Genomic DNA, 72,089 nt, shown 5'->3' on the forward strand with positions numbered 1-72,089 from the left:
CTTTTTGATATTGAATCGGCCTGATCAAATGGTCGATCTGTATTGGTATAATGTCGATAATAACTTAATATAGGGTACCCAATACCATGATTTAAATCCTTAATTCTAGAAATCCAATTACAAGTCCATTCATCATTGGTGAAGCTAGAGAGTGTATATGACCGGTAGATATCGCAAAAATGAACATGGATGATTTGGATGTGCAACTTGAGCATGAAAATGACAAATCTTCCATATATTGTGTGGCTGCAATGGGGATGCGTTAAATAGAAAAATTGACAGAGAATCTTTATTTATTTATTTATTTATTTTTGGTAGCAACTAGAGTCTTCACCTAACTAGGTCTGACAGGTTTAAGGTCCGTTTATAATCTGATTAGAGTTCGTTTAGAACTCCATTTATTGAATCTAACAAGTTTAATGTTCATTTAAAACATAATTATAATTTGTCTAGAACCCATTTAAGTAATAAATGTGTCATTACACCATTTAAGGTCCGAGTAAGACCTCTTTAATCTGATTATTAGTAGTCCCATTAAAAATCGATATCTAATCCATCGTTTATAATGAGACCGTGCTTAGTATACGAGGATCGATTACTTAAACGAGTCAATCACAAGTGCAAGGTCCAAGGTCCAGCTCCTTCTTCTGTGCATGTGAGGCAGTGATGATGAAGATTCTAGCATCCTTGCGGGTCCCACACAACTTACAAACCCTCTGTTTTTAATGGCTTAAACCATTGATTTTCATTCTTCTTCTTAAGTCTCTGCATTCCCCCTTTCTCTGTTCTTATCACTGAGAAAGAGACATGTCTTAATCCCAAAGATTTCTGATTCTCTCTTCCTATCTCAGGGATTCTTCTATAAAGCCCCATTGCTGCTTCACTCAGAATCTCTGGTTGAGTGGAAATGAAAATGGCGGTAGATGTAGAATTAAGGATTCAGTTCTCTTAAAACAACCTAAAAAAATATCTTCACCCATGGGAGGGAAAGATATTTTTGATTTTGTACAATTAAAGTGTCAATTTGGAATAGGAAAAAAAAAAAAAGATTCGGATTTTATGATATTGTAGGTTAAGATTGTATCTTCATGTGGTTGTAATTCCCTTCGCAACTCTATTTGTTTGAACATGTTATTTTGATTTTGAGGTTATGAAAATTATTTGATATTCAGTTTGGTTTTAATTCATACATATTGTTTCTTGAACCATACCGATTGGCACCTTTAACGTTCACCATTCCAGCCAGGAATTTAAATCTTGGTTTAACCCCACATTAACTATTTCAGCTAGGCGTAATACTATGAAAGAGAAAAAAAAAATTTGTCTTTTTTAGATGAAAAAAAAAAATTTTTTTTTTTAGATAAAAAAATGGCTTTTTGATATTGAATCGGCCTGATCAAATGGTCGATCTGTATTGGTATAATGTCGATAGTAACTTAATATAGGGTACCAAATACCATGATTTAAATCCTTAATTCTAGAAATCCAATTACAAGTCCATTCATCATTGGTGAAGCTAGAGAGTGTATATGATTGGTAGATATCGCAAAAATGAACATGGATGATTTGGATGTGCAACTTGAGCATGAAAATGACAAATCTTCCAAATATTGTGTGGCTGCAATGGGGATGCGTTAAATAGAAAATTGACAGGGAATCTTTATTTATTTATTTATCTATTTTTGGTAGCAACTAGAGTCTTCACCTAACTAGGTCTGACAGGTTTAAGGTCCGTTTATAATCTGATTAGAGTTCGTTTAGAACTCCGTTTATTGAATCTAACAAGTTTAATGTTCATTTAAAACATAATTATAATTTGTCTAGAACCCATTTAGTAATAAATGTGTCATCACACCATTTAAGGTCCGAGTAAGACCTCTTTAATCTGATTATTAGTAGTCCCATTAAAAACCGATATCTAATCCATCGTTTATAATGAGACCGTGCTTAGTATACGAGGATCGATTACTTAAACGAGTCAATCACAAGTGCAAGGTCCAAGGTCCAGCTCCTTCTTCTGTGCATGTGAGGCAGTGATGATGAAGATTCTAGCATCCTTGCGGGTCCCACACAACTTACAAACCCTCTGTTTTTAATGGCTTAAACCATTGATTTTCATTCTTCTTAATTCTCTGCATTCCCCCTTTCTCTGTTCTTATCACTGAGAAAGAGACATGTCTTAATCCCAAAGATTTCTGATTCTCTCTTCCTATCTCAAGGATTCTTCTATAAAGCCCCATTGCTGCTTCACTCAGAATCTCTGGTTTCCCTTGCCCAGATAACTTTTCCTTTTTCGTTTGCTTTTACCGCTTCTGGGTTGGTGAAGATTTACTTGGACTCCTGAGCTTCATTTGAAATTTCATTCAATTGCATAAGGATTTGGTGGGTTTCGAGTTTCCTATTTGATTCTTGAGGAGGTTTCGTTATAATCGATGAGGAATCAGTAAAGATTACAGGATCGAAGTTATTAGGGGCCTTGCACGAGTTAAGTGGGATTGAAATAACCCTAGGCTTTAAGGAACCGGGTGGATTTACAGATATATCTAGCTTACATGGATCTGGATAGAGGGGGCGAATCTCAGCCATAGATATATAATCGGTCACATGTCAACAGTAGCTATTTCACTGCACTTCACCGCATATGATCTACACTGCAAAGGATGTTTTTCCTCTTAGGCCCTTTATGTTCAGAAAATTTCAGTCTCATCTAACCAAAAAGTGTTAAATGATTTGTTCTGGTAAATAGAAATGGTTTGGTTTGATGCTAGATTTTTTAGGTTAAACCAAAATCAAAGTTTGATAAACGTTTTCAAATATTGAAACCAAACCTATTTATATGTGGTTTAAATTTAAATGGTTTTCTTAGGTTTTCTAATTTTTTTAATCCAATAAGGCTTCTTTACCTTTTAAGTTTCTATTAAAAAGGATGTAAAGTTAATATTGAATGACTTAAACTTAAGCTTTGATTGAAAAAACAAATGCAGAAAAAAAGGGCACGTTTGATTTTGTTTTTAGAAACGGTTTTTCCATTTTTCTCTGCTCAAAAATGAAAAAACACCCTAAAACCCGTTTAATTTTTCTATTTCGTTTCACTTGTTTTGGGAAACAGAAATAAAAATTTATGTCTATTTCTATGTCTGGAAACAAGAATGGAGAAACAAGTTAGACTTATTTTTCTATTTCTAGAAACAATTGGGAGGGACAAAAATTGTGAAAAACCTGATACTTCACTCGATCTACCCAAACCCCAATCCATTGTTGAAATTTCTCACTATTCAGATGTTGTGTTTCCAACCCGATTGTGTGAAGCTTATAATTTCAAATTGCTTTTATCCTTCTGAAACTCATCGCTATGAAGCATATCTGCAATTCCAACATCATGCCTTCGCTCGTAAGTTGTATACCTACAATGTTGTGCCTTCACTGATGTCTTGATTTCGACTACACTGTTGAAAACGTTTTGAGAAATAGAAAATTTAAACACTTTTTTACAATTCTAAAAATCATTTCTTAGCACAGAAATGATATCGTTTCTACTGTTTCTAGACATACAAACAGGGGAAACAAAATCAACGGGCCCAAAGTCTATTACTTAGAGAGAGAGAGAGAGAGAGAGAGAGAGAGAGAGAGAGGGCTGAAGCGTTGAAGACCTAGAAGAAAGTTAGGTATCAAGGAAACAAATGTTCAAGATACAATACATTTTCATACGATACTAAATTAGGCCATGAATTATTGCATCACAAAGTGAGGTCACCATTCAGAACGACCTAGCCAAATTTGGATAACCATTTAAGAATGAGGCTCAGGAAGATCTGTCAATTCTTCATTTTAAGTGCTTCTTTTTTACTAAGCTGAGTTGGTGTTTTAGTGACTTGGGAGGTAAAATTGCTAAGCTACCTATATAAAGGAGTTAGCAGGAAGGGACGCCGTGAAAGCATATCCAAAGCACCACGTACTAAGCTGGTGAAGATGAGAAGACCAGGAGGCAAGGGCTGCTCAATGGCCTCCCTCATTATTACCACTCTTCTAGTGGTAATGGTATCTCTTAGCTTGCCACTGAAGACCACTGCAAACTACTTCTACAACCCTCCACCACCCCCTCATCATCATCATCATCATCATCATCATCATCCCCCTCTTTCTGACCTCTACAAACCACTACAACCACATCCACCAGCATCACCTAAGGCACCATACAAGCCACCCTCACCTCCGCTGCCAGTCCACGCGCCACCTCCTCTTCACCACTAATAAGAAAGGCTTGGAGACAAAATGGTAAGCTTCTTATAGATACTTAATAAAGCCTTAAGATTCTTACTTTAGTGTAGATAGGACTAACTATTTAAATATTAGAACATATCAACACAATTTATGAACATTTTCCTGTTTCACTTTTTTTTTTCTTGCAGGGATGAGATTTGTTAGGATGGTGAGAACAAATAGAAAGGAGGGCTGGTTGCTGATCTTCTACGTAATAGAAGGGAAGAGAATCCCCTGTGTGATTCTTCTTCTTGCGATAACATAGTAATAATCATGGAAAGGCTCCGGGGTGGAAAAGGAAGAAGGGGAGAAGAGATGAGAGAGAGAGAGAGAGAGAGAAGCTTTAATCACTTTCCAGGAAAATAATGTAATGGAAAACATGCTTGAGCAGCTTTAAGTCAATTGTTAGTACCTTTTCTTCTATTTAGTCCAAATATTTGTTACTGTTTTATTTTCTGCAATCTTAAAATTAATCTATTGGGATTGTCTAAATGATACTTCTCTCTCTCTCTCTCTCTCTCTCTCTCTCTCTCTCTCTCTCTCTCTCTCTCTATATATATATATATATATATATATATAATATATAATATATAATATAAAATATATGTATGTATTTATATATGGGTTAATCTGTTTGTAACCGAGCAGGTTACGAACAAAATTTGTAACCAGACATTAGATAACCTAGTACATAGTTCAGATCAATTTTAATTGAGGGTAATTGACGTAGTTTCACAATATTAATTGACCCCTATTAATTGATTTCTTTTTCCCAAATTCAACCCTTTTAGTTCAAGGGCATAATAGGAAATTCAACCCCAAGATCCCATCCCAATCGCAAACTTCTTTATTCGATTTCCTGCTTTTAACCCTTTCACAAAAAAACAACAATATGCTTAACTCGCCGGAGCAGAAAACCAGATATTGAACTTTCTTTGAAGGAGATCGAGCGTTTCGTGAAGGAGATCGAAAAAAGCAATAGCTGCACAAGAGAATTGTTGGGTTTGATTTCATATTGCGAGAGTTCAACCTATTGCGAAAACACAGCAACACGATAAGGGCTTGGACATCCATCACAGAATCGTTGGGTTTGATTTCCTATTAAATGAGCGGAACATACCCGATCATGTTCTACAACATAGGACTTTAATTAAATTAAGATCAATTGCAGGTAAATGGGGCGGGACAATTGATCAGTTGCAGGTTTAATTTCCTAAGAATAAAATTTATCAGTTGTAGGTAGATGGGGCGGGAAGAGGCAGCAGGTGCTAGAGACGAAAGTGAGTAATCAGAGAGGAAAAGTGAGTAACTGACACTCCCTCTACTATTTTCATGTCAGTAGATTTACTTCAATACCCATAAAATTCAAATTTTCATTCAATTCATTAAAAGTGAAATGACAATTTAATCCTCAAAGTAGCAAGAATAATGATTATCTATTGATGGTCATAAAAGAGAGGTTACAAGTTATGTTGTAACTGCCAAAGTGACAAACAATCATGGAGTGGTTTTGTCATCTTGGATGTGTGTTTAGAATTTGACTATTTCATCCAAATGCTTCTTGTCTTATTCTCAAAATATTTAATGTTGTTTATTAATGAGGGTAAATATGTCTTTTCAATAAGAATTGTATTAAATGATTTCCATTTTGTTCAGAAAAAAACTATTTTTTTTTTTTACCTTCAATAAAATACTGAAGTAAATAACTTTTTGAAATAAAAATTAAAGGAAAAATATGATCAAGACTCAAGAGTCATGGAAACTCTAGAGGCTTAAAAAATGACCAGACTCGGTCCTGGTGGCTCTGTTTTTTTTCCTTAAAACAGTAAATTTGACCAGACTCCGTCCTGGTGGCTCTGTTTTTTTTCCTTAAAACAGTAAATTTGTCGAAGTCAAGAAAAAGTTACCGAGTTGGGTCATTTATCTTCTCCTTTGGTTCTCCCGTTTTGCCTCTTCCTGATCAGGGTAACCTCTCTTTCCCCTTTGTTTATCCACTTCTATTTCTATAAATCCATCCATTACAATGAGAATTTAAGAGATAGTCATGGTTCTCTTCCTCATACTATCCACAAGCAATTGAAACTCTTCATGTGCTGGAAATCTCCCAATGAGTTTCTAAAAGGAGTACTAGGGTCACTTACCAACCCCCCTGGTGTCCTCACTCTTCACCAAAGATGTCCTTGATTTAGGATTTGCTTCTTTTTTTTCTGGTAAATAACGATTGGATTAAGTTAATTATAGTGAGTCACGTGGAGTATTTTCTTTGTTTTTTGGGTAATCATGTGGAGTCACTGCAGTGGGTTATGAGTAAAAAAGAGATTACAAGTTAATTATGAAGGTGTGCCTTCTCTTAATTCACAAAACCTTTTTATTGGGTCATTAATAAAATAATTATTCAATAAAAAAACTAATAAAATAATCATAACTTGTCCTAATCAAGATTGACTCACTTGACTTACTAGATTTTCAAGAGGGCAAATCAAAGTAAAAAAAAAAAACTGATTTTCCAACTATAATAAAAAGGCATCAATAAAAAAATCCCTAACCCATGTAAACAGTCATAATATATATGACCGTTTGTGGGTCACAATGGTCAATTGGAGTGGCCAAGCAAATCCAGTTAAAAAAAAAAATTTCTTTTTGTCCAATTTCAAGTCTCATCCTTCATCTCCTAACTAAAGCTGCTTTTCAATTGGAAAGGCTGAAACGTAACAGATCGAGATCTGGGTCAATCAGTCATGGTTTTAGAAATGGTATCAGTGTTTGTTTGTTTGTTTTTTTGTTTGGGTAACTTGTATGTATTAAGGAAAAAAATATATATATAAAAAAACAAGGAAAGACAACCCTTACAACCTTCTTTGGGCAGACCAAAAGAAAGGAGGAGAGGTCTCAAAATCAAACAGGACAAACCCTATAACACAATTCATATAATATAGAAAGAAAAGCGTTAACAATAAGGTAAAGATGTTATGAAAAAGTTAAGTCGCCCAATCACAAGAGCGAAGAAAGAATAGGGCACTTTTCATGCAACGACTCTTCCACAAAATGTTACTCACTATTAGATGGGTCAAATTTCTAAAGACACCAGTACCATCGTCCTCATTTGGCTCTGATGCTTTCTCTGAAAAATCCAAATGTATTAGTGTAGGTATTGAATCCGATGGTTTTATCCTCAATTTTGATTTTTTTTACAAATTTATCCGAATTAGAACCATTCCACTATTATAGGATTAGGTAACTATTAATATTGGCACAGGCAACACTGATATGAATCGGCTGAGATACGTGGTCTGATTCTATTTTAAAACCATGCTTTAATCAGCCAACAAAAGAAACAAAGGGTTGAAATTCTTGAAAAGGCCATCTCTGATAATACGAACAATGAGAGAAAGATTTTTGACTTCATACAAAAGGAGAGGACTCCTTTTTTTTTTATGAAAATAAATAATTAATATATTAAGCATTATAGTTTATCATTACATCAAGATCAGAAGAAGAGAAAAAACTCCCTAAACAAGCAAAATAAAATAAAATAGACTCTCTCTCTCTCTCTCTCTCTCTCTCTCTCTCTCTCTCTCTCTCTCTCTCTCTCTCTCTCTCTCAGAGGGAAGGTATTACACTAATTAGAGGTTTGTAACTCTACGCGTTCTTTTGAATAAGGTTATTTTTTATCAAAAAAAAAAAATTCACTTAAAATGAATAATCAAGACCCTATACAAACTGAATAAAACTAAATAGCTAAGAAATAAATAATCCTAACCAGTTTCGATTTTTAGGTTATAGAACTTATTTGGTATCCGATTCAATTTTAATTTATACATATTCTGTTTCTTGAATCAAACAAAAAAATCATAACCCAATCAATTGGCACCCTTAACATCCACTATTCCAGGGAGGGATTTAAATATTTGCCCCATATTTACTATTCTAGCCAGTGATTTAAATGATGGCAATGTATTAATGCACCAGCCAATATGTATCAGTATCATCTGGACCATGCACAATACCGATATTTAAATCCTTAACTTGCCATGACCAAGTTTGATTAGCTCGGGTAAATTCTTGGACCCAAAAACCTCTATTATAGATCAAATCATCATTGATGAACATTCTTTCACATGGATGAAAAAAAAACTTTATTGTTGAGTTAATGTATATTGATGACTACAAACCCTCAGGGGAAAAAAAAAAATTGTAGTATATTGATGACTGGTAGATAGCGAATTGATGTACAACTTGAGAATGATAGAGACGAACATGAAAGAGACAAACCATTCATGTTGATGGCTTGGATGTACAACTTGGACCATGGAAGAGAGTTAGGGGTGTCAATTCTGAGCTTGTATTGATAGTCCCAATCGAGCCTGGCATGTGGCCTGATCTGGGCTGGCCTGATCAATAAACGTGTTGGGAATAAGCCCACCACATTTATGGTCCGACTTGGACTGACACGATCAACAAATGTGTCAGGCTCGAGCCCGACATGTTTATAAACGTGCGTTCATGGTTCAGCTAACCATCGGGCGCCCGGCAGAGCCCAACACATTTATGGCCCGACTTGAGCCGATTCATGTAGCCCGACCGAGCCCAACCCCCCTTAATACTACATAAAATTCCTATTTTGCCACTGATAATAAAAGAGCCAAAACTAAAAAACTCATCTAGATTATATAATGATTATAACCCACCTAGAAGGTTCACAATTTCAATTCATGGGAAATTTTGCTTACCAATTGAAAATTTTCAATCAATGTTTCTTGAGGAATTTAGTCATGTCAATTTTCTAATAGGAAATCTAGTGTTATAGTTCTTACATAAGATGCAGACTTCCGGGATAATGTCAATTTTGTAATGACTTATATGTGTTCAAATGGAACATTTCTGGGCCTTCAACCCACTTAAGAAAAGAATTATAGGGTGTACAAGTTTAGATCCGTTTAGACTTAAATAGGTTTATAGTCTGATTAAGGCCCATTTAAGGTTGCCCGATTAAAGTCCAACACCGACCAGACCGATTATAAATCGTATCATGCCCTCCAAAGCTAGGCCCGTTTATTTAAACGGATGTTCAAACTGCAAGATTTCCAAGTGGTCAAGCCCTAGGCCGGACCAACCTGTTGAGCATTGAATGTGTATTCACTTTGATGTCAGTGAAGGAAATGGTCACAAAACGAGTAGTTTTGACTTGTTTCATACTTAACTTTATCTTGTAACCTAATTGTTTTGTAATTTTTTTTTCTTATCTTGAAAATGTTCCAATTTTTAATCTCTTGACATTTCAAAAACTATGATTATTTTAAAATTTGGCATGTGAGCAAAGGACCTTAGGCTCTGCATGTCCACAAAATTTTAGTTTCACCTGACTTTTAGACTAACACTTGATAAATCTAAGTGCTTGTTAAGCAGATATTTTTTTTAACCTCCATGTCGGAAAATCAAGTGCAGAAATAGTCCCTTGCTCACATGCCAAAATTTCAAATCAATCCGAGTTTGCCAAATGACAAACAAGATATTGAAAAATCTAGGACAACAAGAGGGTGCATATGGCTCCAATGGGGATGCATTGACATATATGAGAAGATATGATAGATGGGAGGTTTAAAAAAAAAAATTTGAATTTGAGGCTCAAATATGATATGACATATTCATATCATTTTCTAGTTTTCAGATCATTACATTGATGTGCTCTGGCTTGAACCTTCTGCTTTAAGAGTAGGCACCAAGAGGTCAGTGGATCGACTTCTGCCACATAGGTGTGTGAGTTTGTATTTAGTGTGTTCTCCTTCCCTCCTCTCCTATCATTCCCCCTTCCCCTCGAGTGTACGTGAGTAAAATTCCATTGGGTAGTTCATTAGGAATTAGCCAAAAACAAGAAAAAATATTGACTACATCACGAAGAAAATAAAAGAACAGTCAGATTGACGATTTCATATTTTACTGTTATATTTTCCATTAAGTATGTTACTGTTTTTTTTTTTTTTTTTCCTCCTATTGAAAGAAAACTGATGTGAGGGGAAAATTTTGATTGCCACCTGCTGCTACAGCAAAAGAAATGAAATAATTCACTTCCCTTGAATTCACAAATACCTCCAAAATTTGATATTTTTTAAAATACCCTTCAAGATTTCATTTATTTGGCTATCATAGGTTGCAACTAAATTTTGTTAATATAAAAGAGACCCATCCAAAAGTTAGCTATCTAGGGGACATGTTCAGGGTACATGCATTCTTACTTACAAGACTTCGGCCTTGACATCTCAAAGGGGGATCACCATTCATTTGGTCTTGCTTAGCTTGCAGCTCCTGTATCTAGACTAGTGGTGACGATTAAGAAGGACCTAGTCAAATTTGGATCAACCTATTTAATACTGAGGCCCCACTTAAATTGTACCTTTAACGAGGAAGATATGTCAATTCTTCATTTTAAATGCGTCTTTGGTTTTTTGCTAAGCTGAGTTGGTGTTTTAGTGACTTGGGAGGTAAAATTGATAAGCTACCCAAATTATCCTCCTTACCAGAAATTCCATCCCCCTTAACGTAATATGTTTTTCTATATAAATAACAACCCTTTAACCTTAATTTTTTTCCCTGGTAAGATAACACACTTTTTTTTTTCTCTAACGAAGATAATTAATCTTATCATTTCACAAAAATATTGTATTAAAACTTTCAACGTTTTAGAATTTTTTTTATCACTATATTAAATAATTTTTGAAAATAAGACAATGTGAAATTAAAAAAAAAAAAATTACAATTTCTAGTTCACTACTTTGGTGACAATAGGTCGCACCCTTGATTAAATTAAGGTTTGAAATTTGACACGTGACTAATCAATATCACTATCTACCCAACCAACTATTAGAATAATCATATTACTCATCCATATGCTAAAAACGAATAATCCGCTTCGAAATTCCTTACCAAACAACCCATTTCAAGGAAATTTTTCTATATTTGATTAATAATTTTTTACGAATTTCTTTGAGTCCATAGTTTTAGAAACGGTATCAATGTTGGCATCGAAAGTCTCCTTTTACTAGTACTTCACCCTCCAAATGATTAAATGATAAATTCAAATTTCGTAAAACCTCAAATGGTCCCAAATATTTTGGAATATACTTAGAGAAATTGTTGTGTTAAAGATCTAAATCTTGAAGACCTCTTAGATGGCTCAGAGACAATGGTATAGATCCTTGTAATAAGTTACCCTCCATAAAAAGGTGCTCCATGCTTGTACAAGTACCAAGGTTGCTCGGTATATCACCGGACAACAAGTTCTCAGAAACTTGTAAGGTTCCAAGATGAGTCAATTGACCCACTTCCAAAGGTAGAGGACCAAACATATGATTTCTACCCAAGTATAGATCCATTAATTCATAAGAATCAAATATCTCTTTAGGGATGAAACCACTGAAAATATTACTAGCAAGGTTCAAGAGCAACAATTTATTGCATTTAGCAAGACTTGAAGGTATGTTTCCATTCAAGAATACCCACTTTCCCTGAAAATGAAACCCATGATAGATCAGGGCCGCTGCCAATAGGCAATAGAGTCATTTCAGAAGCTCATAAAGTGAAAGGGATCATACGGTCTTGAAAGAACTTACCCTCATAAATCGGCTTATAAGGTGAGGGGACCTAAGACCATATCAATCAATATCAATTTCCATAGGCAATCGATGTGGAATCAGCCCCCCATAAACTAATATGAAATCGTAACATAGAAGGGTGCAAAACTCTAGAGGAGTTGGGGAATGAACTAAATAATATATATATTTGTCCCTTTCGACATGAAATTTGAGCATGAAAGAAACAAAATGTTAATCAACCAAGCTGTGCTACGAGAAAATCAGAGAAAGATTGGAATGGGAATGCATTAAATATAAATTGACATGGGGCTAATTGTCAACAACACCGAAGTACTGTTCCTGTATGATGCACGACTGGTAGATACAGATTTTTTTGGTTAGTTGAGGAGTGGGCCTGCCCGACTAAGACCCGTTTAATCACATTATTGGTATCCCGATTAAAAATTGATATATAATTGATCATTTATAAATTGGACCATGCTTAGTATACGAGGATTGATTACTTAAACAAACTAATTACAATGTAAGATTCTAAAGTGGAAAAGCTCGATTAAGCACAAAAGCTCGATTAGGCAGTGTTAAAAGATCATACAGTCTCATGCTAAAGATGCTCTCATGTATTTTCCCATTGACCCTAACGTTGTATTGCCCAAAATTTATTTAGTTTGGAAACATTTCAATAAAATGCTGGTAGCCCAAGAATACCAACATAATTTTTTGATGGGTGTGGTTTGGGCACACCTACACAAAATAGCTAGGCACAGAATTCTGCCACAGGATAATTCGGATGTCACTCTTTGTAAATACTTCTTTTTCATGTAGACAGTATTATTTCTATCCATAGTAATCCTATTATTATTAATTTAGTATCTTGATGGGGATCTGACTCCCTACCTGTGCGAGTTAGTCCATAGTTATCTGGGCGATCAATATGTGTCCAAGTGGTGATCCAACAACTGTATTTCTAAAGACCAAAATAGAGACACCGCGTCAAGAATAGTTGGATTACCGCTTATACACATGTCAAATGCCCAAATAACTATGGGTAAGATTTGAACGATTACTGTTCAGGAAAAGAGCCGAATCCTCTTGATGGTGAGATTTTCCTTCGTCAAGAAAAATATGCTTGCGATTTCCTATATTGGGCTCACATGGGCTGAATGCAAGCCTTCCACCCATGGCAACAAAGTCTAATAAAATAAACATGTATTTTTCTATTGATCTTTATTTTGATCCTATGCACTAGAGGAGCATAATTTATTTGACCTAATCATTTGACTTTGTCTTTAACAGAAAAAAAAAAAAGATCTTGTGACTTTGCCAATACTCCCATGTATGTCTATGCATTGGTGTGTAATCATTTGCATTCTCTTGGTAGTTCCATATTTTTTAGTTCCACGTTTGTCATTTGAAAAACTTAGACTGATCTGAAATTTGACATGTGAATACCAATCTTATGCCCTGTATGTCCAGAAAATTTCAGTTTCATCTAACCTAAAAGTGTCAAATGGTTCATTCTGGTAAACATAAATGGTTCGGTTTGGTGCTAGATTTTTAGGTTAAACCAAAATCAAAGTTTGATAAATGTTTTCAGATATTAAAACCAGAACCATTTATAAGCCATTTAAATTTAAACGATTTTTTTAGATTTTACAACTTTTAATCCAAACGGCTTCTTTACTTTTAAAGTTTCTATTAAAATGGATGAAAATTTAATGTTGAATGAGTTGAACTAAGCTTCGATTAAAAAACCAAGTACAGAAACAAAGTCGTTTGCTTTGGCGAGAGAGAGAGAGAGAGAGAGAGAGAGAGGGAGAGAGAGAGAGAGAGGGGGGGGGGGGGGCTGAAGCGTTGAAGAGCTAGAAGAAAGTTAGGCATCTAGTAAACACATGTTCAAGGTACAATACATTCTAACCTACAAGACTTAACCGGGCCATGAATTATTGTATCACAAAGTGAGGTCACCATTCAGAACGACCTAGTCAAATTCGGACAACCATTTAATAATTAATGAGGCTCAGGAAGATCTGTCAATTCTTCATTTTAAATGCTTCTGTTTTTACTAAGCTGAGTTGGTGTTTTAGTGACTTCGGAGGTAAAATTGCTAAGCTACCTATATAAAGGGACACTTTGAGAGCATATCCAAAGCATCACGTACTAACTAGCTGGTGAAGATGAGAAGAGCAGGAGGCAAGGGCTGCTCAATGGCCTCTCTCATTATTATGGAAAATAATCTTCTGTTTTTCTCATTCCTATTTTTCCTTGTTTTGTTACCTGCAGAACGCGACACATGGACAACTTTAAGACTAACGCACCGGATGTAATAATCCTCACTCAATCTTGACCGTTGGTCTCCTTGTTGTCCACGTGTCGCGTTCTGCAAGTAGCAAAACAAAGAAAAACAGGGATAAGAAAAACAGAGGATTTTGATCCCATTATTACCACTCTTCTAGTGGTAATGGTGTCTCTTAACTTGCCATTGATGACCACTGCAAACTACTACTACTATCGTTCTCCACCACCCCCTCCTCATCATCACCATCATCGTCATCGTCCCCCTCTTCCGTATCTCTACAAACCACTACAACCACATCCACCAGCATCACCTAAGGCACCATACAAGCCACCCTCACCTCAGCTGCTAGTCCACAAGCCACCTCCTCTTCCCCACCACTAACGAAGGCTTGGAGACAAAATGGTAAGCTTCTTATAGATACTTATTAAAACCTTAAGATGCTTACATTGCGTAGATAGGACTACTTAAATATTAGAACATATCGACACAGTTTATGAACATTTTCCAGTTTCACTTTTTTTTCTTGCAGGAATGAGGTATGTTAGCATGGTGAGAACGAATAAAAAGGAGGGTTGGTATCTTCTTCGTAATAGGAGGAAAGCGAATGTCCTGTGTGATTCTTGTTCTTGCGATAACATAGTAATAATCATGGAAAGGCTCCGGGTTGGAAAAGGAAGAAGAGAAGAGACCAGAGAGAGAGAGAGAGAGAGAGAGAGAAGCTTTATCACTTTCCAGCAAAATCATCATGTTTGAGCAGGTTCAAGTGAATTGTTAGTACCTTTTCTTCTATTTAGTCCAAATATTTGTTAGTGTTTTATTTTTCTGCAATCTTAAAATTAATCTATCGGGATTGTCTAAATACACTTCTACATATATATAATATATGTATGTATTCAGATAAAGTGTGTTTTTAGAATTTGACAGTTTCATCCAACTGCTTCTTATCTTATTCTCAAAATATTTAATGCAGATTATTAATGAGAGTAAATATGCCACCAACCTAGTCAATTCTTGCACTTGAGCATCACTTGCTCCAGGGTAAGGGATGGGTTATCACTGGTACTCATGTTGGGCTGTGGGGAACTAAACGGGATTGCTTCAGGAGACGATGGGGATGTGCTACGGGTTAACCTCGAACCAGACCTTTCCCACGAGGGTTGGATATGATTCTTTTTAGGCCGCGGAATTGTGCCTAATTAAATTAAACCATCATTAGATTATGTTGTCATCATCAAGCCATTACTTTTTTTTTCTTGTACCCTTTTAAGCATCGTATATTATACACATTAGAAAGCATTCAAGCATCATCCAAGGGTTAGCCCAAGTTTTCAGCGAACCCAGTTCATGTTTTCACAGAGCCGAGAGTGAATCTCTTCAAACCGGTTTTCAAGCACACTTTACCGTTAGTTGTGTCGAATTTCTAGGCATAACGGTTCTAAATATTTCATATAAGAATTGTTGTTAATTTTATCTCGAATTCTTGACCTGTGTTTGAAGATTCACCCGATCCAACATATTTTGATGGTGACCCGAATGGGAAATTTTTCTGAGATCTATGATGGAAGCAGAGGGGTTGGGCCGATAGGCCCAAGCCCGGAGCCTATCACTGATCTCGAATGGGGTGCGAGGGCATAGCCCCCACGGTATGGTTCGACCGGATCGACCGCGACCCAATGGATCGACCCACGACTTGGAGTATTTATAATGTACTGTTGCTTGTTGAGAAAGTCATTGCAATTTGGGGTTTTTTCGAGCTAGGGTTTCAGGGTGAATTTTCTCGTCGCTGTTTAGGTGTAATCTCTCTTCTGCATAATGAAACATCTTCTTTTTCGCCCGAGGACGTAGCACACCACCCTGGTGTGTGAACCTTGTTAAATCTCTGTGTCGTGCGGATCTATTGTCTCTTTATTTTTCGTGTTTCTTGGTGTTTGATCTAACAATTGTATTAAATGATTTCCAATTTTTCAAAAACTATTTTTTACCTTCAGTTAAATACTGCAATAAATAAATTTTTGAAATAAAAATTAAAGAAAAAATATGATCAAGACTCAAGAATCATGGAAACTCTAGAGGCTTAAAAAATTACCAGACTCGGTCCTGGTTGTTCCCTTTTTTTCCTTAAAACAGTAAATTTGTCCAAGTCAAAAAAAAAAAAAATTACTGAGTTGGGTCATTTATCTTCTCCTTTGGTTCTCCCGTTTTGTCTCTTCCTGGTCAGGGTACCTTCTCTTTCTCCTTTGTTTTATCCATTTCTACTTCTATAAATCCATCCATTACAATGAGAATTTGAGAGATAATTATGGTTCTTTTCCTTGTATTTGGAAGAAGTTCTCCACAAGCAATTGAAACTCTTCATATGCTGGAAATCCCCCAACGAGTTTCTTTGGAGACCATCAATATCTTGCTAAAAGGAGTACTAGGGTTACCAACACCCCTGGTGTCCTCACTTCTCACCAAAGACGTCCTTGATTAGTGTTTGCTTCTTTTTTTTCTGGTAAATAACGATTGGATTAAGTTAATTATAGTAAGTTGCGTGGAGTGATTTTTTTTTATTTTGGTAATCATGTGGAGTCACTTTATTGGGTTATGAGTAAAAAAGAGATTACAAATTAATTATGAAGGTGTGCTTTCTCTTAATTCACAAAACCTTTTTATTGGGTCATTAATAAAATAATTATAACTTGTCCTGATCAAGATTGACTCACTTGACTCACTAGATTTTCAAGGGGACAAATCAAAGAAAAAAAGCCCGATTTTCCAACTATAATAAGACATCAATAATATATATGACCGTTTGTAGGTCACAATTAATGATCAATTGGAGTGGTCAAGCCAAGCCACCAAAAAAAAAAAAAAAAAAAGTGAGAGATACCCTAATACGAAAACTTACGTGTTATGGCAGTGTGCACAGAGAGATTTACACAAGAATTGCAAAATTAAGAATTAAAAAGAATCAGGATCCCACTCACTCCAGATGATGGTTGTAGATGAACCTAATCTGGATTCATGACTCAGCAACTAGAGCTGCCATAATACGAAAGATTAGGTTAGATATTCCGCGTGATAATAGATGAGGTTGAAGATCATATAAAAGAGGAAGGAAATGAGGAATTTGGAAAGCTGCATGTAATTGTGTATATTCCACGTGAAATAAAGAGGGAAATATCAGATAAAAATGGAAACAAAAATAATACTTTTCCGCGTGAATAAAGAACGTTGCATGTAATTGTTTCGATCCCTTTACTTTGCCCTCGACTCCATTTCTTATAAATCCTCCACTCAATGCTTCAACCTCCATTCTCCTCCTTTTCTCGTCTTTTGAGTTGGACACTTCTGTCGGAGAGTTATGTCTTCAACAGTTGACGATGTGGATGCAGTGGCAGAAGAACTCTCCCCTCCTGAAGGAAGAAGAAGCTTCCGGCGATACAACTCGTTGGACAACGAATCCGGTCTCTCTCTCTCTCTCTCTCTCTCTATCTATCTATCTATGTTTGTATGTAGTAATGGTTGTGAGATGTTCAGGTGGTGGATTGGATGACGATATTGCAACTGGCGTTCCAGAGCTTAGGGATAGTGTACGGTGACATCGGAACGTCACCACTGTACGTGTATGCAACCACCTTCACTGGTGGAATTAAAAACAATGACGACATACTGGGTGTCCTCTCCATGATCTTCTATACACTCATCCTCATCCCCCAACGACAATGGTGATGGTAATTCACTATCTTGAACTCAAAATTCCTATTCTTTTAATCAAAGTTGTGGTAATGGTAATAATAATGTGCGGTTGTAGGGGGAACCTTCGCGCTATATTCGTTGATATGTAGGTATGCGAAGGTGGGGTTGATACCAAATCAACAGGCAGAGGACAGGGACGTTTCGAACTTACGGTTGGAGTTGCCCGTCAATGGCCGCCTCTACCGTGCATCAAAGCTCAAGTCCACGCTTGAGAAAAGCAATTTTTCCAAGTACTTCCCACTCTTCGCAACCATGTTGGGTACTTCCATGGTCATTGGTGATGGCGTCCTCACTCCCTCTCAATCAGGTTGCCATTCTTTTTCTCTGTCTATTAAAGCTTTCATCTCAAAACCATTGGCTTTGAGTGGAGTGGCCTCTTATGGCTCTTATATATAATTAATAGCCCGATGTGGGACTCTTTCTCTTCTAACTTTGATTTCACTTCCGACTTCAATCTTATCAGCAGTAGGAGGGGTCAAGCAAGCTTCGAGTGCTCTGACGGAAGGTAAATTACTTATATCCATCTTTCTATTATTGGATTCAGATCCCCTCCAACGGTTTTCTTTCTTGAACAGTTGAGAAACTCAATTTACATTTTATATATTTCAAACCCTTTTCAAATTTAATAGACATTTGCATCTTTTTGACTCTTTTTTCCTGATATCTAGGTGCAATTGTTTGGATATCAGTGGCCATATTGATAGGTTTATTCCTTGTTCAAAGATTTGGAACTGACAAAGTTGGATATAGCTTTGCTCCAATAATTTATGTTTGGTTCTCCTTCATTGGTGGCATTGATCTCTACGACTTCATCAAGTATGATCCCACTGTAGTAAAGGCCATTAACCCTAAATACATCATAGATTACTTTGGCAGAAACAAGAAGGAAGCATGGATTTCACTTGGCGGTATCGTAATGTGTATAACAGGTTCTATAGTTATCTAATAACTTCTCTTTGTTGGTATATGTAAGCCTTCCATTCCAACTCTGTGATTGTTGCAGGAGCTGAAGCATTGTTTGCCGACGTCGGTCACTTCACAATTCGATCCATACAAATAAGCATGTGGTCAGTAACATTGCCTTCTCTTCTCCTGGCATACACTGGCCAAGCATCCTACCTCCGTAAACATAATGAGGACGTATTAGATACATTTTATAAATCCATTCCAGGTGAATTATGCTTCTTGTTTGTCCAATCTTTGAATTCTGTACTCTTCTCCTCTGTATCTATTTGTAATTGACCCAATTGACCCAATTTGGATTTAATTTTTAAGTTGAAAGTTGCAATATTGCAGGTCCTTTATAATTGGCCCATGTTTGTTGTGGCTGTTATGGCATCAATTATAGCTAGTCAGGCCATGATCTCTGGTACCTTCTCCATCATCCAACAGTCCCAGGCGCTTGGGTGTTTCCCTCGTGTCAAGATAGTTCACACATCAACAAAGTATGAAGGACAAGTTTACATTCCTGAGATCAATTACCTTCTAATGTTGGCATGTGTGGGAGTCACCGTAGGATTCAGAACAACTGCAAAGATTGGAAATGCCATGAGCTATTAACTATTAGGGAATAAGCCCTAGTGCTTGAACACCACTTAGGTCCACAACCACTTACAAATTGTTCTTAATTTTTACAAATTTGTACTCACAATTCATTATCTCTGTGTTTCTATGTAGGGATTGCTGTGGTGTTTGTAATGACGCTCACTTCGTCTTTTCTAGTACTTATCATGATTATGATATGGAAAACCAACATACTTCTTGTAATTGCTTACATTCTGGTCATCGGCACAGTTGAGCTCCTATTTCTAAGTTCAGTGCTCTACAAATTCGATCAAGATGGGTATCTCCCCTTAGCCTTCGCGGCAATCCTGGTGACCATAATGTACATTTGGAACTATGTGTACCATAAGAAATACTATTATGAGCTAGACCACAAGATTTCTCCTGAGAAGCTCAGAGATATTGCTGCAAACACCAACTTATGTCGAATCCCCGCACTCGCCATCTTCTACTCTGAGTTAGTCCATGGCATCCCACCCATCTTTCAAGCACTACATAGAAAATGTTCCAGCAATGCACTCGGTCCTTGTCTTCGTCGCTTACAAATCACTTCCCACAAGCAAGGTTCCGGTGGAGGTACCGTTCCTATTCAAGCGAGTAGAACTACATGAACTTAATATCTTCCATTGTGTCGTGAGGTATGGATACACCGATGTACGCAATGACAAAGAACCCTTTGAAAGAATGTTGGTGGACAGATTAAAGGAGTACATTAGTGAGGATCTATGGTGCAATGGTGGTGGAGAGGTGGTCCATTTGGTGGGAGAGGGTGAGGTGGTAGCAAGAGAAGGTTCTGGTTTTGGGAAGAGGATATTGATAAATTATGCATATAACTTCTTGAAGTGGAATTTGAGACAAAGTTACAAGGTGTTTGATATCCCTCCTAAGTGTCTCCTGAAAGTAGGAATGATGTATGAGCTCTAGAATAATGAAGTATCTATGCACAGATGAGTTGAGTGGAGAATGGGTATCATATTAAGCCATGTATAATTGTTAATTTGGTGGTGAAAGTCTTAATTTCCTTCAACTTCTATTTATATGGGAGTAAATTTTTCTTATTTTTCTCTGTCATTTCTTTTGCATTGAAATAAATAGCTAGTAATTGTTTCTGTTTTTCCATATTTAGATTTGTACCAAAGAATGCAACGCCTTTCTCAGAGTTAAACTTTTGTATTGATAGATCTTCAAACCAGTTTAAGTATTAATTTGAAGCTTTTCAGTTCACAATATGATGCAAGACAAAGAAGTATCAGTCAACATTAAATAACAAATGAGTGTTCTAGCTTGTAATAGCTCTGTTTATCCCTTTTAGAAGATTAGTTTCCTCAGAATTTTTGCAAGATCTTTCATTCCCAACATAAAGATGTGTGGTGAGAGTGGAATAGTGGATCACCTAGGTGATGGCTCTATGCCACTAAATTATTGAAGTTGAGGAGATACAGAATGAAAACACTGATATAAGCCACACCTTTTCCACTAAATCTTAAGGAGCATTGAATAATCTAGAGGGTATTCAATTCTATTTGCAAGAGACTTTGATGTTACTCTATTAGGTCATATTACATAAGCTGATGGGCTTACAAAAATTTAACAAATTAGGATTTTTTTTTTTTTATTTGACCTACAAAAGCCACTAGTTGCATCATATCATTCTTAACTTACTCCCAGAAATGTTGATAAGAGTAAAGCAATTACAAGTGCATCAACAACAGGGGTTTTGTAGGTTCCTATACTGAACAGTGAACACAACATCCCTTATCTGTTCAAGTGTAGGAGCTCCCAATATCTCTGTTTTTTTTTCTGTTTTCCTCTTCAGAATCTCAGATATCACAGATTGCATCTATTAGCATAAGGGTTTAGGATCAACAGCATTAAATGTTTTAAACAACTCAATAAGTGCTGGGAGAAACACCTCCACAATCCCTCTTTTTATGTTACATCTGTCCCCACAGTAGAGATTTCATTTGGTAGTATGAAAACTCTTAGTATCAATACCAAAGAAAACACGAAGAAAAGCAAAACAGATTAACGTAAGACATGGAGATTTAACGAGATTCACACACGGATGTGGTGTGCTATGTCCTTGAATGAAGAAAAAGGTGGTTCACTATGTTGGAAGAAGATTACAACGGAGATCTCTCAAGAACACACAAACTTGTGGCAAGAACACTTGCCTAGAAATCCTAAAACGAAAATGCTCAATAAGACAATAGTACATATATATACTCCTCCAAATCGAGTTGATCCATCAAGTCGTGCCATACCATGGAATCGTATTCTGCTACTATCACAGACATCAGGGAAAAAAATTGTTATTCAAGTCGTCATCAAAATATGTTGTAGCGGGTCAATCTTCGAAACGGGTGAAGAATTTGAGACAAACATAACAAAAACTTATAAGTAGATTAAACTTAATTAGGATTTAGGACCATGAACATGTAAGGGGGTTAATTATTTTTCTAATACGTGCAAACATCTTCTACCACGGGTGAAGCGAGTATCGGATGGTCGAGATGACATCGGCATGCACCCTGATATCATCTTGGCCTTCCGATGCTCGCCGCACCCGCGGCAGACAATAATCACTTTTTGATACCAAACGAAAACTCAATCAAGCACTTTGAAAGCTCATGCAAATCTAACCATATATATCCAGGTTTAGCATTGTGCCTTTTTATCCCCAATAAAGAGTATTTAAGAGATACGCATGGCTTTTTACTGGTCAAAAGCGGGCTTACTCTCTCTTGTTCGACTAGGGTTTTTTTTATTTTTAATTTAAAAATTCCCAATAAACTTACAAAATTTTGAAAAGTCAACTTTTGACCCAGTACAATCCAGGTATCTATGGAAAGCGTTTTTAAAGTTCTTTACAATGATGCAACAATTAGAAACTGATTTGGCCAAAGCAGGCTTGAAAAGTTCAAGCAAAGGTGGGTCCCATAGGCTGAAAATACAATATTTATTTTATAAAATAACTTTTTCAAACCTTTTTAAAACAAGGCAAGAAGTATGGACTAATAAATACATGAAGTCGTTGCCCTAGAGAAATGAGTTATCAAGAGACCTTCGCCTCATGAAGCGTGTGATTCTGAGTTCGACTCCTCTAATCTCCTTGGAACCACTTACATAAGAGTTGCTCATTGTTTATTATTGCTTTCAGTGAAAGTTGAATGATTCTCATCCAACCCTGATATGATCTAATCTATATGATTGTGGGGCCAGTATGGACCACAGGAAAAGTCTACACGTCCTTAAACCCCAAAAGAAAAAAAAAAAAAAAAGGCATATTCCTCATGTTTAAAAATAGCATTAAATCTTGTTCAAAGAGATTGAATATGTATACATGTGATTGCCAGTCAAGTTGATCAATTATTATAAGAACCATCACGATGATGATAATAATGGTTGACCCTTAATCAGCGGAGATAGAGGAAGTCCTATTTTTTTTTTACATCAAATCTTGTGCAGAGACCTCGAGGATAGATTTGCATGTGCTTGCAGTATTCAATGGTCCCCTTGTTCATATTCGATGCTTTAAAATTAAGGACTTCAAGTCTTCAATAATAAACTATCAAGCAAAGATCCAAGCTTTCCTCTAATTGTCCACTTCCATCAAGTGGGCAAGCACATGATGGGTCTAAGAACCAGGCTTGAGCAAAGTCACATCATTTCCTAACAATTCAACTATCATCGCCTTGCTAGCTATTGAAGAGAATTCCTGATAGTAAGTGCTCTTGTGCTCCTTTGAAAAGAAATGATGACCCCTGAATCTCTTCTTGTCTCTGGAACACTGCCAATTTTACAGAATTTGATCTCCATTGCTACCCAAGAAATCGGTCTAGCATGGGGTGTCAAGGGAGAGTTGAAAAAGCTCAAGACTACTCTGACCACCATCGAAGCTATGCTGGAGGATGCTGAGAATCAGCAAGTGGAGAAAAAAACAGTGAAAAACTGGCTCAGGAGGCTCAAAATAGTTGCTTATGATGCAGAAGATGTGATAGAGGATTTCAAATATGAAGCTTTCCGACGTAAAATGGAAATCCAAACACGAATGAAGGGAAAGGTACGCAACTTCTTTTCACGCTCCAACCCATTTTCTTTTCGGCTAAAAATGGCCCATAAGCTTAAGGACATCAATGGAGTATTGGATGAAATCAGAAAGGATGCAATTGGCTTCAACCTCAGAGTAGTAGAGCCAGCTGCTAATTCTACAACCATGATGAACAGAGAGGACCGGCAAACCTTCTCTCTGATAGACGATTCAGAAGTATTTGGGAGGATAGATGACAAATCAAAACTAGTAGATATGCTTGTCAACAGTAGTAATGATCAAATCATTTCAGTCATCCCCATTGTCGGAATGGGGGGAATTGGGAAGACCACTCTTGCTCAATTGGTCTTCAATGATCCGTTGATTGTGAAGAGTTTTGATTTAAGAACGTGGGTATGTGTGTCCGAAGAATTTGAAGTCAAGAGACTTCTAAAAGAAATCATGGAATCAACTAAAGCTAAATGTGATGCGTCAAGCTTGGATGTAATAGCACGTGATCTCCAAAAGGAGTTGATGGGTAAACGGTTTTTGCTTGTACTGGATGATGTCTGGAGTGAAGATCGTTTTATTCAAAAATGGGATATGTTGATGGTTTCCTTAAGATCCGGCAGTGTAGGTAGCAAAGTTATTGTGACTACACGCAGCACTGAAATTGCAAGAATTGTGGCGTCAAATTACACACATCATCTGGGTATATTATCAGAAGAAGAAGGTTGGTCTTTGTTTAGTCGAAAAGCATTTAGCCATGGAGGGCCAATAGAAACCCCAAACCTAATAAAAATCGGAAGGAGAATCGTAAATAAGTGTGGAGGAGTGCCTTTAGCAGTGAAGGTCTTTGGAAGCCTAATGCACTCCAAAATAGAAGAGCAAGCATGGTCGGCTATGGAGCAAGGTGAAGTTTGGAATTTACTACAAGATAAAGGTAGAGGAATAATGCCCATATTAAAGTTGAGTTATGATCATTTGCCATCATATTTGAAACGTTGTTTTGCTTATTGTTCAATATTTCCTAAGGATTATGTATTTGATAAAAATACATTGATACAATTATGGATGGCAGAGGGATTACTTAAACAACCCAAAGAAAGCAAACAAATGGAGGATGTTGGGAATGACTATTTCAATATCTTATGGGGGAATTCTTTCTTACAAGATTATGTGGAGATGGGCGAATATAAAGATATAGTACAGACATGGAAGATGCATGATCTAGTACACGACCTTGCACAATTTGTTGGAAAGCTTGAGTACTCCACCATGGAGGGCAATAATGTGGAAGAAATTTCTGATGAAGTTCGTGGTTTGTTACTTTTTTCAGATCATGGGGAAAGATTTGAATTTTCAAAAGAAGCCTCAAAGAATGCACAGAAATTGCGGACAATAATATTTACTTCACGGCCATTCTCACCAAGCTTGGCCACAAATGACATGTTGATGAACTTCCAAAGCTTGCGTGTGTTGGGATTAAGAAATTGTTGGATTCCTGACTCGTCGTCTTCAATAAGAAAATTAAAACATTTAAGGTACCTTGACCTCTCAGATAATCCAATTAGAGTGTTGCCTGAGTCTTTCACTAGCCTCTACAATTTACAGACGTTAAAACTCAAAAATTGTATTCATCTTGAACAACTTCCCAAGGAAATGAGAAAGATGGTTAGCCTGAGACATCTCGAATTTCCGAGCAATATCAACAACATTCAGATGCCATCTGATATGGGGAGATTAACTAATCTACAAACATTAACAGCATTTTTTGTAGGGAAAGATGCAAGTCGCGGTATTAAACAGCTAAAGTGCTTGAATCTCAGAGGAGAACTGACCATAGAAGCTTTGGGAAATGTAGAAAGTGGAATAGAAGAAGCCAAGGAGGCAAATTTGAGAGGAAAGAAAGATATTCATTCTCTACATCTAAAGTGGAGTTCTCTGGAAATGGGCTGTCAAAGTGACGAAGGAAAAATGTATGATGTGTTAGAAGGCCTAGAACCACATCCAAACTTGAAAAAGTTTTCAATGATATTCTTTGAGGGTGTAAAATGTCCTAAATGGATGGCAAGTGGTTTGTCTGCGTACAAAAATTTGGTTTCATTCCAACTCTATCGCTGCGATAGGTTGGAATATGTCCCAACACTTGGGGACCTACCCTTTCTTAGGTATCTTCGGTTGGAGACAATGGGAAACGTGAAATGTCTTGGTCGGGAATTCTATCATAGCAGCAAAACTAGTACTGATGCAACTACTTCTTCAGGGATGGTTGCATTTCCATCGCTTAAGTGTTTAAGGCTAACTTCAATGCAGAATTTGGTTGAATGGTTGGAAGTGTTTCCTTCATTTCCGTATCTTGAAAAGTTGTCGATGGAAGACTGCTATATGCTGAAAATCATGCCAAGTCGATTCTCTTCCCTCAAAAGCTTGACTATTTGTTTCACAAATAAGATGGCACTAAGCTCATTGTCAAGCAACGTTATCTCTCTCAACTGCCTTCATATTACTGATTGTAATGACCTCAAGTCTCTGCCGGAGGGGTTGCTACGAAACAATGCACATGTTCTTCAAGAATTGAAGGTTTCAGATTGCTATGAACTCGAAACAATTTCCAAGAGAAGGACAAGAGGGATCCCCCCTTCCCCTAGTCTTTCCTTCTCTTCAATCCTTGGAAATAAGGAGATGTCCTCGTGCAAAGCCTTTACAGAACGTACATGGAATGACTTCTCTTCGAAAGTTGATATTGACAAACTTTGAAGCTTTGAATTCACTACCAGAGGGATTGCGAAGTCTCACTATGCTTGAGAGTCTACACATTTCTCGGTTTTCAAATGGGATGGATTATATTAGATGGGAAGACGATCTCCAACACCTTGTCTCCCTTCGATACCTAATACTTGTTGGCTGGCCTCGGAACCCTGATGATCTCCTACTCCAACTTAAGCACCTCCCTAATCTAACGACTGTGAGCACATTTGAACAATATTGGTGGGAAACGGTGAGGTCTACTAATCTATGACTTCTAGATTAATTATACAGATTTTTGCATTATCTTCACTTCAATTTCCAGGGATAATCTAGATGGAAGTTGGCGAATATCCTTATTTTGTTTCTGTTATATTAATCTATTGACTCATCTCACTCGAAGAGTTGGGCAATTGCAGTCCCCCTGATTTTATGGGTCAAGGAATGGAAGACTTAGAAGCAATCAAGCAACTTACATAAAGATGTTCAAGCTAGTGAGTTGTTTTTTTTTTTTCCCTATAAATAAATCGTTGGTTTCGTACTTCCTCTTTATTCATCATCTTCGCTGCTAGCTCTTTAATAGATATAACAAAGAGAAATGTTTGGATCATGGATACAGCTTTCCAGTTCATGTTCAGAGGAGGGTTTCTTGACATCTTCAGCTCACTAAACCTGAGTATGCCTGGCCCCTTTAAACCTCTCTGCATTGACTCATGATGCTACTAGTGTGTCAAGGCTTGTGTCTGATCGACACCCATTTACATGAAATACTCCTAATGAGTTATCAAAATCAAGCCCATCCTATAGCTAAATACTTGTGAGTTTTGTGCCTATCCATCATCTAAATATTCAATTTTTATAGTTTGGTTCTGTATGTGCTTTTGTTTTCTTTTTTTCTCTTTGCTTTGCCCTATTCAATCAAATTTCTTTTTGGACAAGCTTTAATTGATGTATGAAATGTTCTGACATGCAACTATAGCTTCTAAGTTTTCTTTGACATCACTATGTCATTTTCTCAGATTCACCAATTTTATTGTGGAAATTATCTGAAATTTTGCTTTCAATTATCTGTTCAGGTATTGACCAAACAACAGAAGTAGAATGTATATTTTGGAAAATAAAGACATGTCAAAATTTATAATGTTGTCATACAAATTTTCTGTTTTNTCTCCCTTTCCCTAAAGCCAAGTAGAGTAACCCTTGTAAGAGTGACTTTCTGGTCAAGTAGGGAAGCTCATATTATGATGCATCCCTCGGGCTAAGTAGAGAAACCTACTTGTGAGTCTCTCTCTAGCTTTATCCCATTTCTTTTACTTTATTTTTATTTCAGAATTTTTTTTTCCTTTATTTATTTATTTATTTTTTTTAATTGCATGGGTTGTTTATTTTCAGTTATTTATTTATTTAATTTTAATTGCGTGGCTTGCATCTTTAAATTCTTAGATGATGAATGGTTAGGACGTTATTTTTAGGACGGTAATTAGAATTAGATCACAACCATTAATCAGTTCACTTTCGCATTATTAAAAGAAATAAAAAATAAAGTGGCTGTTCTCCCTGTGTTCGACCCGTAGCTACACTGATCCGTACGCTTGCGGTTACATTTTAAATCTCAAACAGGAAGCTTTCCTCAGAATAGCAATGACACCTTGATTTGTTTGATTCCTAAAGTTGGAAATCCTAAATTGATTGAGCAGTACAGACTAATTAGCCTGTGTGGTGTCTCTGTGAAGATAGTGTCAAAAATTATTGCCAACCGGCTAACGACCTTGCTCCCTTCCTAATCTCACCATCATAGTCAACATTTGTCCCAGGCCGCTCCATTCGGATAATATTTTTATAGCGCATGAGGCCTTCCATTACGTCAAACGAAAGAAAAAGGGCAAGAAGCGTTTTGTCGTCATGAAGTTGGACATGAAGTGGGCCTATGATCTTCTTGAATAGCCCTTTATCTTAGTCAAAATGGGGTGTTGTAGTAAACTTATCTCCCTGGTAATGGGCAACATTACTTCAGTTCAATGAATGGCGGGGTTCGATGTCAAGTTCAGCCGACTCGTGGTATCCGACAGGGAGATCCATTATCACTTATAATTTTTATCATGTGCTCAAATGCCATGAGTAATGCCCTTCGTGCTACTGAAAGGAGGAACCTCATACATGGTATTAGGGTACAAAATAGAGTAGAACCTCATACATGGTATTAGGAGGAACCGACAATTGCCTTTTGTTTTCTGAAGTTAGATTGTGAGAGCTGCATAATTTGAAGGATTATGTTGATAGATATTGGAGAGCCAGTGGTCAGTGCATTAATATGAAGAAATCCTCTCTTTGTTTCAGCCCCAATGCGGCCTCGTGTTTAAAATGTTGGTTCTCTAAGATCTTCAAAATGCCATATGGAGATGGCCCTCTAAAAACCTGGGATTACCAATTGAAACTGGAGTGAGTAAGATCGAGTTGTTTTATGTTGAAGTAGTATATTGGCATTAGCTTTAATAAGTGTACAATAGTGCTTTTATGTAGAGATTACAGTCATTGAGTTATAGACAAACTCTATGATCACATGTGGGTTACAGACTCAAACTCTAACACTATGTATTAGTAACAGGGTAAGACTCTGTTAACATATGTGACTAATGGACAGAAAGTCTATTATCACATGTGAGAGTCCTATTCCAACTCTATTATCTCATAAGGTAGTCTTGGACTGCAAGTCAGCCTCTAGAGTTTGTGCTCATTGAAAAAACCTATAATGTAGGAGAGGTTATTGAGTATGAGTAAGACTCTAGAGGTTGAGTTCGAGTGGGACTCTAACTGTCCTAATACACTCCCTCAAGGTGGGGATTTGAATGGTCGAATCTGCAGATTGTCTCGTAGAAAGGAGAATCGTGTAGAGCTGAGAGCTTTGGTAAGGATATCGGCTATCTGGTCATGTGTTGAAATGAAATGCACTTGAAAGTCAATTTCAACGTGCTTGGTACAAGCATGAAAGACCGGATTGAAAAAAAGGTAAGTGGCCCCAATGTTGTCACACCAAATAATGGGTGCAATAGGAACAGGGATCCCTAATTCTTGAAAGAGTGAGCAAAGCCAAGTGATTTTGGCCCAGGCATTAGCCACTGCTTTGTACTCAAACTCGGTGGAGGATCGTATAATTGTCTTATACTTCTTGGAGGCTCATGAGATCAGGTTAGGACCCATATACATGGCATAGCCACCTGTGGATTTACGGTCTGCACTATCACCAGTCCAGTCAGCATCGGAGGATGCTTGTAATTGGAGGGAACTAGATTTGGAGATGAACAAGCCATGATCCTTGGTTCCTTGGAGATAGCATAGAATCTGTTTAAAAAGTGTCCAATCGTCTTCGGAGGGGGCATGCATGAACTGGAAGGCACGGTTCACTGACTAAGCCACATCAGGCCTGGTGAGGGTGATGTATTGGAGAACACCTACAATGGAGCGACACCTAGTGGGGACCGAAAGAAGGACACCCCTTGTGGAAGATGCTGCAAAGGTGTGGCTATGGGGGTAGTGACAGGCTTATAGTCAGTCATGCCAAGCCTCTGTTGGAGATCAGTTATGTACCGGTGTTGAGAGAGTAAGACACCGGTGTTGAGAGAGTAGGACACCATCGGACCGATATAGGGCTTCAATACCAAGGAAAAAACTAAGATAACCAAGATCCTTGATAGAGAATTCTTAAGGAAGCTGATGAAGGAGAGCTTGCACATAAGTTGGTTGGTTCCCTATAACCAAGATATCATCTACGTAGACAAAGACATATGTGACAATAGAGCCCTGCATGTAGATAAATAGTGACATGTCGGTTTGGGATGACCGAAAACCTGAGCTAGTGAGGAACTCAGATAATTTGTGAAACCAAGCCCTATAAGCCTATTTGAGCCCATATAGGGACTTGTGAAGGCGATAGAAACGATTAGGACACAGGTTCAAAACCCCTAGGGTTAAGCTATGTAGACTTCCTCAGATAGAAAACCATGCAAGAACACATTCTGAACATCAAGCTGACGAACATCCCATCCTTTAGATATAGCCAAGGAGAGGACTGTCTATATGGTACTAGGTTTGATGACAGGTCTAAAGGTCTTACGTTAGTCAAGACCAGGTTGTTGATGAAATTCTTTAGCGACCAAATGGGCTTTATATAGCTCAAGGGAGCCATCTGCCTTCCTTTTGATGTAGTACACTCACTTGCAGCTAACCAGATTCATAGATTCCCTATAAGGCACAAGAGACCAAGTACCATTACATAATAAAGCATTAAATTCATCAGACATAGCAGATCGCCAATGAGGAACCTTGTCGGCCTGGGAGAAATATATAGGTTCAGTCGGGTCAAGTGAGGTGGTGGTAGAGAGGGTTAAGGGGTTAGCAAAGAGATCATTTAGGGTTCTGGTGAGGCAGGGTGGGGTGGTAGAGGAGTTAGGGTTAGGGCTAGCTGGGTTGGGTGAGGTGAGAAAGAAGAGGATATGGGAGAGGGTGGTTTAGGTAGGGGCGGTTTTGGGGTGGTAGGAATAGGGATGGGTGGGTTTGGGAGGATAGATGGAGGGGTAGGTTGAGGTTGAGGGGATGTATGTTGGGTGCAATGCCCCACAGGGGAGGGCAAGTTGGAGGGGGTTGGGTTAATGAGGATGGTGGTGCAGTGTGAAAGGAGAAATTAGATTTGTCAAATCTGAAGTGGCGAGATATATAAATACGACGGGTGATGAGATCCATACAACAATAGCCATGATGGGAAGGACTATATCCTAAGAAAACATATGAGGCAGAATGGGGTTCAACCTTTTGATGATTGTAAGGATGAAGCCATGGATAGCAACGGCATCCAAAGATTTTTAGAAAAGAGTAGTCCGAAGAATTACCTATAACTAACTGATGGGGGGATTTGTTACCTGTGACAGAGGAGGGTATGCGATTGATGAGAAAGACTGTGGTTTCAAAAACATAATCCCAGTAAGCCTGGGGAATAGCTGCATGGGATAGTAGGATAATCCTAATTTTAGCAATGTGCCTGTTATGGCGTTCAACTGTGCCCTGTTGCTCATGAGTATTAGGGCAAGATACCATGTGTTGGATGCCCAACTTGGAAAAGCAAGATGGGAGAGTATGGAATTCTCCCCCTAATCAGTTTGAATGACCTTGATGGAAAGAGAGAACTGGCGTTCCACCAAGGTCTGAAAAGTACAAAAGGCAGAGTAAACATCAGACTTCAATTTTAAAGCAGTAAACCAAATATATTTAGTATGACCATCAACAAATATAAAAAAATAACGATTCCCAGTTGAAGAAATTGTGGGATGGAGGCCCCATACATCACTAAAAATCAAATCCAAAGGAGAGGAACTATGAGAACTAGTTTCACGTAGGGACAATCTACTAACTTTGCCCATTTGACAAGCAGAACATAAAGAAGGAGGCTTCACGAGTTGATGACCAGGTAACATAAGACGAAGCACATGTTCATGAGGATGCCTTAAACGATGATGCCAGTAAGTAAAAGATGAGGCAGAGGCCAGATTGGCAGAAGGTAACGCTGGAACTAAATAGAGACCATTCTTACCGTGTCCAGTGAAGAGGGTTTGCTTGGTCTTCAAATCCTTCACAGAGAAAAAAGAATAGTGAAATTCAAAGTAAACATTATTGTCACGACAAAATTGTTGAATAGATAACAAAGAATAGGTGAGAGTGAGAACATGTAAAACATTAGAAAGAGAAAAAGAACGAGAGGGAGAAGAGATGGAAGCAGTGCCTATATGAGATATAGGAAGGCCCTTACCATTATCAACCATGAGTTGGTTATTACCTGTTTATGGATCATAGGTGGAGAATTATGTTAAGTCAGGGGTGGAATGGTGGGTGGCTCCAGTATCAGGGATCCAAGAGGTGGTGAAGGATTGTGGAGGTGTGGGGTGATGGGGTAGGGGCATGGGGTTAGGAGGTTGAGGGTTAGGGAAGGGTATAGTATGGTAGGCGTTGGGTTGAGGTGGTGGCTGATTGTAGGGATGGGGAGGGGTAGGAAGAATGGTGGCTCTAGTAGTTCCCTGTGGGCGGTAGTAGCAAGTGTCTGTCTGATGATTAGTGTGTCCACAGATTATGCATGGATTGTGAACAAATGCATTAGAGTGACCAAATCCACTAGCACGGCCATGATCATGTCCTCGAGAGGAGCCTATACCACGACCACCAGTGGAAGGAAGGCCACGGCCTTGGTGAGTGACATTGGCTGATGCATCGATAGCATGATCAAAAATGGGAAGGCATGAGTTGAGAAGGTTTCCATGACTCATAAGGAGACCATGCATGTTGGTGTAGGAGATGAGCTCCTTTTGTGCCATCATAATGGAAGCAAGTGTTTGGTATTCAATGCGTAGGGCTCAGAAGATGTGGATGTTAAAGTCTTCCTATAAGAGAGGCTTCCCTGTAGCTGCTAGTTCATCAGAGAGATGCTTGGTTCAATGGAGAAACTGAGTAATGATTTCATCTGGTTTGTGAACCAGATTTTGAAGGGAGACGTTGAGAGACAGAATCCTAGTTGTTGACGGAGAACTGGATGCAGCATGGAGTGCATCCCAGATCTCTTTGCTAGTGGTCCATCCGACTGCTAATGAAAAGGCCTCTTCAGAGAGAGGTGATGAGAAGACACATAATAGAGGCATCTTGTTCATGTCATGTCTTGACTTTGATAGGGTCTTGAGGGCAACGATAGTCACTGGTGACATTGTCGAACAGGTGTTGGCCAGTGAGATAGGTACAACCTGTGTGCACCAATAAACATAGTTCTTAGATGTGACCTTTAGAGATATCATATGATGAGCACTAGAGAGGGATGTGGGAGGTGGGGATGGTTCGACCATGGTAGAAGAGGGAGGATTTGGTTTGGTCATGAGGGATTGGAGTATAGAAGAGTTATTTGAGGGGTGCGATTAAGAGGAGAAAGGGGAGAAACATGTGTTGGGTTTTTGTCTTGCTGTTTTTTATTTTTTTTTAAAGGGAAGAGGGAGAGAATGTGGGCTATGGGAAAGAGGAAGTGGGAGATGGAGAAAGGGATGTTGGTCTCTTGGTTTTTTTTTTTTTTTTTTTTGAAAGGGAAGAGAGAGAGAGGTCGTGGACTGTGGGAGATAGAGAGGAGTGCGTGGTGATGAGGGAGATGCTCGTTGGAGATTATGATGCTCTTAATACCATGTTGAAGTAGTATATTGGCATTAGATTTAATGAGTGTACAATGGTGCTCTTATATAGAGATTACAGTCATTGAGTTATAGATAAACTCTATGATCACATGTGGGTTATAGACTCAAACTCTAACACTGTATATTAGTAACAGGGTAGGACTTTATTAACATATGTGAGTAATGGACTGAAAGTCTATTATCACATGTGAGAGTCATATTCCAACTCTGCTGTCTCATGAGGTAGTCTTAGACTGCAAGTCAGTCTCTAGAGTTTGTGCTTACTGAAAATACCTACAATGTAAGAGAGGTTGTTGAGTGTGAGTATGACTCTAGAGGTTGAGTTTGAGTGAGACTCTAACTATCCTGATACTTCATTACCTTAGTGATCGTGCATCCTCAAGGCTCCATGGGTGGGCAAAGTCTATGTTAACCTATGCTGGTTGTGAAGTGCTTCTTAAGTCTGTTGTTTAACCGATTCAGAATTTTACAGCTAGTCATTTCAATCTACCTTTAGCCATCCATAACCAATCTTGCATTGTCTGTTCTCAATTTTTCTGGGGTGGTACTGAGAAGAAAAAAAAAACTCATTGTCTTTCTTGGTCTTAGCTTACTCAATCAAAAGAAAAAGTTGGCATTGGCTTCTGAGATCCCCATTTGCATAACTGAGCATGGAAGTTATTGAAATTTCCCGAAACCACTTGGGCAAAGTTCATTAAGGCTATATATTTTCCCCATTGTGACTTCCTTCATGCACCTTTGGGTAGCAATCCATCATGGGCTTAGCAAAGCATCTATGAAGGAAGGTTATAAAAATCAGGGCTCATTTGGAAAATTGGCTTGGGTGAGAGCATTGATCCATGGCAAGATAAATGGTTCCCTTCTCCGCCTGAGTTTAGATGCCAATCTATACCCACCCTTCATTGCCCCATTATGTATGTCCTGATATGATCCTTCAAGACTTCTGATGCTGGAACGTGGAGTTGATTAAGCAATACTTCAATCCTATAGAGGTTGATGCCATATTAAAGATCCCCATTCCACTCTTTCTTGCTCCATATTGTATTATATGGAGAGCGTCCAAAACAAGGGTTTTTTCCAGTGAAATCATCTTACCATTAGTTGTGTTCCTTACTGTTAGACCAAACACCAAGAAATACGAAAATAAAGAGACAATAGATCCGCACGACACAGATATTTAAAAGGTTCACACACCAGGGTAGTGTGCTATGTCCTCAGGCGAAAAAGAAGATGTTTCACTATGCAGTAGAGAGATTACACCCAAGCAGTGGCGAGAAAACCCACCCTGAAATCCTAACTCGAAAAATCCATAAAATACAATGACTTTCTCAACAAAACAATAGCACATTATATACCCAAAGTTGCAAGTTGATCCACCAGGACGTAGTCGATCCAGTTGAACCATACCGCAGGGGCTACGCCTCCCGCACCCCATATGAGATCAGTATTGGGCTAGGAGCTTGGGCCTATCGGCCCAATCCCTCCACTTCCATCACAGATCTCAAAAAACTTCCCATTCGTGTTGCCACCAAAATATGTCAGATCGGGTCAATCTTCAAAACGGGTCAAGAATTCGAGATAAACTTAGCACTTACGATAGTAAAAAACTAAACCCAAGCCCTCTAGTTCGAAGTTAAGCAAATGGGAAACAACTCCTACTTCAATTTGGAAGTCAATTTGGAACAATTAAACTCTCCCAAAGATTAAATCCCTCCTTTGGAGAGTATGCTCGAATGATTTAGCAAGGGTTGACTCAGCATAATCTAAAGATGGACCACCAATGTTTAAGCTGTGGGGCGGGTTTGGAAACAGTGGACCACATTTTTCATCATTGTCCATTTGCTAGGGCAGTGTGGTTTGGAGCTCCATTATCTTTTCGTGTTCCTAAAGACCGGAATTTCACTTTGCAACAATGGGTTTCAGGATGGGACAACTATTTGCAATTGGGAAAAGTGGAAGCTCGTAGATTGACTGGCTTAAACACCTTCCTTGCTTGGTATCTTTGGCTGGCATGAAATAATAGGGTCTTTAACTGCAAAAGTTGGTCGCCTTCTGAAGTCATTCAAGCAGCAGTTAGATCGTTGAACGAATTCACCGATGTGAGGGAGCCGTAACATTATCATAGAGATACCCAACAACAAGCACTCTCTCCCCAAGTTTGGATGCCCCCCACAAGGCCCTATGTGAAGATCAGTACGGATGCCTCGTGGAGTTCAAACAAGAAAATATGTGGTTTAGGAATTATTATGCGCAACCAGGAAGGTTGCCCTATGATTAAAGTGTCTGAACCACAGTTATTATGATCTATCCTTGATGAGGAGGCCTTAGCCATGCGCAGAGGACTACTAGAAGGTATTGCTTAATCTGTTGATTATATTATTGCTGAGTCTGATTGCAAGGAGTTGGTGAGCTACATTCAGAGCAACTCTAGGGCTATCCCAATCTCAATGCAAGTTGTTCTATTGGATATCTTACATTTGGTAGCTCAATTTGTTGACTGTAAGTTTGCCTATATTCCTAGGGAATCTAACCGCATTGCTGATTCCTTAGCATGGAAGGCCATGTCAGTTGAGTGTACAACGGCTTGGCCGAATTCCTGTCTATGGCTGAAGAAAAGTTGTAACCTTTCTTCCATGAGTTTTTCTACCTCTAATGAATAGATATCTTCTTACCAAAAAAAATTTTAAAAAAAACTAAAGGAACAAAATCCTAATTAATTTGACAACTTAATATATCCACCTCTAACTATGGACTTTTTTAGATACCAATTTTTTTTCACGTTAAGGACCCTCCAAACAATGATGATTTGAGCCAGCATTGCTCTTAGAGTCCTATAGACACTGAAATTTTGTCACTCCAAAGGACCCTCACAATATCAATAAAATAAGATTGACAGTTAGTTACCTTCAAAGAATGTATGCCAAAAACTTACCTTTCGATGCGAGGATGACACCATTTTGTCGTCAGTTCACCCAAATACCAATACACATATCTCTCACTTCGAGTGCAATTTTGACCATATTCTCGACATATCTCATATCCAATATTTTTTTTTTCCGCTAAAGATCAAATCTATATTAAGGAAGAAAAATCAGAAAAAATCATACACAGGAGCTAAAGAGGAAACCCCTGCCTTCGGCATTGCCATCAATAGGGACTCTCAAGAGCTAAAAGCTTAAAAACGGTATCTTGGTCTAGCAGTAGCATCCCTTTGAATTTCCTCTCTGATATGATAAGGAAAAACAAAAGAAGATACAGAAGAACCCGATTTAACAGCTTCCTTGGCAAGATAGTCCGCACAACATTAGCCTCCCTGAAACAATGGGTTATCTTCCAGTTGATTGACCCAAGATAAAAAAGACACTACATTCTAGTCTTGCATCACAAACCAAGGAATACTATTTGATTGCATGGCCACCATCACAACCTCAAAGTGAGATTCAATCCAAAGATGCTCCACTCTACAAATTCTTGGCTCTCAAAATACCCTCTAGCAGCCCTTTGAATTCCACCACATAGTTGGTCTGAATTTTTCAAGAATGAACTGAAAGCTTCCAAAATCTCACCCCTGTGATCACGAAGAAGCTCTCCCAAACCCGAGCGATCAGGATTCCGCACAGAGCAACCATTTGTATTGTGCTCCCCCCAATTCATCATAGGCCTACACCACTGGACTTCTAGAATATCATTCCCCGGGCAGGAAATGCCTTGAAAAGCCAATCTTTGACAGCAAATAAGGTCACTATGTGTAATACCCTACTTCTTAAACCCGGTCTGATTACACGGTTGACCCAGTTTAACCATGCAGGACCCGAACCGGAGAGAGTTAAAGCAGGATCCTTATGGACTATGATGGCAAGGGTGACCTTAAACACCGGCTGGCCCGACAAGTCCGAGCCAGTGCCAGAAGAGATGGGTGTACCCAAGCCGTGTACATGCACCTATCACAAGGTCATGTACGGATAAAGCAGGTATGTAGCTGTATATTAAGGCGCATACGTATATTACATCATATGCCAAGAGTGAGATTCGTGCCGAGGGCCGAATTCTATCAAAATCCCAAGTTTTGGCGGATAGGTGGGCGCATCCACCCACCTGAGTGACCCACCCATGTGAATTACTTAGTTATTTAAGAAGTATATATATAGCATTTATGTTTTTCTTTTCTTTTCTCATTTATGACACTCGGACGTTGGTGAGAAGAGTAAAGAGGAGAGAGAAAAGAAAGGAAAGAAGAAGAGAAGAGAAGGAAGAGGAAGAAGAGAGGGATTTCAACGGCGCCGAGGCTTGATCTTCCCATTCCGACGCCGGAAGAGTGATCTCCAACACTAGATCTACGTTTAGAGGTGAGCAAAGGCTGGGTTCCTTAAACTTTCACCATACCCAAGTAAAAACCCTTGATTTGGGCAGGGTTTCTTGAGATCTTGTAAATCCCCCTTGAAATGATGAATCTAAGGTTTAATAGATGATTTATGTGTTGATTTTGAAGGATTTGAAGAATTATTTACAAGATTGGAGAAGCATTGTGGATTTGAAGTGATTTTGGGGTTTTGAAGGTGTTCTTGAGCAAAGAAGGTAAGATGGCTTTCCATTCCTTAAATCTAACCTAGATCTAGGTTAGAACCATCTTATGAGACCTTGAATGAGTGAAGAATGGGTTTGAAAAAGTCCCTTTTGAATCCCCAAAGGTTGGGGAAAGTTTGGGAAGAAACAGCAGTTTCCCGCCAAGACCGGTGGGCCATTTGGCCCGCCTGTGGGCACCCACCTGAGAGGGCAGGGCCCTCGGGCACAACCGGCGGGCCACCCTGCCCGTCGGTCTTAGTAGGGCCCTCGGGCCCAACCGGTGGGTCAGACGGGTGGGCCAATCGGTGGGCCGACCTACCCGCTGATCAAGACCGATGGGTCTGACTGGTGGGTCAGACAGGTGGGCTGTCCGACCCACCCGAGAGGCTCCAAACGTGATTTTTATGTCCGATTGGACCCAAAATGGACGTGTGACCTTCTTTTAGGATTCTAAACATGATCTTTTCATTGGATCGTGTTAATCTTGATCTCAAAGTGGTGAAATACTAACCCCGCTCACTCTTGATAGGTTCACCAAATCTCACGCTTCTCGCATCAGATCTCACCCGTACCGAGCGCGAGTCCTTGTACACTACAGGTAAGTGGGGAGAGGATGTTTGGCCTTGTTTTAAGGCATTATTTGGCATTCATTTAATCATATCTAGTCTATCCATGTCATCATGAAAATGCTATGTAGATTAGTCATCCTCACATGGTTATACATGGGTGTTATGTTTATTTTCTAAATGCCAAGTGATAATATGCTTCTGTGATGAATGTGGACATTATTGTGCATGATGCATTAATAGACTAGATATCGTAGTCGCTTGGAAACGAGTGCATTGGTGGCCCATGGTATGGAACGCGGTGGCACTATGCAATCATACTATTGTCATATAGGAGCATGCGGTTTAGGATTATCATCTACCCGTGCTACAACCCTTCCCAGCAGGGGTTAAGGTGTTGGGTTACCATTTGGGGGGAAGCAGTGATCGCGGTTGTCGGGTCACTGTGGCGGTTAGACATTACGCCCGGCTGGTCATTAGGACAGTCGGCAACCCCGGTGGTATATACAAGAGGGCCAATCGTACTGCTTTTAAATTGCTGGAGTCAGCACCTTTAATTTTTAGTCATTTACTTTATGTTGAGAGCCAGTGGTCGGCATGTTTTTATTTTTCTGAGTACTCACGGTGGGCCTTCTCCGACAGCCCTATGGGCGTATCGCGGGATGGAGTTCGCGGCTCATACCCGGAGCATACGCGTACTGTGGTTGTAGTAGCACTAAACCAAAGACTTAGTAATGTTGCTTAGGTGGATGTGATTTAAAATGTAATGCATAGCATATAGTGCATATAGTTGTGATTTGTTGTGTGGACTGTTGTGTGGTCCATCTTTCCACTTACTGAGCTAGTGAGCTCATCCCACGTGTGCATCTCTTTTAGATGATTTTGCAGGTCATCAACTAGATAAACACTGGGTGGCTCCCACAGTTGAGTTCCCTGAAGAGGACTGGTGGGTCCCTGAGGAGTTAAAGCACAACACTGATTGCTCGTGCGAGAGTTGTGCTGCGGAACCACAGTTCTGATACCGAGCTGAGCTCCACTTTTGATGCCGAGTTGAGCTCTACCTTGTGATGCCGAGATGGGCTCAACCTTTGATACCGAGCTGAGTTCTAAGCTTCGATACTGAGCGGAGTTGTGCACTCTGATTTTTTATGATTCCTTTTGTGTACTTGATATGTAAATTGTATTTTTATTGTGTAAATATCATGCCTTCGAACCCACATGTATTTAACTATTGTATCACAATTCGGGTATCAAGTATTATGAGAATATTCACAGGTAAACCAAGTCTTTCGCTGAATTGATGAGCTCTTTCTTAGTTGTGTGTATACTGTGGTGTAGCGAAAAATTCCTTCACTACTCTACATAAGTCTTCAGATAGGACATCCCAACAGTGTTAGAAAAAATGCACGAGATTGTGGGGAAGCATTCTGAATCTCATGAGCCTGAAAAACAACATTAATCTGTGCATCTAACCTAGTAATAAAATCCATCTGTTGTTGCTGCCCTTGCAACATAGTATTTTGTTGTTGCTGCAGTCCTTGTAACATATTACCCATGATGGTGGTCACATTTTGGGCAGTCATAACTGGTGGGGCACAAGGAGCACCAGGCACTACTTCTCGATCGGGTTCAGGAGGTGTTGCCTTTTGGGTGGTCATCCCACTTGTGCTTGCTTGGGCTTTCTTTGGTGGATACTCTTATATTATTTATGAATTTTCCCAATTTCCTTCCCTACAAAACCCTAATTGGGAACCAATGTCAATTTTTGAATTTCATCAAAATTTTTTGCTCTTAACTACAACATTCACTTAGTTCTGTATATATCATACACATGTGTGTAGGTATTGTTGGTGTATGATGTCATGTATTCCAGCACAGTTTAATCTAAGGAGTACCAGTATAGGTCAGCAACAGAATGACGGTCCTGCTATCTAGCAAGATGGTTGTTTATCTAGTTCATCGGTCCAATTGGATAGAGCCAACCGAATCGCTATTTGGAAAGTCAGTTGCCAATCTGATTCTTCAGTCAAAGGTGGTAGAGCTAATCGGATCTCAATCTGACGTGCCAGTTTTTTATCCGATTCGTCAACCACTGAGAATGGATCTCTCTGGACTGTCAACTGACAATCCGATTTAGTAAATTTTAAATCCGACTCGGTTTTTAGTTGTCAGCTTGGCTAAAATGATTTCTGACACTTCTAGGGTCTTTTGGGGAACTTTTAAGGATGTGTCCAAGCCCAAGGTCTATCTAAGTTTGCACATATGGGAAAGATGATGCAATCCTACCTGTCCGATGTGGCCGAGGTTGTTTCTGGTGTCGTGGCAGACCCTTCATGGCCAAGGTAGTTTTTGGAGTTATGGTTTATAGGATTATAATAAGGGCTTACTGGGTATCGAAGTTCACATATGAACCAGTATGCTTCTGACTCGCAAATAGGTTGTATCGCTAGGTGACTTATGATGTTTCGAGACCAAGGATACCGCTTATGTTGCAGTAACACTAAGACCCCATCTGGGCATAGCTTTGATGTTGGGTTTGTGTGATAATAATCTTATATTCCAACCATAGCCATCTTACTATTATGATGTGTTGTACTCTTATATTAGATTGCACTGGGCTAGGCTAACAGACTTGGGTTCTACAACCCCTTGCCAGTAGGTGAATGGCATTGGCTAATCCCACCTATGGTAGGTTTGATGATCCAATTCTGGAATACTACGTCTGAGGTACGAGGTTATTGTTGTCAGAGGCAGACATGCGCGGTGTGACCGATGGTGATTCTGGAGTCGTGACAACTAAGGGTTATTAATAGGGGCTTACCAGGCAACCGTAGTGTGCATGTGGGGTTCGGTATGCTCCTGGCTCACAACTAGCTTGTACCACTAGGTGAAAGTTTGAGAATTCCACGACCAGGGATACTACCTATGTTGTAATAGCACTAAGACTCTATCTAGACTTAGTTTTGATGATTAGGATTGTGTGATAACGTGATAACAATCGGTCCATATTTTGCATTCATTTAATCTTGTTGATATATATTATCCTGCATCATACTTGATTGTGCTTGTTTGCATATCCAGCCCCTCACTGGGCTTTGTGGAAGCTCACCCCATTTGTTGTAACTTTTTTAGATGTTGATTTAGGTATTCCCTCCAATGCCATTATGGAGACTTCAACATTGCTTAGAGATGAGCGGCAGAGGAGCTAGCTAAACACGAGGAAGGATGTGTTTGTGATGATTGTGCTAACGAGGCATGCTGAGGATGATAGATGTCATCCATACCTTTTGATTCTTTTGTGTAAATATCTGATGTAATATTGTAGATAGTACATACATAATTACTTCTTGACAGGAATTCACATCCTTTTTGTATAAATACAATAATTATCACTAGGAGTTCACCAGCTGTATTGTCTTTTTATTTAATACTTATTGATTTTAGTTCATTTCATATATTTGTGATCTTAAAGTACTACATCGAGGATCCTTGTTGGATTATTGGATATGAGAGCATGTCCAAGTCACAAGCCTTCAGGTAAGTGAAGGTGGGGTGTGACATGGGGTGCCCAATCATACTCCAATTATGGTTAATGGAGAGGCTACAATTGGTGGATACATTACATGGTAATTGTCTGAAGATCTCCAATTATTAGGACAAAAGGGAAAATCCCAAATTCAAATCCATCACCAATTGGGAAGAATATCTCCAAAGCAAGACCCTTGAAGTCATAAGATGGAGTTGCCACTAATGGCTACAACAAGGATTCCAAATGAAGACTCCTGATTGCAATTATGTTAGGTTGATGGGATTGGTCCACTCATCATTTTATTTTCTTTCTTACATCATGGGACAATATCAGCTGCATCTAGGTGACCCCAAGGTACTTGTGAACTTCTACTGGCCTCAAGAGTTGTCCCCATAAATTATAACTTTCCAATCTCAATTGTAATTGCATGTTTAACCAAAACTGATATCCTGTACTGGTGTCTTGTACTAAGTTGTCCTAATTTGGAATGAAATCACATTATGTCTCCTATACTCCGATGGGAGACGGAAATTTAAAAGCTTGGATCAGATTGTGCTCAAATAAACAAATAATAAAAGTGAACACATAGTGCAAAAGGAATGGCATTATAACAAATGTATATGAAAGTTTTCTACTAATATTTTTATTTGTCTACAAGAATGTTCTACGAAGTTATGTACAGGGAAATAAGAAAAAACAGAAATTAATCCCTAAGTGTGGGTGTCATCATCATAGGAGGAATCGAAAATCACCACATCTCCGGCCACCCTCACACCCAGCTCAAGCTGCAAGTCCCGCACCCTCTGGCTGAAGCTCCGCGATCTCCCCATTCTTTGTGGCCAGCTCTACCTCCTGAGAACGAGGGATAAGTTAGTAAATGAGTCAGCAAGTGAAAGGAAGCAAAAGGGATGGAAGATACCTATGAGCGGACACACATTGTCACAGCCACTGGTTGAGACTATAGTGCATCTGGCAAATGTTGGCATACGGTTTGGGGGATAACTGTAAGAAATATGTCAGTCAGATGGAATTCAGGAAGGAAGACGAGGGGTAAGGATGGGAATACTCATGCAGTAAAAGTCAATTGGGAGACCTAGCTCCATGTCATGCTCAAGAGATCGGGGCAACATCCTCTGAGCAAATAGGGTGCGGGCCTCCACATACGAATGGCCATATGATTGATGGGCCCTTTTGCATAAGAATAGGACCCTGTAATAGAGAAACAAAGCATAGCATCTATCAGACTCGGGGCACTGCCCCATCACACTCTCTCCCATGTACCACGTCCAGCCGTCAGGACCCCGGAAAAGCTCTCGCATCCTGGTCAGATCTATGGCTCTGTCCCATCGATCGGCGTAAGGGAAGGGCAGCGCTACGAATAGTAGTAGATATTTGTAAGTTCTAAAGAAAAGTAAAAAAAAAAAAAATCAAAGGGAGATAAGAAACCATACCACAGTGAGCTCATTGAGCATGGCTCTAGGTGATGTCCATCGGGGGTTGACCCCTCTCTACTTGATTATCCTCCCATCTCGTGGTGGCAACGAAAAGTCTACGACCCGGGATCCCGAGTTCGGGGCACAGGAATCACAAGTGCTCACGTACCCAAGGCTACATGTAGCATAAGAATTTCAGCAATGAATCAAGAGAAGGAATGAAGTAAAAGAAGAAATAATTAAGAGAGAAGGACAAGAGCATACCTGAATGACGTAGAAGGCGTCGTAGATGCCACGGTCGCCGAAGACTAGTTGGTTCATCATATGCAGAAAATATGTGTATGGCAACCAACCCTAGTCGTACGCATCCACTTCATTTAAATCGGCCAACAATGTCACCATACTAATGTTGATGGTCATCACAGAAGTCGTTGAACAAGCAGTGCCACATGGTGAACAGTAGAAAGGAACGCAGTAGGCACACTCTCATCACCGGGTCCAAGTCATGACCAACATGGACTCCCTGCCAGGCCTGACGGATGTCCTACAGAGTGACCATCCGTACAAGTGTGTGGACACCCGTTAGGTGGTATATCTCCTCAGGGTCGAGGGTGGCGGAAATGGTGGCCAGCCTACCGCTAAAAGGGACACCAGTCAAGGAATAGAAACATAAAGGAGTGATAGTAGCTTACCTATGGGAAAATGGAAGGTGTGCAAGTTGGGCCACCACCGCTCGAACCCAAGTTCGCATCCACCTTCCAGACATCCAAGAGCATGAGACTAAAGAGGCTCATGTTTCGTATCTGGTGCTTCAAAACCGAACAACGCTCATCATACCATTCTAGGACCTTGCTCGGGAAACCGTACCTCCCATAGGTCGAGTCAGCACCATTAAGACTGTCCTGCAAAGTTATGTAACTTCAGGTAAGTATCATTCTACTTCAAAATGAAATCGTTACTAAGGAAATCAGACTTACCCATAAGCCCCACGCCAAGTTGTAGAGATATTGGTGTATCCCTCGCAGTGTAGAACTGTAGACCTTTATACCATTCTGTCAGGGCGTTCTCCTCTGATCTTGGCTAAACCGGCCCAGCTAACTACTTCAACACCTTCCCCCTGTAGGTGCGCTTGTTGCCTCTATCACCCATCACAAAAGACTAAAAAGAAGATTTGTTTTTTGGGAGTTGTCTCCAATCAAAGTCAGAGAATAAAGAAATGAGGGGGACCACCACCCCTTATAAAGTGGTCCCATTTTTTGGGGTCCTATGAAGATTTGGCAGTCCGACGATGATTTTACAGTCCCACTAGCATTTAAAAATAATAAATAAATATAATATAAATATAAAATAAATAATAAATAATAATAAATTTTCAAAAGTTTATTTGTTTGGCCTTGGGTGTGGGCCAAATGACCAAAATACCCTTGTTCAAGTGAAGAGATGCTTAGAACGACCAATTTGACCAAAATATCCTTTGCATAGTCTATAGTTGCCCCGAGTGGCCAAATGACCAAAGTACCTTTGTTCAGGTCAAGAGATGCCTAGGATGGCTAGTTTGACTAAAATATCCTTTGCTGGGTCTACAATTGCTCCGACCGATGGAATGACCAAAATACCCTTGTTCAGGTTAAGAGATACCTAGGATGGCTTGTTTAACCAAAATATCCTTTGTCAAGTTTGTAGTTTCTCTGAGTGGCCGAATGACCAAATACCATTGTTTAGGTCAAGAGTTCATAGGATGGCTAGTTTGGCTGAAAATATCCTTTGCTTGGTCTACCTACAATTGCCCCGAGCAGCCAGTGTTGATTTAAGTTTTGAATTAATGTCGGGTACTCTCTTTTTTTTTTTTTTTCTTTTTTTTCTTTAATTATCAGGCTTCTAAAAAATTTCTCATAATTTTATGTCTTGATTTCCAACTTATTTAATATTTTTCTTTTGTAAAATTTTTCTTAACTACCATATTTAGACTCTAGTTATTAAAATAATTAACCATTCTGTTTCTGAATTTATACACCTTCAATGGGAGCATTTAGTTCATTTTGATATTCATACCAAATTTCATAATTTTTTTCCCTTTTTATTTATTTTTCCTGGATTTATTTTGAATTTTATCATTACATTTCATGGAGGGGGTATAATCAAAATTTCAAATAAATCCAAAAAGATTGTTCATCAGGAACAAAAAAAACCATGTTAAATAGGGCTTTACATTACTTTAAAATTTTCTATTTTTCATGCATTTTAGCATATTTAGAATAAATTGAATTCTTTAGGATTTCTTTCTGTTTTACAAATTTTTAAATGTTTTTGGTACATTATATGCTGCTTACTAACCTCCAATTGTAGCAGGGCTAGATTTAGGTAAATTCCAACCCTTACTGATTTAGATAGATTTAAGTTTGTATACACAAGTTTATACATTTATACGCGAACTTTCCTTTTGTAGCAAGAGCTTCTGCTAAATATGGTAGCTTAGGACTGGTTTGTTTCCTGTCCGAGCTTAGAATTTTATTTTTTTTACTTAGTTAAAATGCGTAGTGAAATGAAAGATTGGTTTAATTGGACAAGATAGGGTACGTAAGGTCATACCTTTTTTTTTTTTTTTCATTTGTGGAACCAGATCATACCCTAACCTGCACTCAATCTCACAGTTAGACAGATTCTATATGAATGGAGTCAACTTCCCCAGGTCATACCCTTTTTTTTTTGGTGTGGAACCAGATCATACCCTAACCTGCACTCAATCTCACAGTTAGACAGATTCTATATGTATGGAGTCAAGTTAATTTCAAGATCTATGAGCCTAGACTTTATCTTTGTGGTAACTCTTATGTCTTAATATTCAACATTCTGAGAAGATTGTAAAGTAGAGGAAACCCTTCAAGCCATCATTCTCTTATCATTCACCAAAGTCAGAAGAATAGGCATTCTAAAAGTAGGATGGGCAATTTTGAAGGGAAAAATATACGAATAAAGAATTGATATATGATCATATCCTAACCTGCACTCAATCTCACAGTTTGACCGATTGTATATAGATGGAGTCTAGTTAAATTAATTTTAAAACCTATTATGTTGTCTCAAATTCTTGATCCATTTTGAAGATAGATCCACTTTGACATATTTTGGTGGTGATCTAAATGAGATATTTTCTAAGGTCCATGATACTAGTAGAGGGGTTGGGCCTACCAACCTAAGCGGCCCTGTGATATGGTACGACCTGACCGGCTATGACTAGATGGATCAACCCAACTTGGAGGAGTATATATATGTACTATTGCTTTGTTGAGCAAGCATTGTGAGATTTGGGGGTTTTTCTCTTTAGGGTTTTTGAGCGAGCATTCTTACCGTGAGCTCAGTTGTTCTTGAGAAATCTTTGTTGTAATCATCTTCAAGTATAGTGAATCACCTTCTTTTTCGCCTGAGAACATAATTCACCACATCAATGTGTGAATCTCGTCAAATCTTTATGTCTTGCATTAATCTATATTTGTTTTTCTTCGTATTAATTTGTTGGTGTCTACTCTTACAAAATCTATGAACCCTAGACTTTATCTAAGTAGAACTCTAAATCTTTTAGGACAAAGAACATTCAATATTTTGAGAGGATTGCAAAGTAGAGGAAACCCTCCAGGCATCACTCTCCTCTCGCTCACCAACATTAAAGAAGTATAGGCACTCTAAAAGCAAGATAGAGGCAATTTTGAAGGGGAAAAAAAAAACGAATAGGGAATCAGTCCATGTTCATACCCTAACCCGCACTCAACCTCACGGTTGGACGGATTATATATAGATGGAATCAAGTTAAATTAATTTTCAAACTCTATGAGCCCTAGACTTTATTTTGGTGGCGACTCTTAAGTCTTTTAAAACAAAGAATATTCAATATTCTGAAAGGACTACGAAGAAGGGGAAAACCATCTAGACCATCACTGCCCTCTCAGACACCAACGTCATAGAAGAATAAGCACTCTAAAAGCATGATAGAGGCAATTTTAAATGAAAAAAAAAAAAAGAACAATTTACTTCCCCTCCCCTGTCTTTTATTTTTATTACATCCCCTACTCTTGTGTTTTCAAATATTACACAAACCTCCCCTGTCAGCTGACACAGTCAGCAAACTGTTAATTTTGGATGTTAAAATACGAGTTTGCCCTTTTGCTTTCAACCACTAATTTTTTGCGATTTTACCCTTTACTGTTGTCCCTACCCTCATACCCTTTAACCATTGTTTTCCTTTTTGGACAACGACTCTTCCCATAGCAAATGCAGGTTCTGTAAGCTGAGGTTGCAGGTGAGAGTTTCACCATTGTTTTTCTGACGTTTTACTCAAAAGGAAACCTATTATTCCGCACAATTTATGCTTCTGAAAATAGATACAAAGAATATGTTCAGATCCCTTTAGCCAAAGTGTTTCTCAACGTTGACATATGTACAGAAGTATCCATTAAACATCTTCGCAATAGATCATTCATTCCGTTATCTGTTGTTTACATAAAAGTGTCTATTCAATTATAAAGAAAGAGATCCACATTTGATACAAAACACTTTTTTGCGAACCACATAAATTAGTCGAGCACAGCATGAATGCTTAACAAACCTTAATCGAATTGATCAGAGCCTCATCTAGGGCATCACTTTTCCTCTCATAACCCGGAGGAGGATAAGGAAAACACCTAGACATCCTTAACAATGCAATCAAAACTGTAAACGGCCCTTATCATAGAATACGAAACCAGCCAATCGTCTGCTCCAACCCAAGATTTTCCAGGAAGACTCTCCCGCTATAAATCTCTGATCTAAGTATGAATCACTGCTAATCACAAGATCTTGGGTCCAATCTCATCCGAAATACACCAAAAACTCGGAAGAGAAAAAGGTCGGCAACGAAACCCTGAGCCGAAAACAAACCCTATGGGCTGAGCCGAAGATCTTGGGTTCTCATGTCAGTCGATGTTTGCTCAGAATGAGGTTGCAAGTGAGAGTTCTATTTACTCTTTAGTTATCACAGGGTGGATATAAGGGTAATTTATCCCATTGAATTAAAAAATTTTAAAAATTTAACGGTCAAAATATGACGGAGTCAACTTCTTTGTAATATTTGTCAAGTGAAAGGAGAGGTTTGTGTAATATTTAAAAATGCAGGGGTGGGGGATGAAATAAAAGTAAAAGACAGGGAAGGGGATGTAAATTGCTTAAAAAACATAAGAACTGGGATTTGGTCTATGATCATATCCTAACCAGTACTCGATCTCACGGTTGGACCATATGCAGGACTCAAGTTAAGTTTCAAAATCTATGAGCCCTAGATTTTATCTAGGGAGGCAATCTTAAATCTTTTAAAACAAAAAAGTTCAACGTTCTAAGAGGACTGAAAAGGAGGGAAACCCTCTAGGCCATCATTGTCCTCTCACTCACCAATGTCAAAGAAGAACAAGCACTCTAAAAGCATGATAGGGACAATTTTAAATGAAAGAAAAATATGAACTGGGAATTGGTCTATGATCATATTCAAACCCGTGCTCGACGGTTAGACTGATTGTATATAGATGGACTCAAGTTAATTTTCAAAATCTATGAGCCATAGTCTTTATCTTGGTGGAAACTCTTAAGTCTTTTAAAACAAAAAACTTCGAGATTCCGAGAGGACTGCCAAGGGGGGAAACCCTCTAGGCCATCATTGTCCTCCCCTCACCAACGTCAGAGAAGAACAAGCACTCTAAAGCATGATAGGGGCAATTTTAAATGAAAAAAAAAAAAAAGAAGAAAAAACACGAATTGGGAATTGGTCTATGATCATATTCTAATTTCTAACCCATATTCGGTCTCACGGTTGACCAGATTATATAGATGGATTCAAATTATATAGATGGATTCAAATTAAGTTAATTTTCAAAATCTATAAGCCCTAGACTAAGTGGCAACTCTTAAGTTTTTTAAGATCAAAAACTTATTTTGAGAGGACTGCAAAGGAGGGAAACCCTCGAGGCCATCATTGTCCTCTCACTCACCAATGACAGAGAAGAATAGACACTCTAAAAGCATGATAGGGGCAATTTTGAATGGAAAAAACAAAAATATGAACGGAATTGGACTATGATCATATCCTAACCCGTACTCGATGTCACGGTTGGACCGATTGTATATAAATGGAGTCAAGTTAATTTTCAAAATCTATGGCCCTAGACTTTATCTAGGTGGCAACTCCATGTCTTTTCAACTAGGGGAACAAAATGAATTTGTAACAATAGAGTTCCATTTGGGACAATTCTATGGCCATCAATGCTACAGGTGAAAGTGTGGAACGATGTGAAGGAAAGTACGCATGCACGGATTATGGGTGAAGGAAAAGAGATGCCCATTGTTTCGGTGTATTTCACATTTCCCAAGGATTTGACCGTACAAAAACTACGCATCTTTATTAAGATAGCCATGATGGTAGGTCACTTTTAAGTTATTTTCAAAATCATTTTTCATTCCCAATTTAAAGAACTTTTGAGAATAAATTGCAACCTTCGTCTATTTTGTGATAGTTGCAGCATGACTCACCCTTTTGTTTATGAAGATTTATACATATTGGGTTTCTAAAAGCAGCTTGATGGTTTGATTGGCTCTTCTACCAAAAACTTGTATCAGGATTGGATCCTTGTATGAGAATTCTAGTAGATCTATTCTAAAATAAGGTCTTATTCTGTGAAACCTATTCCAGAGTCCAGACCTGATTTGACTTTGTGATAGCAAAACATACTCGTACAATTCCGTGCAATACCACCTTCAGGCGGTGACACGTGTATTGATACCAATACAATGGCCCAGATCTGATTTAAATACCTTTTCACTGATTTAATGTTTTATTAGTTGTACAAGATCTGGGCCATTGTATTGGTATCAATACACGTGTCACTGCCTGAAGGTGGTATTGCATGGAATTGTACGAGATCGGAATTGCAGACGATTTCAACACCTGTCACAAAAATCCTCTGCAATTCCATCTCATGCAATTCTGTGCAATACCCCTGTAGAGGTTAACACGTGAACATTTTGGATTGAACGGCTCAGATTAACCCTCCAGTGAAACAACCCAGAACCGTGGTTCTCCAGTTTAAACCGATCTGATTCAGAGCCATTTTGAATTAAAAGGTATGAAAAACTCCCTCTCTCCCTCTCTGTTACGAATCTCTCTCTTTCACTCCCTGAGAGCTGCTGCAACCTGCAAACCTCAAGATCAAATCCGCATTCCTCCGCCCCCGCTTGGTGTATCTCAGTCTTCTCATCATCATTCTCCTTCTTCTTTTGAAGCTCCTACGAAACAATCAGGAGCGAATCCTGCCCAGTTGATGGAGAATTTCCTAAAATCTTTTGGTTCCTGTAAGTCTGGGATGTGACTCCTCTGTTTCCGTTGGTGTTATGGACATTCCTAAAGCGTTTCGTGAATTGGGTCCATTCTTATTCTGTTTTAGATGTTCTGGGGAGTTGATTCCGTGTTCGAAGCAGAGAAAAAAGATGAAAAAAGTAGCTGCTTTTGGGTTTTCCTTGTCTTCTTTTTTCTTTTTTGGCCAGAGCTCTTCGTTTGTAATTTTGATCGAGTTTGGGCTAGAAAGGAAAAAAATCTGTTTGTGGGGGGTTTTTTTTTCCCCCCCTGTTTATTTGCTATTGGCAATTGAAAGAGAAAATCAGAAGTGCTGGGCGTTTAACTGATTGTTTTCCTATTCGTTTTAGGTTATTGGAGAGGAGAAGGTCTTATCTTGTTCCTGTCTGTTAAGACAACTGAAACTGTGGATGTTGGTAAGATGGACGTTTAGAGGATTTTGGAATAATTATTCTCTGTACCAGTGTTTGCAAGTTTCTGAAGAATAGTTACAGAGGAGGGCTGCAAATGTTTTGATCTGGTATATAAGTGTCACAACCCTAAAGGTTAGAAGCAGAGTATCATAGAAAATTTTGAGGCATTTTCTTTCCTATGTATGTATATGACTTGAGAGTGTTTATAGGTGTCTTATGTAATTTGTGCATTGTGTTTCTGAGTCATTGGTAATGGGATGAAGAGGCTGTGGAGGAGAAAGAGCTTTTATTTGTGAAAATAGGACTTGTTTTGCTGATAGGGAGGCAAACGGACGAGAGGATATGATGAATTGAGAAGTTGGATTGTTACTATGTTTGGGCAATGAAATCTTCTGATCAGTGCCATTAGATTCAGGTTTTCAATCACATAGGAATAGGATACAAAGCATATATGTTATTTAGGTGAAGGCCTCTCTGAGTGGTGAAAGGGTCTAGAATTTTTCTCAAGAGAGAGATGCAGCGTGTCCGAGTTTCATCCCGTCAATCTCCAGTACATAGGCTAGGAGATTCCCAAATTACATTATCACCTAAATTTAGAGTGGCTTTAATCCAGTCACCTTCTTTCCTGTCTGCATCATCAGAAACGGTGCTCTCACTGGATGGTGTACCTCTCATTCCTGGCCTTCCTGATGATATTGCCCTCAACTGCCTCCTCCGCCTGCCAGTTTAGAGCCACCCGGCCTGCAGAACTGCGTGCAAGCGATGGCTTCAAGTACCCCTGGCTCTTCATCCTAGCCTTCCACAAATGCACAGGAAGGATCCAGTGGCAGGTCTTGGACCTCACCAGCTACTCTTGGCATACCATTCTAGCCATGCCTTGCAAGGACCGTGTATGTGAAAGAGAGAGTTAGGGCAGAGAGGGAGAGATTCGTAACAGAGAGAGAGAGAGCAGAGAGGGAGTTTTTCATACCTTTTAATTCAAAATGGATCTGAACCGGTTCGGTTTATTGGAGAACCAAGGTTTTGGGTTGTTTCACTGAAGGGCTAATCTGAGCCGCTCAATCTGGAATGTCCATGTGTCAATCTCTGCAGGGAGTATTACACAAAATTGCATAAGATAGGAATTGCAGAGGATTTTTATCTTGCAGCTATTTCTAGAACTCTCTTTTATTGCTTCATTGAAGAAGAACATAGTACTCACTCTTGATGTAGTGATGAAATTATCTTAAATAAATCTGTCACATTATCCCAAACAGCTAGATGGGGGCCATGGGGCATCGAAGAAAACCCAAAGTTTGAGCTTGTCTCCAAATGGGTCTGGTTCTGATTCTAATTCAAAGGTCTTAAATCTTTCTTGTTTTGATGGGATAGAAAGTTGGAATTAGGTCCCGTTAGATTGATTGTGCTTTCTTGCAATTCAAGCAAAGGAAATGGATCAAATATTGGCTTAGGATCATAGTGGCTTGAATTGTTTATGGAAACTGATTGGGTTATCTGTTTCTTGGAGGGGGTAGGTGATAACTACGTGAGTTGTACCTATTTATTAGTAGAATGGAAGTAAAGAAATAGAAGTTAAAATCCTTATTATTTCTCCTTGGAGATTGAGGATTGGCTACCTCCTAATTAAGCCATACAATCTGATATTTCTTCTCCCTTTTTTGCCTAATCTCTCTGTCAAGATAAGAAAGAAAGGGCACGTATCATAGGACCTAAAAAAGAGAGGTAGCGAGAGGATGGTTATGAATGTGAAATTATCACACAAAAAAAAATCCCCACCTAAAAAGGGGCTGGAGAGGAGGGAAAGGGAGGGGAGCCGGAGCTAGAGAGAGACCGGGGGGGCTGGAGGCAGGACTTGTCGGACAATGGAGTGCAGTGGTTGCAGTTTGGAGTGAAGGCTCACCGGACAATATAAGACTACATACATTATGACCCTCCGAATACCCAAAGGAGAGCTGATTAGGTCCTTGTATGAGAATCATTCTCGTATGAGACTGATCCACACAGATGGAATCCACCAAGGAAAACCCCTGTGGTGGATTCCATCACTGTGGATCAGACCATAGGAGAATGATCTCGTACGAGAACTTGATCCACACTCTTCCCAAAGTGATAGGATTCCCATGCACTGGGTAGGACTCAAATCCTTTGCGGTGAGCGGTATGTGACAGTGAGGATCCAATGGTTGGGAGGGCCCGGCATGCACCCCAGTTTTTGGATCCTCACTGCCGCTCACTACCTCCCCACAGATGATTTTTGTGCTACTAGGTACACCCTTTTATTAAATAAATAAAAAATTTTGAAAAATGAAGCCAAGGAAAAAGAATAAAATAATGGTTACAATAGTCACTAGTAATAACCTCGATTATAAACATATTTTTCCCTTCTTATATATCTTAGATCCACCCTTCCATCCATACACACGCACATATCACTAAACAAAGTATAATGTGCAAATAGCCAAAGCTTTGAATTTTTGTGAGGTATAAATATGCTTAATATGTTTATTGTTCTTTAACATACCCATCTCATTGCCTTTTGCAAAAATAATACTTAATTATCAAAACACCTCCCACACGAAAAATTGACATCCAATACATTAATTACTTATCTGATCGAACTTTGCCAGACAGTAACATCCAACAAGAACTAAGTAAATCAATCCATGAAGAAAGTGTAGATCGTTGAGCTAGATCAGATTTCTTATATTCCCTCTAATTAAACCCTGGATACATTTAGCATTTTTTTTTTTTTTTTTTTTGAATAAAAACATTTAGCTTTAGTCGAAAGGAATACAAAAAATTTGATCTTGGTACGCAAACTATCTATACTTATTTAGTGAGCGAAACCAGAGGGCCGTAGGATGGGGCAGCAGTCATTTCAAAGGGAGGAAGAGAGTTAGACACAGTAGGCACTAGCTAGCAGTATACGGACAGTATATTCAACCTTTTTCCTATATGTATTCATGATTCATCTTTCTCCATTCTTGGTCTCTACTCTGGCATCAACCCCTCTCCCTGACTCCCTTAGTTCTTTTCATCAATCACTGACCTTACCACTTAAAACCAATAGTCTGTGCATATAAAAATATATTCCTCCCTAACTATTAGTTAACTTCTAGGGGACCTAATGTATTGAAATTTGTGAAATTTCAGAGCAAATTCCTGCCAAGTTTGTGATGCTTATTTTGTTGATCAGTAGATTAGGAAGGGCAAAGAGAGAAAAAGAATAGAGATGGAATGGGTTACCTTTAGGTTCATGTAAGGGCATATCATTTATTTGAAAGGCCTATGAAATCAAATAGCATATGCCATTACACTTATATGACAATTTCAATATTTGTTTAAAAAGTTTTTTTTTTTTTTTTTCTTGGGATCCATGTAGCCGATCCCATTGAGTATGAGTAAGGCTTTCATCCTCAAGGGCACTGTTGGATCCTTCTTTGCTGCCAAATATAAGGATAGCTTATTTGAGAAGGTAGAATCAATTTAAAAGAGAGGAGGCCATTTTCTTCATTTGATCACCACTTTCCTAATATGAGAAGGCAGAAACTAACCCAAAGTTGCCACATTCATGATTCAAAGAACTTCTATTTGATGGATCGTTTTGGTTTTCTGAAAATATCATATGGCAATGGATGGGGTCCAAAGCAAACAGCATTAAAATAAGAAGCATCCCTAAATTGATCTGTAGTGCTATTTCAGGACTTGCAAATATTTTCCTATAGTTGCAGCAAGGCTCATCCTTTTGTTCATGAAGCTGGTGTACACCTAAAGATCTTGGATTGCTGAAAACAGATTGATGGTTTAATTGGATCTTCCATGAAAAACATGTATCAGAATCTGAGTAGTTCTATTCTAACAGAAAGTGATGTTCTGTGAGATATATTGCAGACCTGATTTTACAGTATTATTTCCCACTTGGATCTTCTTCCAATTGAAAATGTGATTCTGATTTTTATATCGATCTATAGTTACAAATCTATAACCAAGGAAAGAGGAAACTAAACTTTCAATCAGTTAACTGTAAAGTAGCCCCAATAGAGAAACAAAAAAGGAAAGTAAACGGATGATGGAAGCGACTTATGCTTAATTGTTAATTTTTATACTAGCATGAATTTCTGAACTGTAGCCAATAACATAACTGAAAATTAAGAAACAGAAAAGAGGTTTACAGATCACAGAGACATTGCAAACAGAAACACAAGAAACTATTCAAAGCTTTGAAGTAAAACTTCAGAAGTATTTTGTTATTTCCTGAACTGTGGGTGAACTGCTTAAGAACTCCTCCCAATTTTAGTGACTTGATGTGTTGGAATTTGTGGATGCTGTAGTACTTCCAGCCTGGGACAATCTACCTGATGTGGTACTTTGTGTTTTCGTACTTTGGTTTGAGGAAGGCTCACAGAAGAAAACTATGCTCTCATGGCTCCGCGCAAGAGCTTGCAGAGTTCTAGGAATTGGAGGTGAACGTACCTCCACTATCCCCTCAAGTATCTGAACTACCAGACCCATTGATGGTCTATGAACTTCTTCGTCTTGAATGCACCAAGAAGCAACTTTACAAGCCCTGATGAGTTCTTCAACATCAGCATTTCCTTCTAACCTGTCATCCAAAATGCTGAGGATTTCTCCATGTTCATTGATTTTGCTTGCTGCCCAAGTAGGAAAGAACCCAATCACATTCTTACCATCATATCCTTCTGAGTTTCTCCTACCAGATATAATCTCGAAGAGCATCATACCATAGCTGTAAACATCAGCCTTGGCTGTGATGGCCACACCCGAAAGCCACTCTGGTGCGAGGTATCCTCTGGTCCCTCTCATAGTTGTCAAAACCCGACTGAATTCTCGACCAACAAGCTTCGCTAGGCCAAAGTCAGCCACCTTGGGACAGAATTGTGCATTTAAAAGAATGTTCTCAGGTTTGATGTCGCAGTGAATGATGCATTCTCTGCACTTCTCATGAAGATAAGCTAATCCTCTAGCTGTCCCAAGTGCAATTTGGTATCTTATTTTCCAGTCTAAAACCTCAGAGTCCTTTTTTTCACAGAACAGATGGGAATCTAAAGAGCTCTTAGGCATGAAATCATAGACCAACAACCTATTAGTACCTTCAGAGCAAAAACCTCGGAGGCGAACAAGATTAACATGTTGAACCGTCCCAATTGTACTTACTTCAGTTCGGAACTGCTTCTCTCCTTGGTTGTAGGCTTCAAGCTTCTTCACAGCTACAACAGTAGAATCAGGCAACGTCCCTTTGAAAACAGAACCAAATCCTCCTTCCCCCAGCTTTTCAGAGAAGTTCTTGGTTGCATTCTGCAAATCTTTGTATGAAAATGCAACCATATAACCCTCAACTGCCGTCGAAGGTCCAGCTAATTTCCTCCTCCGTCTTTCCAATATTACCACCACCAGCAGACCCAAGAGGGCTACTGCAACCCCTGAAACAGTGCCGGCAATAGCACCAGGAGGAAATCCCTTCTTGCTGCTACCTGCAGAAGTAGAATTCGTGAGTTCAGAGGGGGGAAGTTTGAGATATAGGACTCGTCCACTAGTGTCACCGGCTGATAGCTGTTGCAGATTCAAGAGATCTCCTTCCCACACGGAGCAGCCACCATCATACGCATAAGCATTACAAGAACAGTTATTCAAGCAAGCCAATTCACAGGCTTGGCCACTCCCAACTCCCACAGATTTCGGATTTATGGGCAACAGCATATCAGACATCATTTTGAAACCATCTTTCGCGCCATTTATAGAAGCATTATTCATACACTGCAATTGGGTAGTCCTCACACACCCACCAGACCAATCACTCAAACTCAAGTAGTCTGTTGCGTTACGTGGACTGAAACCTTGTAAACACCCACAGGGAGTTGAAGATTGCTGATTGCAGGAACCGAAAGCCCCGCAGAGATCATAAACCTGGCATTGTACTCTCGGTTGAGCCCAAAACAAATTCCAACCCACACCTTCCACCCAAGTAAGTTGATTGATCTGACCCCCCTTATTCATAACAAATCTAGAGATAATGGTGGAATTATACACATCATAAGTGAAATAGTTCTCGTATTGATTCGAAACATAGGTGAAATTATAGATATAGTTACTTCTCATTTCAGGAACTAAGCTGAAAATCTGACCATTCCAAGTCCCACTCGTCCAGTACTGAACAGAATCATTCCACATTATAAAATACTGACTGGTTCCAGCAGGGTCTAGCTCCAGAGAGAAGAGCCCCGGAGCTGGATCCTCTGTACTCTTCCATGAAATAAGGCGCTCTGATTGATTAGTAACTTTGTCCAGCCTAATCCTTCCACCGGGCAACCAAGTGTCCGTTGGATGATCAAAGCTCTCCCAAATCAAATTAGATGAATTCGAAACATTTCTCAAAACAAGATTTCCAGAATCAAGAAGTGCTACCTGGGTTGAATTCGAGGATGTGGAGGTCAAATTGGTCGTCCAAATAATGGTTTTTGAAGAATCGATGATGACTAAGTTCCCATCATCTAACAGCTTCAGTTGTGAGGAATACTTATCAGAGACTGGTTTATCTCTATTTGCCGTCCAAACGAAGGTTTGGGCCGAAATCTTTCTGTACCAGATGCCGATGTAGTAGTTCTTAGAGTTGCTACTTGGCTTGAAGAAACCCAATTCAAAATTCCCAGTTCCTTCAGAGACTATGGTCTGATCTCCAGAAATGGATTCACCAACAGAGAGGCTTGCAGCTCCAATGGAGAGATGGGTATTAAGACAGAAGCAGAGAAACAGAACAGAGTAGAAATTTTTTCTCAAACCCATCTGGGCAAAATTGCAGAAGCAGGGGAAGACCACCTAGCTATTTAGTAGAGGAAGCAAATCTTGGGTTGAAGACTTGAAGGAGAAGAATGAGAAACCAAACGCGTTTAGTTGCTTAGTTTCTTATACTACTAGTATTTTATTTAACATTTGAACAATTCAAAAGAGAACAATGAAGCACGAAGCATTGAACAAGTCTCTGTTAAGATTTTAATTTAAATAAACAATACGGTGGGAACAACTGGGGAGTGGTAAAGAATGGAAAACGAATGAACCTTCTTTCAATTAAAATTTTACCAAAAAAAAAAAATAATAAGGTTTTGTTAGAGGTGTTAATCTGTTTGGTTCTGGTTTTTTTGGTTCAATTCAAGACGGGGTTTTAAAACTCGGAATCAACAACCAAATTAGCTGGGGCCGATTCTCGATTTGAACCGATGAAATTTGGAAAAAATTAGTTAAAATCAGTCAGAAATCAAAGTGAATCAATTGAATTGATCGGATGGGTCAGTGTCGATTCATTGATGTTCGAAACCATGGTTCAAGACGCAATGTGGATGAATTCAAAATTTATTGAAATCGGATAATTTTCATAACCTCAAACCAGAAGCAAAACAAATCGTTTTTATTTGATTCGGTTTTGTGTATTTGGTTTCATTCAATTGATATAGAATCTCAGTAATTCGGTTTTAATTTATTTAGTTTTTTTTTGTTTAATTCACTTCACCTTTTATAAGACTTGAGGATGTCTCTTTTAGTCTTTTTCAATTTAATATGATTTTAAGTACGATTCGAGTTCTTTTTATATGGGTTATCATTATAAAATCTTAATATAATCGAATAAGGTTCAAGTTTTCGTAAGACCACCGTGACTCATCAACAGCATGCAATGCGAGAGAAGAGGTGGGCAGTGATGCGATCACTTCCAAACTATCCCATCATTTAGGTACCGATGAAAGAAAACTTTGTCCACCAAAATAATAGGATTTGATTTTGATTTTAAATGTTAGATTTCAATTCTTATTTTAAATTGACACTCTTAAGTCCATAATGCCATTGGAAACTTTCATAACATTTCAGTACCTCAAAACACAAAGGCTGCACCGCTACAAAACACTAACAATCTTGTTAAATGGATCTTGAGAGAATGGGTCCGGTTTAGGAACAATTTGTGTTTTAGAGGGATTCATGGATAAGGATTATTTCAAAAATCCTGAAATTTATTTTCCCACATTTTAAATTCTACTCTACTGTATTTTATCTTCAGTTTTTGGCCTTTTTCCCTATATGACCCCACCATCTAACCTTTGTTTTTCTGTTCAGGGTCCATAGACCACTAGGATGGCAGCTCAACAGGGCAGCTAGGGGTGGTGTCTCAATTCCAGGACGAGGGAGTGGTCAGCATGGGGGTGTGTGTGAGGAGGAAAAGGGGGGAATTACAGTTCAAGCAACGGAGTGGGGGAAGTCAAACAATCAATCTCTCCCTAAGTGGTAGATTAATGCTCTACCGCAACTAACAGCCACCCCACGCCTCTATTGGATAGAATAACAATTTGAGTTTTGAGACTGTATCAAGGGAAGCCTCTCCATCCGGCTGTAGCCTCCAACCGCATCTCACACCATTCATGGGGTGTGAGGACCCACACCTCAAAGGCGATCTCCACATCCATGAAAAGTGTAAGATGAGGTGGGAGAGTACATCCAGATAGAGAAGATCCAGACTCGAATCAGGGTTTGAATATTCTAATAATTCTAATCCCCAAAATCAAGATTTTGATCCAATCGCATAGTGATGGTCTTCCTCTGTTTTTAATTTCTTCTAGAAGAGGGAAGATGAAATGCTACTTTATTTCGTTGGTGACTGTTGTTACTGTCACACAGTAACAGACGTATAAGGGACTGCTAAAGACTTTGGATGATCGCACAGACTGACCAACCACAGAGACATCCCCTCGTCCCTTATTTTCTTAATGAAGACTGAAGACTGAAGACTAAAGGCTGAAGACTGAAGACTGAAGACTGAAGACTGAAGACTGAAGACTAAAGACTAGAGAATTTATGTACGTAATCATATGAACACGGTTTAGTCTTTCTGACCTTTGATTTCCATATTCTTGACATCTCCATCTTTAGTTCTATGGTCTCAACTTGTTCCAACTTTCAATTAAGATTTGAGGAACTGACTAATGCAGGTCAGACCTGAGAGATAACCCTAAAATAATAATTAATGGATTTTGATAATTGGGAATGAATGATCTGTATTATATAATCTAATTCACAATTGCAGTTTAGACCTAAGAGATCTCGGATCTAGCTCCTCTCCAACGATTGGGGCACCAAACGATGTATGTTCAATTCCTCCCAACTTTTAGATGAGTCATTGGAAGATTGTTGGTGTTGAAGAGGATTTTTTTTTTTTTTTCTGGATATCTCCTAATTTATTAATCAATGGATTTTGATAATGAGAATTAGAGGTCTGTATATTATTATCTGGAGGAGTCATGACTTAAAAACAAGATTGAAAATTGACTGTGGACTTCTACCAAACTTGCTGGTTTTTCTTCTCTAAGGCTATGTTTGGTAGTCAAGAGAAGAAAAGAAAAGAAAAGAAAAAAGTCCTTGGGTTAAGAATTTTTCTTTGTACTTGGTATGTCATCCAAGAGAAGATTCCCCTTTTCAAATTCAAAATTCCTCTTTGGAATTGTGAAATTTTCTTTTGCTCCCCCAAAAATTTTCTCTTAAAAAATACAAGAAAACATGAGAAAATATGAAAAAATAATAAGACAAAAAATAGATGATTACACAATTTATTTCCTATGTATCTATCTCTCTCTTAAAATTAAAAATTTTTTGATTTTTTTTTTCTTTTCTTTTCTTCTCTTTTCTTTTATTTTCTTTTCTTTTCTTTTCTTTTCTTCTCTTTTCTTTTCTTTTCTTTTCTTTTCTTTTCTTTTCTTCTCTTTTCTTTTCTTTACTTTTCTAGATTTTTTTTCTCTTCTTTTCTTTTCTTGGCTACCAAACATAGCCTTAAGTTCAGCTTTCCCCTAAAAATTGCTAGACTCATTTTAATAACCAATAAAAAAATTTATTAAATGACTGGTCCATGTGTGATTTTAGGGGTTAGGTTCCATGAAGACGTTCTAATCATATAACCTGTGAATGAAATAAAGGTGAGAAACTGGGAATGGGATTTTCTTTTGTTCTCCAATTGTGTGAATTGCCTGAAGCAGAAAAGAGTCCTCAACGATGACTTAACTGGAGGTCAATTTCACACCTCTTAGTTGTTAGTTGTTAGGTTGTGCTCAATAGACTTTCGAATTTTCCATGGCTGCCCCAAAATGGGCGCCAGCTAATTTCATGGGAAAAGGCTGGGCACCACGTCAAGGTGGCAGCATGTCCAGCATGTCCTCTCTCTTCCCCCTTTTGAATAGACTCCAATCCTATGATTGGTGAATATTGTTAACTTATTGAAAGCTAAAGCTAAGGATATGTCCAATCCTCTCATTGATTCACTAAATAGTTGGAAAAAATCTCATGACATATTTGAGAGTTCAATATGACTATTGCCATTTCAGCCAACACACAAGATGAGATTTTACCATTGTTGAGAGGCTTTTTGCAAAAGATGAGTGGGAAACTCAATAAGATGTCGGGGAAGTTAAATATATGAGATCACAAATGTAGATCCAATCGTCCAATTATCATTTGTGATGGAAGCTTTGATAAGAACACCAATATATGAGCCGGCTGGGATGCTATCATCATACTTGATCATGCATTTGTTTTGGCTGGCTATGGATTATATTTATGTAGGATGATGGGCACGGAGAGCATAGGAAAGGGGAATTTTCTAAGGGGTGCATAGACCAAAATCATTAGAGCTGTGTTTGACAGCCAAGAGAATAAAAGAAAATAAATGAAAAGTTTAAAGAATTTAGAAAAGAGGAGAAAAGAAATGAAATGAAATAAAATTGTAAGAAAATAAAAATTATGTCTGCTAGGTAGGGGTGTCAATTGGATGGTTTGGTTCGGTTTCGATTGGGTTGAATCGGTTTCGATCTAGGAATGAGGGAGATCAAAACCAATCCGTTAAGGAACTTCGGTTTTTTGTCAGTTTAGGTTTTGGTCCAGTTTGATTTCGGTTTATTTCGATTTTTCAATATTGGGTTAATACTTGTTTAGATCAGTTTATTATTGGGCTTGAACCATAATGAATCTTACATTCTTAACTTATAGTGACAAGATTTGATGAAAAAAAAAAAAAAAAAAAACACTTTAAATTTATGATTAAATCTTGGTTTATCATTGTAAGGGAAAGATAACTAATATTGAAACCAATGGATAACAAATTACTGAGAAGATAACTACTATTGAAATCACAAAATAAACCCTATTATCCAATTATTCATTTAGCTATCCAATTAGTTTTCTATAGTGAACAACGAAATCAATGGAAGCATTATTACAATTACAAATCAATTTCTCTATTCATAACTTAATATTCAATGATTTGTGACAATTCCCCTTACAATAAAGAATTTACTCACTCATATTGTAAAAAATGGAGGGTCAATTCATCAATTTATAATCTCTTAATCATTTATTTTTTATCGGTTTTATTCGGTTTGATTATTGGTCGGTTCGGTTTGAATCGATTTTCAGCTGGTCCCAACATACATCAGTCCAAAACCAACCTAATAAGGATCGGTTTAGTTCGGTTCGAGTTTTATCGGTCGATTTTGTCAGTTTGGGCTAGGTTTTGACACTCCTACTGCTAGGCTACCAATGGAAGAAAATAAAAGAAATGTTTTTTTTTCCTGTGTTTTAGGCAAGATCTTTTTTTTTTTCCAGAAGAAGAAAACTACATCATTCCGAAGGTGAATTTTGAATTTAAAAAAAAAAAAAGAATTTTCTCTTAATTCAAGACATACTAAACACAATGAGAATTTCTTAGATCAAGAAAATAATACATTTTGTATTTTTTTTTTTCTTTTCTTTTCTTTCCTTTCTTTCTCTGGCTATCAAACACCGCTTACGAATCAAAATAGTCAACATCTAAACTGACTGCAAGGATGTGGTGAATTGAATGGAGCAAAGCAAGGAGTACCAATGGCATGGGAACTTTTCAATATTTGATGGGATATTTTTGTTCTGGGTAAAAGATTTGTACACCATCAGCTAAAACTTGAAACCACATGGCATCACCCTTCTAAAGATCCAAATTACTATTAGAAAAAAAAAAAAAAAAGACCAACCCAGTGCATGAAGCTCTTGCTATTGTAAGGTTTGAGAGGGGTTAAGTCCCTATAAAATGTCTTATATACCCTCCTATTTCATTGTTTCCCCGTTATATTACCTCAAGTGTTGGGTTGGATTTCCCTCCTAATGGAGGATGGCCCAAGTTTGCTCACCTTTTTAGGGGAAGCCCATCTTTGTTTGAGGTATATAAGAAGGACATTTTTATCCCAAGAATATTGATGAGGATTTACTCATTTAACCTTATTCATATAATAGGGTTTAAGTGAAAGCAAAAGAGAGAGAGAGTGTGTTGCTATTGGTAAAACTTAGAGAAAAAGAAAAAGGAGCAGAAAAATTTTTGGTTAGTGAACAGTTCGCAGTCATCTTCAAAAGCTCGATCGGATGGTCATCTGTGGTCCAATTGTGCTGATTTTTTTGTAGCAGTTTCACAACACACTGATCTTCATTCTGTATGGTGTGATTGTCGTTTGGTGTTTCTTAACACAATTTTCAGAAATGTTTTTGTTGCCCCTATTTTGGTGAGATCTCTCTAATTTCTTCCTCTTTCTTTTGGGATTTCATCTTGTTGATGATGTATGCCAAGGATATGTTATTCTTGATATTTTGGATTATTGTATACCTCGAATTTCAGTTAGAGAAGACTCTTGTGTATTCTCATTACTTGGAGATAGTGAATTTTAGTGGACTACGGTCCTATGATTTTTACTCTTTTCATTGGGGAGGTTTTTCACGTTAAATTATTGGTGTTGATGTGTGTGTTTGTGTCTCTGGTGAATTTGTTCACTGATTTATGCATTTAGTTGCTTTCTTAGGAGCTTGATTATTGCACGTATTGTGTTTGATAAATTACTCCATCAAACTCTACTTGATTATTTCCTATTAGGTTCACCCAAGATGCGAAGAATTTGTTTCGCGCTTTTGTTAGCTGAGTACTTCTCTCAGTTAGTCCCATTTCTCCCCATCAAAGTGGTATCAGAGTAAGATTGTTTGCTAAGTTGTATCTGGATTGAACAATGAAAACTAATACAAGTAGAATGGTTACTTTGAATGGTTCAAATTATTATGTCTGAAAATAAAAGATGGAGGACCTTCTTTATGTGAAGAATTATTGTCTACCGGATTTTAATACCGAGAAACCCACTAATAAAACTGATGATGAATAGAATATATTCCATTGACAAATATGTGGGTACATTAGACAATGAGTGAATAATAATGTGTTAAAATCATATTTGTAGAGAGACATACGCATGCATTTTATGGTCAAAGCTTGAGTAATTGTATACTCGAAAGACTGAAAATAATAAACTATTTTTAATCAAACAGATGATGAGTTTGAAATACCAAAATGGAACCCCAATGATAGATCACTTGAATTCATTTCAATGAATCATTAATCAATTGGTTACAATGGGTATCAAATTTGATGAAGAGATACAAGAATTATGGCTTCTTGGTATTTTACCGGACTCATGGGAGACGTTTAGAACATCATTGTCAAACTCAACTCCAGATGGTATAATCTCGATAGATTTAGCTATAAATAGTATTCTGAATGAAGAGATGAGAAGAAAGTCAGATAATTCTTCTTCCTCTTTAGACGCTTTGGTCATTGAGAAAAGAGAGAGGAGCAAGAGTAGAGATCCAAATAATAGAGATAAGAGCAGAGAAAAATCCAACAAGTTTGCAAATGTTGAATGCTATTATTATGGTTTGAAAGACCATATCAAGAAATTTTTTTGAAAGCTCAAAAGAGAGAATAAAAAGGAAAAAACCAAAAAGAAGAAGAAAGATGATGATAGCAATGATGAAAGATTTATTGCCATTTCAGAGGACTTTATCATTGTCTATGACAATGATGTTGTTAACCTTGCATGCCATGAGACTATTTGGGTGATTGACAGTGGTGCTTTCATTCATGTCACGTCTCGAAAAGACTTCTTCACATTTTATACACCCGATGACTTTGGGATTATAAAAATGAGGAATGATGGCTTGGCAAAAGCTATTGGCATAAGAGATGTTTGTTTGGAAACCAATATTGGCACAATGTTAGTTCTTAAGGATGTGAAATATGTTCCTGACATCCGCATGAATTTAATTTCTACAGGTAGACTATATGATGCGGGATTTTGTATTACTTTTGGCAATGGATAATAAAAAATCACCAAAGGTGCTATGGTTGTGGCAAAAGACAAAAACTGTTTGACATTGTGTACTTGATGCAGGTAAAGCTTTCCAAAGGCATTGTAAATGCAGTAGAGAATAAGGGTACTATTGAGCTGTGGCACAAAAGGCTTGGACACATGAGTGAAAAATGGATGATGATATTGTCAAAGAAGAAGATTCTATCTGAAATGAACAATACTCATTTGAAAAAGTGTATTCATTGTTTGGCAGGAAAGTAGAACAGGGCCTCCTTCAAGAGTTCTCCTCCTTTAAGGAAGTCAAATGTACTTGACTTGGTACACTCTGATGTGTGTGGTCCTATGAAAACAAGAACACTTGGTGGGTCACTTTATTTTGTAACTTTCATTGATGATCATTCAAGAAAGTTATGGGTTTACACCTTGAAGACAAAGGATGAAGTGCTAGATGTACTCAAGCAGTTTTTGGCCTCGGTTGAGAGATAAACTAGAAAGAAGTTGACACCACAAGACCATTTGATAATTATTGTAGAGAAATGGGTATTTGACATCAAAAGACACCACCAAAGATTCCTCAGTTGAATGGTTTGGCTGAAAGAATGAACAGAACACTAGTGGAGAGAGTCAGATGTTTGCTTTCACAGATAAGGTTGCCAAAAACCTTTTGGGATGAGGCTTTAAGTACAGTTGTGCATGTTTTGAATCTAACACCATGTGTTCCACTATAGAGTTTGGACAAGAAGGATGTCTCTTATAATCATTTACGTGTCTTTAGATGCAAGACATTTGTGCATATTTTCAAGGATGAGAGGTCTAAACTCGATATCAAAATACAATAGTGTGTATTTGTGGGCTATGGTTAAGATGAATTCGACTATGAGTTATATGATCCAGTTAATAAGAAAATCATTAGAAGTCGAGATGTTGTATTTTTGGAGGAGACCATACATGATATTGATAATGTAGAGAAGACAAGTCTTGAACCTAGTGGTGATTTAATTGACTTCGATCTAGTTCCTCCATCCACTATGCCAAAGTAGGTTGGAAATGAAATTCAAAATGATCAACAAGGTATAGATGATGCAGATGCTCCCATACAAGTTGAGACAGATGATAGTCCTCATGAGCAATTACTTATATCAGAAGTTCCATCACCGATTCCACTCAGGAGATCTATTAGAGACCGACAACCTTCCACACAGTATTCTATAAGTGAATATGTATTATTAACTGATGGGGGAGAACCCAAGTGTTTTGAAGATGCAATGAAAGATGAACACAAGAATGAGTGGGTTAAAGCCATGCAAAATGAGATGAAGTCATTGCATGAGAATCACACATTTGAGTTAGTGAAATTTCCTAAAGGCAAAAGGGTTTTGAAGAATAGGTGGGTGTATAACATGAAACAAGAAGAATACTCTTTACATCCACGATACAAAGCTAGATTGATTGTCAAGGGATTCAGTTAAAGGAAAGGCATTGATTTTGCTGAGATGTTTTCTCCAGTTGTAAAGATGTCATCTATTCGTGTGATTCTTGCTTTAGCAACTAGTCTTGACTTAGAGGTTGAGTAGATGGATGTAAAGACCGTCTTCCTTCATGGTGATTTGGAAGAAGAGATTTATATGGAGCAACCCGAAGGTTTCAAAGTTAAAGGAACAAAGGATTATGTGTGCATATTGAAGAAAAATCTTTATGGCTTAAAGCAGGCACCAAGACAATGGTATAAGAAGTTTGAATCAATTATGGGAGAGCAAGGCTACAAAAAAACTACTTCTGACCATTGTGTTTTTGTATAATTCTCTGATGATGAATTTGTTATCCTTTTATTGTATGTAGATGACATGTTGATTGTTGGTAAAAATGCTTTCAGGATTGACAAGTTGAAGAAACAGTTGAGCAAGTCTTTTGTAATGAAAGACTTGGGGCCAGTAAAACAGATTCTTGGCATAAGAATCATCTAAGATAGGAATGCTAAGAAGTTATCGTTATCACAGGATAAGTACTGTGCTTCAAAGATTCAAGATGGACAAAGCTAAAGTGGTTAGTTCTCCTCTTGCTGCTCACTTTAGATTGAGCATCAGTTAGAGTCATTTTACTGATGAAGGAAAGAAAGATATGGAAAGAGTTCCATATGTCTCCACAGTGGGAAGTTTGATGTATGCCATGGTTTGCATAAGGCCAGATATTACTCATACAGTGGGCACAGTTAGTCGCTTTCTCTCAAATCTTGGGAGAGAGCATTGGAATGCAGTCAAGTGGATTATAAGATATCTTCGTGGCACTTCTAACTTGAGACTTTGTTTTGGAAATAAAAAACCTTTGTTAGTTGGTTACATAGATGCAAATATGGTCAGAGATATTGACTCTCTTAAGTCTACTTTAGAATACTTGATTACTTTCTCAGCCGGCGTTATGACTTGGCAATCAAGATTGGAGAATTGTGTTACACTTTCAACTACCAAAGCAAAGTTCATTGCAGCAACGGAAGTTTGTAAAGAGTTGCTATGGATGAAGAAGTTTATGCAGGAGCTTGGTTTCAAGTAAAATCAATATGTGTTGTTTTGCGATAATCAAAATGCTATCCACCTTGGTATGAAATCTAATTTTCATGCTAGGTCAAAGCATGTCGATGTGAGGTATCACTGAATAAAAGATGTTCTAAATTCCAAATTGCTAGAAATTAAGAAAATTCATATAGATCATATGCTTCTAATATGTTGACGAAAGCCTTACCAAAGAAGAAGCTTGATGTTTCTTGTTTGATTGCCGGTATGACGAATCCTTCCACATAATCAGAAAGGGGAGATTTGTTAGGTTGGGTTTGTCTCCTTGTGGAGGATGGCCCAAGTTTGCTCACCTTTTTAGGTGAAGCCCATCTTTATTTGAGGCCCATAAGGAGGGCATTTTTATCACAAGAATTTTGATGAGGATTTACTCATTTAACCTTGTTCATATAATAGGGTTTAAGTGAAAGCAAGAGAGAGAGAGAGAGAGAGTTGCTATTAGCAAAACTTGGAGAAGAAGAAAGAGAAGGAGTAGAAAATTTTTTGGGTTAGTGAATAGGTTGCAGTCATCTTCAAGAGCTCGATCGGATAGTCATCCGGGGTCTGATTGAGCTGATATTTTTACAGTAGCTTCAAAATACACTGATCTTCATTCTGTACGGTGTGATTGTCGTTTGGAGTTTCTTAACACAGTTTTTCAGAAACATTTTTTTTGCCCCTATTTTGGTGAGATCTCTCTAATTTCTTCATTTTTCTTTTGGGATTTCATCTTGTTGATGATGTATGCCAAGGATATGTTATTCTTGATGTTTTGGATGATTGTATGCCTTTAATTTCAGTTAGAGAAGACTCTTGTGTATTCTCATTATTTGGAGATAGTGAATTTTAATGGACTACGGTCCCGTGGTTTTTACTCCTCTCATTAGGGAGGTTTTTCACGTTAAATTGTTGGTGTTGGTGTTGATGTGTGTGTTTGTGTCTATGGTAGATTTGTTCACTGATTTATGCATTTAGTTGCTTTCTTGGGAGCTTAATTATTGCATGCATTGTGTTTGATAAATTGCTCCATCAAACTCTACTTGATTGTTTCCTATTAGGTTCACCCAAGAGGGGAATAATTTGTTCCGCGTTTTTGTTAATCGGGTACTTCTCTCAGTTAGTCCCGTTTCTCCCCATCATCAAGGCCTGAAATTGCACAAGGGTGGCGGTAACTAAAGAACTAAACAATTAGGTTCTATAAATATAATGAAAGTGGATGAAACCAAGGTGGAAGTGGTTCAAAGGCTTGCAAACAATACTAAAATCGGTAAGGGTAGGGAGGTGCTAGTTGTGGATTTAATTTTTTTATTTTTTAGTATGAATTGTGTATTTAAATTACTGCCTTATTTTATTAATGTTTATTTCCCTTGAATTTAACTAAAAAAAAATCCAATATAATCATTACTCATCTTATAAATAAGAATATTTTCCAAAAACCAAGTGGATTAAACACTAATATTTGAAATAACTAATTAATATTATTTTATAACCTTGGTTACAAGAATATACTTTTATCTAGGGGTGTCAATCGGTCGGGCCGGATAGATCTCAGTCAAGCCTAACCAGGCCTGGCAGTGTGAAATCCTTGCACCGTGAATGCCTGTTTACTTAAACGGGCCTAGGTTTGGGGGTCATGGTACTGTTTGTAATCAAGCCGATCGGTGTCAGGATTTAATGGGACTACCTTAAACAAGCCTTAAACGGGCTATGAGCTTATTTAATTCTAAACGAGCTCTAAATGGGCCTACCCTAAAATCATTTTTTAAAGGGATTAAACTATTGACATACAATTTAAGCATTTTTCTTAGAATTTAAGAAAATAAGATTCTTATAAAAGGTATTTACAATTTAAGCATTACTCATATTTTGTAGTATTAGTGGTAGAATAGGTATTTACAATTTAAACATCTTTCTAAAGATGGTCGGGTCGGGTCGGGTCGGTCGGGCTAAGTGAGTCGGGCCTGTCGGGCTACTACTCTGTACCGTAAATGCCAGTTTAATAAATGGGCCGGGCTTACCGGTTCAAGTTGGGCCTTAAGCGAGTTGGGCTCGATCAAGCCTACCGGTGCAGGCTCAGGATTGACACCTCTACTTTTATCCATTCAATTCATCAATACATGCATATCAGTAAGCAATTTACCATTCTACCACATGCAAATAGTCAAATCCTTAAATTTTTCGAAGGCATGAGAAAATATCAAAATTAAATTATTAAATTAGTCATATAAAAACCATGCTTTCTCATTGAATTTTATAAAATAACTCAAAACTCATTTATCAAAAACCCCCCACACAAAATGATTGCGTCCAATGCAGTAATTGATATTTTTTTTATTGAAAGGTCATAAGAATATTTATCCTTTCCACGCACACATATCAGTAAACAATTTATCATTCTAGCATGTGCAAATAGCCAAATCCTTCAATTTTTGTAAGTCATAAAATAATGTCAAAAGAAGTCCTTAAATTGGTCATTTTTTATTATAATGAAATGCTTAATATGTTGATTGTCATAATTGAATTTTATGAAAATAGCTACCTAAACTCACTGTAACAAACCCAAACTCATTGAATTTTAATAAAAAAATAGCTATCCTAAACTCATATAAAAAACCTCCCACAAAATGATTGCATCCAATATATATTTATATATTTTTTTTTATTGAAAGTACCTAGACAATAACATCCAACAAGAAATAAGTAAATCCATCCACAAAGCAAGTGTAGAACCTTTACCCAGACCAAATTTATTGTACTACCTCCAACTAAAGTCAACTCTATATTCAGGGTTTATCTTTCTTCATCCTTTACCCTACTCAGGCATCATCTCCAACCCCTTTCTCTCTCTCTTTCCTCATCACATCAAATTCTGGCCTTACCGCTTATAATGAACACTCTGTTAACTAAAAACTATATTCCACCTTCACCAATTGTTAGCTTCTAGGGGACCTAATGTATTGAAATTTGTCAATCTTCAGGGAATATTTCTTACAAATTTGGGGTGCTTAATTTGTTGATGGGTATATTAGGATGGCAAAGAGGGAAATAGAATAAAGGATGCAATGGGGTATCTTTATATTGATCATGTAGTACATGATGTCCAATTACTCCAATACAACTGTCGGAACCGGAGATCAATATTCACCTGATGGCATATTATGAATTTGATAAGCCTACCAAAACACAGCATATGCCATTATTCTCAAATGACAATGTCATTGTTTGTTGTAGAGACTTTCTCAGGTGTAGCATATGAACTAGTCCACTGCATTCCCTTCTGATGCACAAAGGTATGAAACAGTCACTCTAAAATTGAATTCAAGCATATGGATATCCTAATTCAAGTATTTAAAAGAGAAATATGGTAGACCAATGGAATAGCAGCATGGCAATATCTCTAAAATACTGAAAAAGCCATAAGATGAACAGAACAACAAAACAGAGTAATTATAACCGCAGGATTGTTCATGATAGTAGAGTTGAAAGTCTGTCCTGGGATTTCAAGACCCAAATATGGATTTGTTGAATGTGGAAGAAAAACCAGATATATATTCAATTAGGATTCATGTGGCAGACCAAGACAATTGGGGGAGTGAGAGAGATAAAGCTAGAGTCACTGGAAAACATTCAAGTTGCCAGGGATGAGAACTTGGGCAAAATTGTAATTATTACAGGCAAGCTACTCTGTACTCTGTAAAAATTAAATCAACACAGCTTTACTTTCAGATGAAACTCAATCATTTACAATCCAGCTGGCATGCACTGTATTTGCATACCTCATTACACTTTCTTCAACCAATTTACATGGTTTTAGCATACAACCTGATGAATAAAACTGTCAATTAGTAATCTTAACACAACAGCTTGTATGTCTAGACAAATCTAAGCCTGATCGTATAACACAAGCTCATCCTCAGCATTCAGACCTGATGAATCAGTAGATATGTCATTGTCTGCAACCTTTGCACCACGTCTTGCTCGTCTGAGAAGACTTACCCTGCGAAGATTTAAGTGTATGAAACCAACTTTAAC

The 72,089-nt window shown here is 38.1% G+C and overlaps 3 protein-coding genes, 2 long non-coding RNA genes and 1 pseudogene across 5 annotated transcripts in view; 4 read left to right on the forward strand and 2 right to left on the reverse strand.

Moving 5' to 3' along the window:
* Window positions 1-3,840: 3,840 nt before the first annotated feature.
* LOC122060197 lies at window positions 3,841-4,752 on the forward strand. Its single transcript, XR_006134276.1, has 2 exons — window positions 3,841-4,275; window positions 4,410-4,752. It is a non-coding gene; the product is annotated as an uncharacterized LOC122060197 (long non-coding RNA).
* Window positions 4,753-14,283: 9,531 nt separating this feature from the next.
* On the forward strand, window positions 14,284-15,004 carry LOC122058704. Its single transcript, XR_006133882.1, has 2 exons — window positions 14,284-14,547; window positions 14,675-15,004. It is a non-coding gene; the product is annotated as an uncharacterized LOC122058704 (long non-coding RNA).
* Window positions 15,005-17,510: 2,506 nt separating this feature from the next.
* Window positions 17,511-20,373, forward strand: LOC122059080 (annotated as a pseudogene).
* Window positions 20,374-23,206: 2,833 nt separating this feature from the next.
* On the forward strand, window positions 23,207-26,239 carry LOC122059081 (putative disease resistance protein RGA3). The gene has a single exon (XM_042621777.1). The coding sequence runs from the start codon at window positions 23,207-23,209 to the stop codon at window positions 26,237-26,239; it is 3,033 nt and encodes a 1,010-aa protein (XP_042477711.1).
* A 29,154-nt stretch (window positions 26,240-55,393) lies between these two features.
* LOC122059468 (G-type lectin S-receptor-like serine/threonine-protein kinase At2g19130) lies at window positions 55,394-58,184 on the reverse strand. The gene has a single exon (XM_042622257.1). The coding sequence runs from the start codon at window positions 58,109-58,111 to the stop codon at window positions 55,604-55,606; it is 2,508 nt and encodes an 835-aa protein (XP_042478191.1). The 5' UTR covers window positions 58,112-58,184; the 3' UTR covers window positions 55,394-55,603.
* Window positions 58,185-71,671: 13,487 nt separating this feature from the next.
* The window catches only part of LOC122058823 (5' exonuclease Apollo), a 6,358-nt gene continuing 5,940 nt past the window's right edge, over window positions 71,672-72,089 (reverse strand). Inside the window, exons 4-5 of the mRNA XM_042621510.1 lie at window positions 71,984-72,089; window positions 71,672-71,879 (exon numbers count right to left, since the gene is read on the reverse strand). The exon at window positions 71,984-72,089 is cut by the window's right edge and continues 615 nt beyond it. Coding sequence (XP_042477444.1) covers window positions 71,791-71,879; window positions 71,984-72,089 — 195 coding nt within the window. The 3' untranslated portion in view covers window positions 71,672-71,790. The remainder of the gene's footprint in view (window positions 71,880-71,983) is intronic.

Source organism: Macadamia integrifolia, chromosome 13 (assembly GCF_013358625.1).
Source record: "Macadamia integrifolia cultivar HAES 741 chromosome 13, SCU_Mint_v3, whole genome shotgun sequence".
Classification (NCBI taxonomy): Eukaryota; Viridiplantae; Streptophyta; class Magnoliopsida; order Proteales; family Proteaceae; genus Macadamia; species Macadamia integrifolia.

What these genes read in the sequence shown, in the direction of transcription:
- LOC122059081 (XM_042621777.1), top strand. Translation starts at nt 23,207, where the DNA reads ATGACCCCTGAATCTCTTCTTGTCTCTGGAACACTGCCAATTTTACAG.
- LOC122059468 (XM_042622257.1), bottom strand. Translation starts at nt 58,111, where the DNA reads ATGGGTTTGAGAAAAAATTTCTACTCTGTTCTGTTTCTCTGCTTCTGT.